The following is a 72,089-nucleotide window of genomic DNA, read 5'->3' as shown; positions in this document are numbered from 1 at the left end:
CTCCAAAAATTCCATCTCATGAGTACTGACCTATGGATGACTTGAAACTAGCCAAGCAATTCAATACAATCAACACGAGCTAAAGGAATCAATTCCATAAGAAAATACCAAGTTCTTAATCAAAAGGTCAAAAATCAACTCAAAAGCCGCCCCTCGGGACCACGTCTCGGAATCCAATAAAAGTTACAAAATTCGGAAGACAATTCAAACACAAATCCAACCATACCAAATTTATCAAAATCCAACACCAAATCGTCACTCAAATCTCCAAATTAAACTCTCCAAGTTCTTAGCCTCAAACTCCCAAAATTACACCTAAAGAATACTCAAACTAGGTGGGAATTCAATGGGGAAACATAATTAGTGAACAAAAATAACTACACTGACTTACCTCAAGAATCCCTTCGAAATCCTTCTCAAAAACCGCCTAAGCCCGAGCTTGAAATGTCCAGAATGAAGAAAATCATGAAACCCTGGAAGTTAATACTCTGGCCAGCACTTTCGCACCTGCGACTCATTTAGTCGCACCAGCGGTCTCGCAGGTGCGAGAAACTCTCTGCTCTTGTGGTTTGCCCAAGGCTCCATTGCATCTGCTTCTACGACCACACACGCGCAGGTGCGAGTACGCACCTGAGGAAATCCTTCCGCATTCGCGCTCCATAGTAACCCAGTTAAATCATGCTTCTGCGATCGCTGCCTTCGCTCCTGCGCACACGTAGGTGCGCCCCTTCCTCTACATATGCGATGATCCCCAGCCAAGCCTATTTTTGCTTCTGCGACAATGACACCTGCGTAAAACCAACCGCAGGTGTGGTCACACCAGATCCTGCCACCAACAGCCTTAGCCAAAAATTTATCCAAACAAATCCGAACCTCGTCTGAAACTCTTCCGAGCCACTCGGGACCCCATCTGAATATACCAACTAGTCCAATAATTTAACGTGAACCTACTCGAGGCCTCAAATCACGCGTAAAAATATCGAAACGACGAATCGCACCTCAATTCAAATATTAATGAAATTTGAACTTTCAACTTTCCAAACTCGCGCCGAAACATATCAAATCAACCCGGAATGAACTCAAATTTTGCATACAAGTCCTAAACGACGTAACGAAGCTATTCCAATTTCGGGCACCACAATTCGAATCCGACATCCTCAAAGTCAATTTTCGGTCAAACTTTTGAACTTTTCAAACCTTCAAATTTTCAGCTTTCGCCAATTAGTGCCGAATCCTTCTAGGAACATCCAAATGCAAATTTGCGCATATGCCTGAGTCCAAAGTCACCATTCGGACCTAACGAAACTATCAAAACTCCGTTCTGGGGTCAAATACCCAAAAGTCCAACTTAATCAACTCTTCCAACTTGAAGTTTAAATCATGAAATTCATTCTTCTAAATCGATTCCGATTAACCTGAAAATCCAAAACGACAGTTTACACAAGTCATAATACATCATACGGAGCTACTCATGCCTTTAAACTATCGAGCGAAGTGAAAAGATCAATATGACTGATCAGGTCGTTATAGAAAAGAACTACTCATGTAACATATATATGTAATGTTAGATTATTCACTCCAATAAATTAAAATAGACCCAACTCAGATGGAGAGTATAAAGTTAATTTAAGTCAAGTAAACATCATAATTAACAACTCTGATACCAATTGATGGAAAAAGGTATAAACAACGAAAGTAAATAGCCAAGATCACTTGCATGTAATATAAATCACATATAATCATAGATTTTGATTAAACACAAAATAAATACTTATCTCTTGAAGTGTGACCGCAACCACGAGATTAGCCTTCACGTTCAACGAATCACCATCAGTTCTGTAGCGTATCAGCAGAACCACCACTGAATTACGATCACCACCAGTTATGTTGTCTTTTGGTGTGTGACCCAAATTGTATAGGAATTGACGAAATTCGTGTGGGCGAATTTCTTCATTGAAATGGTGTAGTAAAAACCACCACCTCCTTATGGAATAAGACCCCCTTTATATAGCCACAAGTTTTAGGGTTTAAAACCTTTTTCCTAAACTTGTTGGGTCTTCCTTTTCTACCAAGAAATAGGATTCTATTTAATTCCTAATTATTCAGGCACAACAGGGACCGCAATATTTAATTAACGAGGCTTCCTATTATGGACTTAATTCGAAATATTTAATACTACTATAATAAATTATGAATTATTCCACTAAAAATTTGTAACTGCACTCCTCGGTTCAATTTTGAAATTCTTCCATTAAACCTTATTTAACTCCCCATGTTAAGATTCAGATACTAATAAAATAAATTAAATTACTGATAATTTAATTCATTGATTATTTCCTTTAGACTTTCGCTTAACTTATTTCATGTGACGGATATAAAATTCACCTGCAGGGTTTACACATGAAAACTTATAAGCTTTCGTAAAGGTGTATCATCAATCTCTAGACCGAGACATGGATTGCATCAACTAACTATTATTTCGCCAATGTATATCATCATTGTTCCAATTAACTAGGCATATTGACCCACAAAATAACCTCGCTTTTTAATAAATCAAAATAATAAATAATATACACAACTAATAACAATTATATCAAGATTAAGAGTAAGTACGTTTATTGGTAAGAGAAGTTATTTTATTAAATCAGTAGAAAATACTTATCTATACTTGATCCGTTCAATACATAGAAAATGTACTAGCACAAGAAGTCGGAATTGAACCATTCCCATAATCAAGATAAATTATATTTAATCTTGTGCTACAATCATTCCTAATGGTTTGTCTAATTCTATCATTATATTGTGAACATGATCTTTATACTTATAAGAATCGATGATTTAATCTTCCGTGTATAAACTAAACTCTATATACTAAATCATCTACTATATAATTAAAGGACACAGATGAATATATGATCTATTTAAAACTTTATTAAAAATAAATAATTAATTGTTCCAAAATAAATATTATATCCGAACCAAATCCATGATTAATTGTGATGACCCAAAATGTCATCTTTAAATTTAATAAGTAATTTTGTGTTTTAAGACCTCGAAAAAGCACCATTTATCATTCCTCGACTTGCGTGCTCAGTCCGTAAAATTTTCTGAATAGTTTTTATGTGAAAAATGGATTAAAATGTGAAATAGAGCTTTGAAACTCAACTGAGTTGATTTTAGTCAACTTTTTGAATAAACGAACCCGGATCAGTGTTTTAACAATTCTAGTAGGTCCGTATCGTTATTTAGAACTTGGGCGTATGCCCGGAATCGAATTCCGAGGTCCCTAGCTCGAGATATGGATTTTTGATGAAAAATTAAAAGCTTGAAAGCTTAATGATTTTTAAGAAATTATTGATGTTGGATTTATTGACCTCGGGTCCATATTTTGGTTCCGGAGCCCGGTGTAGGTCCACTATAATATTTATGACTTGTCTGCCAAATTTGGTGAGAATCGGACGTGATTTGAAAACTTCCTTTGATTTGGTGTCTGATTCGTAGTTCTAGGTGTTATTTTGGCGATTTGATCGCGAGAGCAAGTTCGTATGAGATTTTTGGACTTATGTGCATATTTGGTTTGGAGCCCCGAGGGCTCGGGTGAGTTTCGGGTAGGCTACGGGATGATTTTGAACTTAGAAAATCTGGTTTATCTGCAACTTCAGGCTTCTGGTATTTCCTTCATCGCGTTCGCGAATGTACTCTTTCGTACGCGAAAAGCAAACTGGGCTGACTGAATTTTTCTTCTTCACGAACGCGAAGCTATGGGGACTTTACCCTTCGCGAACACGACAAGCGCAATGCGAACGCGAAGCTTTAGAGGCCTGGGAGAGGGGTCAGTTGTCCTTCTATGCGAACGCGAGCACTGGCAAGCGAAGGCGAAGACCGGGGGGGAAAAGCCTTCGCGAACGCAAAAGCCATGGGCTGCTATTCATCGCGAACGTGACAGGCCCTTCGCGAACGCGAAGAAGGCCTGACGCCTGTGACTTAAAAACAGAACCAGAATGGGATTTTTCCTATTTTTCACAAACCCTCAATTAGAACTCGGTTTAGGGGCGATATCAAATGAGTTTTTCATGATTTTGAACTGGGTAAGTGTTCTTTATCATATATTGATTGTATTTCATAAATCTAAGTCTATATTCATCGTTTACTTCGGACTTAGACAGAAGAAATTAGAATTTTTGTAAAACTTTTCAAAAACGAAAAATTTAGATTTGAAGGTCCATTTGACATCGGAATTGGATAATTTTTGTATGGTTGGACTCGTCTCGGAATGGGTGTTCAGATTTTATAAGTTTTTCCTGGATTTGAGACGTGAGTCCCACTGTCGAATATTTTAATAAATTTCAGATTTTTATCCGGAAAATTATTAAATTCGTATGGAATTAATTCCTATAATTCGTATTGAGTATATCGAATTGTTTGTGAATAGATTTGAAGCTTTTGGAGACAAATTTAAAAGAAAAAGTTGTGGTCGAGTAGTTGATTGAAATTTGCAAAGAGAGGTAAGTGTCGTGGTTAACCTTGACTTGAAGGAGTAGAACTCTTAAATTATTTGTTATGTGAATTACATTTGAATGACGTATAGGCGAGGTGACGAGTGTCTATACGTCGTCAAATTAATTGTTTGCCTGCTTACTTGAAAAATCATAAATTATTTTAAATCATGAATTAATTATTATAATAATTGTTTCTCTCCTATTCTTTGTCAAATATTAATTCTTGAATTCCTGCATTAATTGTTACATGCTATTTGAATTATGTGCCGTAATTGTTATTTGACATTTAGCATATTAAATATTAAACTGCATATTTTCTCTCTGATTTTCATAATAATTTGCTATTTACCTTTGTTTGTTTCATAATTATTGTATGCTTATTATCTTATAATTTTATATTAATTGTTGTATTTATTGGAAAATTTTCTTCTATAATAATTGATAAATGAATATGTTGGAGGAGCAGGTTGCACGCCGCAACATAATTGATTATAATGAATATATTGGAGGATCGGGTTGCATGCCGCAACAGACTTATTAAAAGTCTATATTGGAGGATCGGGTTGCACGCCGCAACAGACTTATTAAAAGTTCATATTGGGGGATCGGGTTGCATGCCGCAACAGACTTGATTAAAATGAATATATCGGAGGAGCGGATTGCACCCCGCAACAGAATTGAATGTGAATATATTGTGAGAGTGGGTTGCATGCTGCAACAGAATTTGAATGTGAATATATTATAAGAGCGGGTTGCATGCTGCAACAGAATTGAATGTGAATATATTGTGAGAGCGGGTTGCACGCTGCAACAGAATTAAAGGAAATGACAATTGGTTATGACTGCAGAGTTGGCTTCAATTATTATAAATGAATTACCTGATTTATTTCTATTATTGTTGTTGTTACTAATATTGCATACAGGTAATGTAAGTGACTCGCCTTAGTCTCGTCACTACTTTGTCGAGGTTAGGCTCAGCACTTACCAGTACATGGGGTCGGTTGTACTGATACTACACTCTGCACTTCTTGTGCAGATTTTGGAGTTTGTCCCAGCGGCGCACCATAGACTTGCTCGGATTTCAGTTACTCAGAGGAAACTTGAGGTATAACTGCACGGCATTCGCAGTTCTGAAGTCCCCGTCTACTTTACTTTAGCTGTGTGTTTATTTCCAGACAGCTTTATTTTATTTCAGACCTTTATTTGTATTATTCTAGAAGTTCGTGCACTTGTGACACCAATTCTGGAATGATATTTAGACACCGTTATTTTTATGGATTATTCACTATATTTCAGACGTTACTTCCGCAATTGTTCTCTGTTATTAATAAATATAAAAATTATTTCAAAAATGGATAATATTATTCTAACATTAGCTTGCCTAGAAAGTGAAATGTTAGGCGCCATCACGGTCCGAAGGTGAAAATTTCTGGTCGTACAGTTGGTATCAGAGCACTAGGTTACATAGGTCTCACGAGTCACGAGCAAGATTAGCAGAGTCTGAAGGATCGGTACGGATACGTCTGTACTTATCTCTCAGAGGCTATGAAGTTTAGGAACAATATCACTTCTTTCTTATTCTGTCGTGCGAATTTATTTATCATCGATGATTGAACCATTCTACTCTTATTCTCTCGCAGATGGTGAGAACACGTAATACCTCTACCGATGGGCAGGGACCAGAACCCTTGGTTGTAACTATGGCCAGGGGTAGAGGTTGAGGCCGAGGTCGTGCTAGAGGCCAAGGAAGAGGCCGAGGTAGAGCTTAGTCCAGAGCTCGAGCAGCTGCACCTGTTGAAGAACCTCAGGTGGACCATCAGGAGGAGGTTCCAGTTCAGAATGTACCAGTTGGACCTGTTCAGGCCCCAGAAGGATTCATAGCCACTCCAGTACTTCAGGACGCTCTAGTCCGTTTGGTAAGTCTTATGGAGGGAGTGTCCCAGAATGGTATATTTCTAGTGGCACCAGCCGTCTCACAGGCTGGGGGAGGAGCACAAACTCCCACTACTCTCACTCCGGAGCAGATAGCAAGTGAAATGTTAGGCGCTATCACGATCCGAAGATGGAAATTTCGGGTCGTGACAATAATAGTATATATCCCAACAATATGGAGGCAGAACTTTCCTTCTCAAGAGAGCTTCGTCAATGAATATGCAGTTAATGTTTGTAATCGGATCCGCTTTTCATTCTTAGGAAACAAATATTATTAATTAGACACACTCCTCCACTTCATTTTATTGACCCGCTTGATATATGAGGAAGTGGATCCATAATATTAAATCAAATTATATGCTTCTTTTTGCGTGTTTGCAACATCATTATTATTATTTAAAGCAGGCCTTAATTAATTTACCCTAAACTTATAAGACAATATGTATTACTATAATAAATAATGAAACAATAAATTTTCTGAAACAAAAGAAGAAACAGAAAATTAGCAACAACGGAATGTCAAAATAATGAAGTTGAATCTGAAATATAATTTCGGAATAAAATCGAACCCACCGAATGCACGGTGTGTCCTTAAGGAAATTATTCTCCTCGAGTACCCAAGGTGCTAGAATATTATCTTCCCAGGATAGAACGATTTAATTCACCAGAGTGTTGGTACCAAAAATGTCGGTGAAACAGCGAACCATTCGAAGGCTGTAAACCACACTGAAATTTTAATTGTGCAGAAGAAGGAGAAGAATCTCAAAAAATTTCGTAAGGAAAGATTCTGGGATCAAGGCATATTTATAGCCATTTTCTGGCACTATTTCTGAAAAGGTTTGCAACCTTTCAGTAACAGCCATGGTTGTTGGAAAATGTGGGAATGTTTCCCATTTGAAATATTTCGGAAAAAAGGATTTAAATTAATCTGGGAAAGAAACGGACCGGGTCGCGGGTCTTGGATTATTTCGGGTTAAATTTTCATTAATCAATTAAATAATTTTAAAAAATTTTGTCCAAAAAGATTAATCAATCAATCGATCTTTGACCAAATCTGAATCCGAAGCCATTCTTAACAAGTAAAGAAGTTGAAACTAAATTTTTCCTAATAGTAGGAACATGAAGAACCTTGTTGAGCGTTAACACCTTGCCAGAAGTCATCTTCAGGAATATCTTTCCATAACCCTCAATCTTGGCAGTTGCAGTATTTTCCATAGAAAGCTCTTCTTCGAGACCAATAGTAGAGTAAGTCGCAAATGCTTCTTTGACAGCACAAACATGTCGAGTGGCTCCAGAGTCAGTCCACCACTCATTCGGATTTCCAACTAGGTTGCATTCCGAAAGCATTGCACACAGATCATCAATGTCATTATTCTTCTCCACTATGTTGGCCTGTCTCTTTTTCTTATCATTTTTCGGAAGACGATAATTAGGGGCTTTGTGACCAGCTTTTACGCATTTGTAGCAGTTTCCCTTGAACTTTTTCTTGTTCTGATCCTTAGTCTGTCCAGAAGACCTCTTCCTCTTCTTACTTTTTGGAGCAGTCTCCTCAATGATGTTAGCTCCCATAATCATTGAATTTTCACGAGACTTCTTCTCGGCTATTTTGTTGTCTTCCTAAATCTTGAGACGAATCACAAGATCTTCCAACTTCATTTCCTTGTGCTTGTGCTTTAGATAGTTTTTGAAATCTCTCCACGAAGGAGACAATTTTTCAATCATTGCAGCCACTTGAAATGCTTCATTCACTACCATACCTTTAGCAATAAGGTCATGAAAAATAAGTTGAAACTCTTGAACTTGGGTTCCAACGTTTTGTTGTCTATCATTTTATAGTCTAGAAACCTCGCAACCACAAACCTTTTCAAGCATGCAATCTTCAGTCTTGTACTTCTTCTCAAGTGCGTCCCATAATTCTTTCGAAGTTTTCATAGCACTGTAGACATTGTACAAGTCATCCTCCAAAGCACTTAGGATGTAACCTTTGCAAAGAAAGTCTGCATGTTTTCACGCCTCAACAATCATAAACTTCTCATTGCCCAGCATATCGGCGGCAGGCAATGAAGGGTTTTCACTGGTGAACTTCTGCATACCAAGCGTGGTAAGCCAGAAGAATACCCTTTGCTGCCATCCTTTGAAGTTGCCTCTAGAAAATTTTTCCGGTTTCTCGGCCGGTGGCACAACAGTTCGGCTTGACGAGGCTATCGTCATTGCCGCAACAGTTGCAAAAGGATTTCCATTATCAATTGTCAATTCTCACTGTCAATAACAGAATAGTTCAATTAATGGCAAAAAATAGATAAATAAACAGTATTGTAATTAATGATAAATATTATGTTTAATATATATTGTTTCACAGAAAACGATAAAAATTTTATGTTATTCGAATCGTTTCTGTATTTTAATACTCCGATGAAGTTTTTATATCTTCAAATCAGAAATAGAAAAATTCAGAAGGAGCAGAAAATCACACAGGTTTTAATCTCCAAAAACAGAATACAAATTATAATATAAAAATTAATTTCCTTAAGATTGTTAGACAATTTGTATTACTATAATAAATAATGAATCAATAAATTTTCTGAAATAGAAGATGAAACGGAAAATTAGCAGCAACAGAATGTCGAAATAATGAAGCTGAATCTGAAATATAATTTCGGAATAAAATCGAGTCCACCGAATGCACAGTGTGTTCTTAAGAAAATTATTCCCCTCAAGTACCTGAGGTGCTAGAATATTATCTTCCTAGGATAGAACGATTTAACTCACCACAGTGTTGGCACCAAAAACGCTAGTGAAACAGTGAACCACTCGAAGGTTGTAAACTACACTGGAATTTTAATTGTTCAGAAGAAGGAGAAGAAGCTCAAAAAATTTCGTAAGGAAAGCTTCTGGGATCAAGTCATATTTATAGTCATTTTCTGCATTGTTTCTGAAAAGGTTTGCAACCTTTCAGAAACAGCCATGACTGTTGGAACATGTGAGAATGTTTTCCGTTTGAAATATTGCGAAAAAAAGGATTTAAAATAATCAGGGGAATGAAACGGACCGGGTTGCGGGTCCTGAGTTATTCCGGGTTGAATTTTCTAAATTTTGCCCAAAAAGATTAATCAATCAATCGTTGACCGAAGTCGAAGTCAAAGCCGAGCGAGCAACGACGACGACGACGACGCGAGGCTTACTTTTTTTCTAGCTCATTTAACACCAAAGGAAGTGCTTTCTCAATATAAACACTTTCCATTTTCTTTTCACCATCAATGAGGGACGCTTGCTTTTTTCAAAGCAAAAGGGAACTCGCTTTCCCTCTACTATCTTCTCTTCATTTCCCATTCACCAATCTTTTAAACCCAACAAAACTTCGAGCATTACAAAAGATTATCTTTGCACTATGAGCCCTAAATAGTGAACTTAATTATTCCCAGAATGTCATTTGTCAAGCTGCAGGTCATTGCCTTGCATGAGACTCACTATTAGAAATTCGATAAAAACCGACCAAAAAAATCGACCAACGTTGGTCGATAATGGCCAAAAACCGACCAAAACGTGACCATTTACCTGTGAACGGTATTTTTATTGTCGTAAAGGAATACCGACCAAAGTTGGTCGGAAATTACCGACCAACTTTGGTCGGTCAATTAAATTCAAAAAAAAAATATTGCAAAAAAAACCGATCAAAGTTGGTCGGTATTTTAATTATGTAATAAAAAGATTCACCATCTGGAAATCGAATCGGGGTCTATACTGTGGTAGGATACTATTCTACCACTAGACCATTGGTACATTTTGTTTTAAGACTGTCTTTTATTTGATTTATACTCTTTAATTGTATTTTCGCACGAAAATAACCTACCAAAGTTGGTCGATTTTATTAAAAAGTAAAATTACCGACCAAAGTTGGTCGGTTTTTTTAAATGACCCGCCGAATTAACCGACCAATTTTGGTCGATTTTTTTAATATTAATTTTTGTTTATTTTAATTAAAAAACCGACCAAAGTTGGTCGGTTTCTTGAAACACAAATTTCGCGGGACTCAAAAATAGTTTCCCGCATTTTTGCGCTAAAGAAAACCGACCAAAGTTGGTCGGTTTCGTAAAAAAAAAAAAAAAAAAAAATTTAAAAAACCGACCAAACCAAAGTTGATCGGTTTTTGCCGAATTTCTAGTAGTGACTTGAGATTAGCGAAATGGATCACAGATTGTACAGGTTTTCAATGAGGAGAAATACAATAACAATAACAAGAAAAAAATTAAAGAAAATAAGAAACACTTAGATCAGAATATATAACAAAAAAAGAAGAAAAAGAAAAAAAAAACACTAATAGACACATAAATCATGAGGAATTCTTACCTAATCTATAAATTCGAAAATAAACTTTAGTCCATTAGAAGATAGTTTTCGCCCTGGGCCTTCTAACAATAAAAGATAACAATATCATTTGAATAACGCATAACATTAATTCTGCATATAAAACTATCTTCGCAATGCTACTATTCATCATTTCATCTGTTCGTACGTCTAACGTCTTAATTTTTATTTTTTTGTAGTAACCTAAATGGCATAACTTACCACAACGTCACAAACCAAAAAAAAAAAAAGAAGCTTAAAAAATTAAGGTTGCGCAGTTACTCTGTCGATGGTACGACTGTCTTGAGCTGTCTACTTGTTAGCTTTCAATGCAATCCCTGTGCAATAAAAAAAGAAGAAACCAACCATCATTGTTGGCCGAAGCATTATTAATGCGCCAAACTTGGTACATTTTGATCGAGGAAAGTATTACTAATAACTTGAGCCAAATAGGGTACAAATAGTTGCACCATCTTTGTCCAAGACCATACAACACAAAACCGCAATGCTGCTCTAATTAAGGAAGCAACAGCACTGTAGACAACTCATTCTCAAATTCATAACTTCACCCATAAAGCTTTTATTAGTTTAGACTTCAGGTAATATATATCCATTCTTTATGTAGATATAGAAAATCCTACAGATTTCGAATATATGTACTAAATTCTTGGATGGAGACCATATCTCATGCACTCCCTCAGTTTCAATTTAGATAAATTAGTTTAATTTGGCACGGAGTTTAAGAAAAAAAAGACATATGAAACTTGTGGTCTTAAAAGCTAATTAAGGGGTAAAAATTTTGTGGGGCCATGACATTTGTATGGTTATAAAATCTTCTCATTAAAGGTAAACTGGATAAAATGAAGAGTTTAAAGTTGAATTATTTTCACTTGTAGAAATATGTTACTCTTTTTGGAATAAACTAATAAGGAGAGTGAGTCATCTAAATTGAAACAGAGGGAGCAGGGGCGGCTCAATAGAACTTATAGCCTAAGGCGAAACCATATTAAGAGACCCTTAAATTTATTTTATAAAATATTTACGCTAACAACAAAATTTATTTTCTAAACAGTAAATTAATCATTTAAGACAAAAAAAAAATAACGAATTTTTAAAAAAAGGAAGAAGAGCACAAAGAATAAAGTAGTGAATTATCGGATATTGAAGTCGAGAACTTAAAGCGAAAATTTTGATTTGGCTCTCATCACAATCAAGAAATAATCGTACATAACGTAATAGCTTAAGTTTTGAGCATTGACAGTATCAAAAATATTTACTCCTTCTGATAATTTAAATGATAATTATAGTTCATTCTATTAATTAGTAGCACTTATTGACGAATATCTAAAATTAATTGTAAATAACTTAATATAATATGTTGAATTATACTAAAAGATTACCGGTACATGGATACTTTTATATTCATGCCGTTTCAACGAAGATTGTAAAAGAAATTTATTATGTTGTTGATACATATCTTAATTCCTATATAAAAGGGATAAAACTAAAATTGAAGCAAATATACTAATTAATGAGCGAGAAAAGTATCATTATTGATGAACTTATTGGTATATATAAAATAACCTCAATCAAATAGCAAAAAAATATACTATAACACTTTTGTTTATAATAATTATTTATATAAATTTTATACTTATATAGTAATTACAATAATAAGAGATTAAGTAAATTTAATTGAAACCTTCAAATTTTGGGGCATAAGGCAATAGCTTCACTATCCTCGCTAGCCTTTAGAGCCGCCCCGGAGAGGGAGTAGTCATTTTCTTCTAAAGATTTGAGTATTATATACTGATAGTGTTAAAACTCTTACACTATCATTGCAATTTAGCATTATAATAAGTTATTACTTTATATTTGTTAAATTACTATATACTCCATCGACATGTTATATATGAACAGATACAAGTCAACTTATTCTGATTTATTATTAAGCTGCTACGATCAAACAAACTTTGATGCGAGCATGGTTATTTAAACAAAGGGGACAAACGACAGAAAAATGGGAAGTTGGGGGACACTTTTGGTCATGATGAGGTAAGCAAGGAGAAGAGGGATTAATTGTAAGCAAATTTAATGTATGCGTGATGTTTTCATAGTTGTGTGTCTATCCTTCTGATGATGTGTCCCTCCATCTATGTATATTGGCTTGTAAAATAGAATGCATTGAATTTTCTCCTGACTTGTGGTACAAATACTTAAATTATGTGTGTCCCGTAAGAAAAGGACATTACGGGTTTGTTTGTTTTTAATAAAAATATTTTCTAATTTTTTCATGTTTGGTTGATTTAAATATTTTGAAAAAAGCCAAATACATAGAAAGTTCCTTAAATTTAGCTCAAAATTCCATTTTGACATCTCAACATAAATTGTTTCCTATTAAACACTTAATCCCAACATAAACTGTGCCTATTAGGTAAACAAAAGTAACAGCGTGAAGTCAAGCGCGATGACATGACAAAAAAAAACAAATCAAATAACAACACCCGTATTTAACCCAAATAATATATTAATAATATACCCACAAAACATATAAAAAAATTTCCTTCTCCACCTTGCCTCTCCCATCGTCTTCTTCTCTAAATGAATCCCTCCCAATCATCACTCTTCCCCTTTCTCTGTCAAATCTCTCTCACCAGTAAACTCTCTCTTTTAATTATTTTTTTCTATTATTTGTCTAAGAGAACGACAGTAGGTGAAGTTCCACATCGGTGCCGTTGACCCCTCTGGTTCCTCCGACAAAAGTCTATCACTGTCATTTGTTTTAAATCTATGATCATACTCTATTAATGGAGTCTTACTGGCAACTTTTCCGGTGGAACTTCCCAAGAACTTTTTTTGTCCTAAAATAAGACGCCAACCCTGGAAGAAATTTATCCTTTATTTAAATTCTTTATCCTCTGTTATTTTTATTTTTTCTTTTCAATTTCATCTGGGTATTATTATTTTGGTGTTTGAATTTCTTCTTTAATGAGAAATTTATAAATTACCAGCTTGAAATTGCGAATTTGGGTGTATCTGGTCTGGAATTGTTAGAAGAAGCTGTATGGAGGTGGCGTGGTGGGGTGATATCTGTAGAGAAGCCAGATAAAGGAGATGGAATAAAAATTATAGCCTAATCTTCAATTGGCACTCAATATTTTGTATCCACGCTCTCAAAAAGAAGTGTGATATACTACTTTGCCACCTCAGCATTTGTGTCTAATAGGCACAGTTTATATTAAGGTTAAATGTTTAATAGGAAACAGACTAAGTTAAGGTGTTAAAATGGAATTTGGAACCAACTTTAAGGGGCCATCTATATATTTGGCCTTTGGAAAATATTTTTCTCGATATTTTCCTTTGAACGAGAAAAATATTTTCCTTATCAAGAGAAGGGAAAATATTTTCCAAAACTCCTTCTCAATCTTCCTCACCCTCACCCACCCGCTCCACACCCTCACATCCACCCACTTAACCCCACCCCTCTCTCCAAAAAAAAGCTTTTTTTTTCAAATTTTAATTTTTCTCTCTTCACCCCCCCCCCCCCCCCCCCCGCAAAAAACAAATTTACCTTCTTTTTTTTTTTTGTAATTTCAAATTTCTGTTTTTCGTTTTTCTCATCATCCACCCCACTGCCCCCACCCCGTACAAAAAAAAATTATTTTTTTTGTAATTTTCAAATTTTTATTTTTTTTTCTGCACCACCCACCCCCTCTCCCCTCCCCCTCCCCCTACCCCGCACAAAAAAAATTTAAACTTTATTTTTTGTAATTTCAGATTTCTGTTTTTTGTTTTTCTGCACCTCCTCCCCCTCCCCCTCCCGGTAAAAAAATATTTTTTTTTTATATATTTTCAGTTTTAATTTTTTCATCTTTCAGTTTACAGATTCGAAATTTTACAAGTTCCAAAGTTATGAGTTCAGAGGTTTATGTGTTTGGAAGTTTACGGGTTTCGAAATTATAAAGTTTACAGGTTCAAAATTTTGCGGTTTCGAAAGTTTAGCGATTCGGAAGTTTATGAAATTTGTGGGTTCGAAAGTTTATGACTTCATGTTTATTGTATCTAAATTATTTATGAATACTCTTGAGAAGTTATTTTCCTTAATTTGCGTACCAAACACCGAAAAATGAATAAGATTACGTTATACCAAACACACCCTACATATATCACGTACATATCCGCGTAGAGCTTCTCAACTAACTTTAATGCAGTTTAGTCCATATTCGTCTAACTGTAAAATATCTTTTTGCATCGTTTTACTTACCTGTAGAATTTGTAATTCATAATATTAACGTATGTTGTGAGTATTTATGTCTGATAATAGTAGGGGTATTTTGATTATTTGGCTTAAGGTTGTTTCCTTAAGCTTAGGCTGATAATCTTTCAAATGCGTGTGGTACATTCTTTCTCGCTAGGTTAACTCGGATTAATTACGTTTGACATTTAATGCAGTTTAGTCCATATTCGTCTAACTGTAAAATATCTTTTTGCATCGTTTTACTTACCTGTAGAATTTGTAATTCATAATATTAACGTATGTTGTGAGTATTTATGTCTGATAATAGTAGGGGTATTTTGATTATTTGGCTTACGTTTGACATGTATATTCCCCATTTTGACTAATTTATACTTCTCTTCCGATCCACCCAAGAACTTTGACATCAACTTGTTTGAACCATAGTAAATAATTGCGAATACTATTCAACACATTGCTGAATGTGTGGAGTTCATGCTCCGATGACGCTCACTTCACGTACGATGACCTCACTTCTTCTTTTTTGCATTCATTGTTCATTTACTCTAATGCATCAGCCACTTGTCTGATTAGTTTCTTTTTTATTTCTATTTTCATTTTAACTTCAAGAAATAAAATAGTACTTAATGAATATTGATGTGGTAAGGTGGTGGTATTTGATGGTGGTGGCTAGTGGCGGTGGTTGTGTGTAACGATCCGGTCGGTCGTTTTGAGAGTTGTAGCCTCGTTTCACCAGTTACTGCTCATTTTGTGCTTACTAGTTACTATGTGACTTGCCGGGATAGTTGGTTCGGTTCCGGGGATGTTTCGGAATGCGTTGAGACACTTATCCTCAAGATTGGAAACTTAAGTTGAAAAGGTTGACCGGATATTGACTTATGTCTAAATGACTCTGGAATGAAGTTTTGATGGTTCCGTTGGGAGATTTTGGCTTTAGTAGTGTGTTTGGATAGTGATTTGGAGGTCCGTAGTTGAATTAGGCTTGAAATGGCAAAAGTTAAAAAATTAGAAGCTTTAAAATTTTAGAAGTTTGACCGAGAATTGACTTTGTGGTTACTGGGTTCGGATTAGGGTTCTGGAAATTGGAGTAGGTCCGTTGTGTCATTTGTGACTTGTGTGCAAAATTTGATGTTCATCGGGCTTGATTTGATAGGTTTCGGCGTCGAATGTAGAAGTTGGAAGTTCAAAAGTTCATTAGGCTTGAATCGTTGCACGATTTGTGATTTTAACATTGTTTGATGTGATTTTGTAACGACTCGACCGGTCGTTTTGAGTATTCACGCTCCTTTCAACTATTTGAAGTCTTGAATAACTTCCTACGAGGTATAATGACTTGTGTGAATTGTCGATTTTAGTTTTAAGGTATTTCGAAGATAGTTTGGAAGAATGAATTTCATATTGGAAGTTTAAGTTGAAATAGTTGACCGGATATTAACTTATGTGTAAACAACCCCGAAATAGAGTTTTGATGATTCCAATAGCTTCGTATGGTGATTTTGGACTTAGTAGCGTGTCCGAAAAATTATTTGGAGGTCCGTAGTGGAATTTGGCTTGAAATGGCGAAAGTCAAATTTTTGAGAAGTTTGACCGGGGGTTGACTTTTTGATATCGGGGTCGAAATCCGATTCTGAAAATTTTAATAGGTTCATTATGTCATTTATAATTTGTGTGCAAAATTTGAGGTCAATCGGACTTGATTTGGTAGGTTCCAGAGTCGTTTGTGGAAACTTAAAATTTCAAAGTTCATTAGGCTTGAATTGGGGTATGATTCGTAGTTTTAGCATTGTTTGAGGTGATTTGAGGGTTCAACTAAGTTGGTATGATATTTTAGAACTTGTTGGTATATTTGGCTGGGGTCCCGAGGGGCTCCGGCGTGTTTCGGATGATATTCAGATTATTTTCCTTCATTTTGGCACTGCTGGTAGTTGTTGTTTGCTGGTGTTTCAGACCTTCTTCGCGATTGCGAAGATTGGGACGCGATCGCATAGGCTTAGTTGGGCAGTAGAGATTTTTTTCCATGCGATCGCGTAGGATTAATTAGGGGCTGCTGAGTTTTGTTTTATGCGATCGCGTGAAGAGGGATGGGATCGCGTAGCTCTGGGATTTTGTGACTCGCGAACACGTGGCTAAGGCCGCGTTTGCGTAGAGTAAGCGGAGCAGAAGTGGAGGTCACACGTTTGCTCTATGCGATCGCGTGAAGAGGGTTGCAATCGCATAGAGATGGGAACTCTGTGCTTTGCGATTGCGTGAGGGAATCCGCGATCGCGTAGAGTTAATTTGGGCAGTGGAAAAATTAAGCTTCGCGATTGCGTGTGTTTGTCCGCGATCGCGTAGAAAAAATGACTGGGCAGAGAGTTTAAGTTCTATTTTTGACGGATTGGAGCTTGGAAAGAGGCGATTTTTGGGAGATTTTCAGAGGAAACAACGGGGTAAGTGTTCTTAACTCAATATTGGTTAAATTACCAGAATCCATGGTTGTTTTTATCATTTATTGGGTGAATCAAGTTGGAAAATTTTGAGGGTCGAGTTGAGATCGGATTTTGGTAAAATTGGTATGGTTAGACTCGTGGTTGAATGGGCTTTCGGATTTTGTAACGTTTGTCGCGATCCGAGACGTGGGTCCCACGAGCAATTTTTGAACTAAATTTTGGATTTATATGGAAAATTAGTATTTTCTTATGGAATTAATTCCAATAAATTTTATTGACTGAATCGAATTATTTGTGGCTAGATTCGAGGCGTTTGGAGGCTAATTCACGAGGCAAAGGCTTAGCGAAATAAGAATTTCACGGTTTGAGGTAAGTAACAGTTTTAAATATGGTCCTGAGGGTATGAAACCCCGGATTTTATGTCATGTGATTATTTTGGATGTGACGCACATGCTAGGTGACGGGCGTGCAGGTATGCACTGAGGGGATTGTGACTTGGTCCGTCCCGTGAAACTGTAAAGTTGAATAACTTGTTGTTAGCTATATGATCTCTATCTGTTAAAGAAATTTGACTGTAAATCATGCTTAGGCTATGTGATAGTACTGTTGGGACCCGTAGAGGTCGCGTACTTGTTGAATTATTTGTTAATTGCTGTCTTGTACTCAGTCATGATTTTACTTGCATATCATATCTCAGTCTTTCTTGATTTTTGTTGATACACTATGTTATCTTTGTTTGGGCTAATCATTGTGAATTCCGAGAGCCCGAGAGACTAGAGAGGTTGATGACTGAGTAAGACCGAGGGCTTGTTGGTGAGGTATGGATATTATAGCACGTGAGTTGTCCGTGCAGCACATGAGTTGTCCGTGCGGGATATTATAGCACGTGAGATGTCCGTGCAGTACGTGAGTTATCTGTGCGGATTATAGCGCTTGGGCTGTAGGAACCCCTCCGGAGTCTGTACACCCCCAGTGAGCGCGGGTACCCATTGAGTGTGAGTGCTGAGGGCTGAGAGCCGAGTGGTTGAGTTGTTGTGACGAGTTGAGTGACTGTTTCCCTGAGAGGTTGTACTTGCTTTTCATTTGTTGTTGCACTTAGTTGCTATCTGTCATTGTTGTGAAATTCTCTGAAAGATTTTTATATCCAGATTACATGAACTTGAACTGTATAAAATTTATTTGACTTAAACTGCTGGATTTGAAAATATGTCTATTCTTGCTGGAATTACTGAAAGTGAACTATAACTGTGTACCCCGTCACTATCTTCAGTTCCTTATTTATTATTGTTACTTACTAAGTTGGTTGTACTCATACTACACCCTGCACTTCGTGTGCAGATTCAGGTGTTCCCGACCATAGCGGGTGTTGATTTCTTTCGCACAGTTGATTTTTCGGAGATTCGTAGGTAGCTTCCGTGTTTCGCAGACCTTGCCTCTCCTTCCCTATCTCCTTATTTACTGTATTTGGTCTCAGACTGTTATGGACCGTATTTTCCAAATTTGTATCTATATTAGATGCTCATGTACTCAATGACACCACGTTTTGGGAGTATTTGTATCGGTAGTTGCGAGATTTGTGGATTGTGTTTAAATATTATATTTTTAAACTTAAAAGATATGGTGGTTTTATTGAGATTCTCGGCTTGCCTAGTATTAAGATAGGCGCCATCACGACGGGTGAGATTTTGGATCGTGACAAGTTGGTATCAGAGCCTAGGTTGCGTAGGTATCACGAGTCATGAGCAGATTGAGTAGAGTCTTGCGGATCGATACGGAGATGTCTGTACTTATCTTCGAGAGACTGTCGAACCCTTAGGAAAATTTCACTTTCTTGTATTCTATCGTGCTGAATTAATTCAGCTTGAAACATAACTCTTTGTATTCCTTCCACGCATTCGTGTGCGCACATGAGCGCTCGGTATCAGTTGTACATCATCGGCTTGTGATTCCATGAACGATGTTTGAGATGTGTAATTCGTGTTCTGGTGATGGGCCAGTCTGGAGGACTTGAGGCTAGGTTTAGACCGCATCTTAGGCTCGGTAGCTTCAGTTGTAACCAGTACATTTGGACTTATATGTCCGGTAATGTCCCTACGAGTGGAATTTATGGCTCGATGAGCGGTGGAATGGCTTTGTGATGAGTATGATGTAACTGCGGGATGTGTTAAGACGATTTGAATGTTCTTTTATTCCAGCTCAGTATCTGTATATTTTTTTTATGATTTCGAGACTGTGCATGGGTTGCTATGATGGCTATGCGTTGTTATCGCACAATATTGGTGTAATGGTAAGGTTCTCGTTATGTGTTGAGGCGGTCAATGGCTCGAAGAGAGGATTTCTTAGTGCAGGATTAAGGGATTCAGCAATTTATTCTAGCAGAAGAAAGGCAATCGGACTATAGATGTTCAAGTTTGGTTGCTAATGTAACAAGACTTGGTATTTGCGAGCATGGTCGAATTTTCATTATGATACTGTGTCGCCGTCCTTGTTTGAACGCATTATGGTCCGTCTGTGTTACGGTCTTCTTGAATTTCGCCTTCGGGGCAGGGTGTTATGAAATGGTGTTGAGGGGCGATTTCCAAAGATAGCTATGTGCAGCGGTTCAGAATCGAATGGGTATTTCTAATGTTGATGGCTCGAGAAAGATGATCTTCGAAGAGGCTTAGAGTCGGTAATAATTTATTGGTTCAGGTGCTACAGAGATGCATTTGATTTGATGCAACAGTTGGACAGCAAATTATGAGGAAAGACATGACGGGAAGTGTTTCGCGGTGGTTGAAGTACTAGCAGGTCAAGTAGGAGAAATAAAGGTTAAGAAGTTGCTTAAAGGAGATGGTTTAACCGAAGAAACAGTGGCAGATTAGCATATGGATTCTGTGGTAGGGTAGTCACGTGCCTTGAGAAAGTGTAGAACAGTTTGGAATCTTGATAGAATGTGATTTGGCCTACGGACTTTATTTGGAGTGATGGTTACTGTACGAAGAAAGATTGAATAAGGCGGAAAGGAGTTTGTTTGAAATGAACAGGGATGTGAAGATCTGATTATCATTTCAGGCGCAATATGACTTGAGTTCGGAAGGTATTGTTGAACTTTCAGTTAATGTCAATAGGGAAAGTGCAAACTTATACAAGTGGTGGGCGAGCATGAGCTCAGGAGAATTTACTGATTACGTGGTCGTTGCATCCAGTGCAACGTCGTTTGAAGATGTCGGTAAGGAATTCCACAGGTGAGTTATCTCTTGTGAGCAGTTAGCGGTGGCATGATGTTGATGAAGCTTCTGCGAGGAATATTACTTGCTATCCAGTAAAAAGTCGAGTGTGTGACTGTGGCTGGAGATTCAGAATGTTCATGAAAATCTTAACAAAAGACTTCGAGAAATTTGGCCGGTTAACGGTGCGAGATCTTGGTAATTGAGAAGGAGAAATCCTTGCGGGTTCTAATTTTATATAATTGCAGCTTAAGGCTAAGTGGGGGAGCCTGCTATTGATAATTTGATTTCATGGTTATGTGTTAAATTTTAGTTTTGGTCTGAGGCATACTTGTGGTTTAGTTATGACTTACAGAGGAAGAAATCGAGGATGCCTCGGGTAAGTAAATTCCTGGATACGGGCTACATTGCACTTTATGAAAACATGAAAATTATGGAATGATTAAGTTGTTATTTTGAAGGATGTAGTGCACACGAAGTATGAATTTAATTGGTCTTGATAAGGCAGTGTTACTTATTTGAGTGTTGATTGTGCCAAAAGGAGCACATGTCTTTCGGCCCGTTTGTGGCGGAGTAAATTAGATTTGAGTAGAGTGGGTGACTTTCGAGAGGGTTCTAATGGATTCAAAATGTATATGTGGAAATTGAAAAATTTTCGAATTTGTATATCACTAGAATCAGTTACTTACATTGGATGGTATCGAGACGTGCGATAATTCTGTTTGACTATGGATTCTACATTTCAGTATAAGAAAGGAAAGAGGAATAATTTTAAATTCGCATAAGGTATTTTCATAGTGAGTGTTATGGTTGGGGTATTTATGGAGGTGCTTAAGAAGAATACAATGGCTTATGGGCCTTAAGGCGATGTGGTTTTATGTTAGGATGTCTTGTAGTGAGCTTTGGGTAAGGATAGAAGTGTTCTGACAAGGAGAAATGTCAACTTAAGGGTAATTGAGAAAACAACTCAGAGAAAATAGGACAAATGGGTAATATGATGGATTAGTATGGTAATGGTATGCTCGGTTCTTTTGGTTCTTACGATGAGGTGGGGCTTTACGGGTGTTTTGTGGCAATACTCTCGGATTTGGCAACATGTGTTGCTTGGTGGAGTTAGAAGAATTCACTTCTAATAGCTTGGTTATGTGCAAATGAATTTCAAAGTGTTCATGATGGTTTCTACCATGGTTTGAACCCGATATTTTCTACCGGTGTATGGAGCATGTTGTGTATTGTGATTTCCTCCTGGAAAGAAGCTAGATAGAGGTTTCCAACTAATAAGGTATATAATTTGCTGGTGACTTAGAGTTTATAATGAGATTTTTGTGCCTTTCACATGATAGATGTAGTGTGTTGCGCGAGATTTAGATTTACATGCACAAGGTGGCAGTTCATTATTGAAAGGAAGATCACGAATTTTGGACAGAATGGTCAATGTCAGATATTTAGATGAATGTTATAACTGCTCGAGGATCCCTGAGAAGGGTGCGCATTTCAAAAGTCTCATTGTGTTTTGACTTACGGATGTTCATTGGTATTGTAGTACTCACCTGGTTGATAAACGATGGATATTTAAATTATTGCTATGTAACATGGAAGAATTATGAAAGTATTCCGTATGGGAAGATCGTGAATGAAAGATGTGTTAGTCATTCTAATACTAGAGTTGGGATCAGTTACAGTGATTCATGTGTTTGATGAATTTGGAGACTGGGAGTTCTCAGAAGTATTATGTTTCGGGGTTGCGACCTATTTGAGGTGACTATTTTATTTAAAACACGGTGGAGGCACTAGTTGCGTTAATTATTTGTGATAGCTATGCGCTATGAGTGCGCATATATGTGAGATTTTAGGCATTGTTCGGGCATTAGAGCAAGTATTCATACTTGAAAGAATGCTTAGGCTATAATATGCCTAGAGTTGACTGTTAAGTGTAAAGTTATAACGTTTTCTGTATTCGTACCTTTGTTGAGAACTATCTGGGCTATACTTGAAGTTACAAAGAAGATAATTTCCTAAATAAATGGGGTAGTTCCTAATTCTGTGTAAAATTGCCGATTTGAAGTGTGATAGCAGACTTTGCATATGCTTACACTATGGCGTGCTATTTATACCAGTCCAGGAGCATGAGAATCTTATTTCATTATCATATATAAGTGTACTTGTTTAATTGCTCTTGTATAATATATTGGGACTGGAGACCTGTGACCAAGAGCTTAAGCTGCGGTCTAAACCTAGCCTGAAGTCCTCCAGACCGGCCCATCACCAAAACATAGAATACTCATCTCGAATTTTGTTTATGGAATCACAATCCGGCGATGCACAACTGATACCGAGCGTTCATGTGCGCATACGAATACATGGAAGGAATTTAAAGAGTTTATGTCTCAATCTGAATCAATCTCGCACGATAAGGAAAGAAAAATGGGAAGTATATATCCTAAATGCCATGTAGCCTCTCGAAGATAAGTATGGACGTCATCATACCGATCCGCAAGACTCTACTAGACACTTGCTCATGACTTGTAGAACCTATGAACCTAGGGCTCTGAAACCACCTTGTCACGACCCAAAATCCCACTAGTCGTGATGGCACCTAACCCAACCCGTTAGGTAAGCCAATTTCCAACAATCCAATTCCAATGAAATTAATTAAAATAAAATATCTAAAACCAATACATCTCCCCAAGAATCGGTAGTACAAATCATGAGCTTCTAAGAATAGAGTGTACAAAGCGGAAATGAAATAAATACATAGGCTGTTTGAATAATACATAAACAGAGCTTTTATCAATCGAAGGCTACCCTGAACAAGAGGCAGCTACAACAGGAACGTAGGTACATCTTCAGATCCCGTAACCATCGAGCACAGCAACAACAACAGCCAACATCTGCACAAAATGTGCAGAAATATAGTATTAGTACAACTGACCCCATGTACTGAGTAAGAAACAAACCTAGCCGTAGGTTGAAAGTAGTGACGAGTTTCTACCAAGGTCAGAGTCCAACTTCCATAACCAACAATAGTTCATAACAATATTAAACAAGTAATACCAGAAGTAACTCAAGAATAAATGCTCAGCTAAATCATGACTACTGAAAATAGTTTTGCCTTTCAAGTACATCAATGAAAACACGAATCGTTTACCGAAGTTACCAAAAATATGAATAAGTTTGAAAACAGTAATTTTTCCAAAATCCTTTCAATAATAAATAAAATATCTCATTTTCTTTCCCAGATAACCAGTGTAAAACAAATGTATCACTATGCCCATCTGTCAACATGTGAGAGAAATCATGAATAATGTGATACCGTACAGCATGAGAAAAATACATCTTTATGCATATATATCATGTGTGCATGTCAATGCAATGTATCTCAGAGATTGTACTCATGTACTCACACTCTCAGAGTACTCAATCTCATTGTGTCGCATTCTCTCTCACTATGCTCAGCACACTCAATCACTCAGCGCTATACAATACCTGCTGCGGTGTGCAGCCCGATCCATGTTTATAGTCGACTGCGCTCACTAGGGGTGTACAGACTCATGAGGGGCTCCTACATCCCAAGCCCTATAAGCACGGACAACTCACGTGCTATAATATCATATCTGGATCCGCACGGATAACTCATGTGTTATACGGACAACTCACGTGCTATAATAATATCTCGATCCGCACAGCCAACTCACATGCTGCACGGCCAACTCACGTGCAATAGTATAATATATAGATCCGCACGGCCAACTCACGTGCAATAGTATAATATATATAAGGCCAACATAGCCTGCTGCGGCGTGCAGCTCGATCCCAAAAATATCCTCACAATCAGGCCCTCGGCCTCCCTCAGTCATCAATCTCTCCAGTCTCTCTCTCATGGGCTCACAATGTCATAAGAACAACCCAAAATAATGATATGATGTATCAATAAATAATAACAGAGACTGAGATATGATATACAATGAAATGAATATGACTGAGTATGAATTTTCATTTTAAAATAAATATTTCACAATAATATGACCTCTGTGGGTCCCAATAATACTGGCACATAGCCTCAACATGATTTTTAATATGCCTTTCAGCTCAATTTCTTTAACTCATAAAAATCGCATGGAAAATGCCAAAATCATTTAACTACAAAATTCTACATAAACAATTATGTCACAATTTCTATAGTGCACGCCCACACGCCCGTCACCTAGCATGTGCGTCACCTCCCAACAATTTACGAAATACATATATTCAAGGTTCATACCTTCAACTCCAAGATTAGAAGAGTTACTTACCTCGAACAAGCCAAATCCAATGTCGAGCAAGCTAAACAATGCTCCAGAAATTCCATTCTGCGCGTATCAACTTTCGAATGGTTCAAATCTATCACAATTAATTTGATTCAGTCCACACAATTTATAGGAATTAATTTCATATCAAAATACTAATATTTTCCAAAAATCCGAAATTGCGCCCCAAAAATCACCCGTGGGGTCCACGTCTCGAAATCCGACGAAACTCACAAAATACGACAACTCATCCAATTACAAGTTCAACCATACTAATTTCACTCAAATCCGACTCCAAAATCGGTATTCAAACTTGAAAAATTCGTTTTGTGACATTATAAAAACTTTCTTCTATTTCTCTTGAAGATTCAGTAATCTTATACCAAAAATGAAGATTAATTCATGAAATATAATCACAAGGGAGTTAAGAACACTTATCCCAAGTTGTGTGGAAAATTTCCTCTCCAAAATCGCTCAAACCGAGCTCTAAAATGTCCAAAATGAGAAAAAAATCTCGGAACCCTCGTTTTAAACACTGCCCAGGCATTTCCGCACCTGCGGTGCCTGGGCTCGCACTTGCGCATCCGCATTTGCGGACAAAAATGCACGCCTGCAGAAAACAAACGGCCCTCTAAAATCTCGCATTTGCGGCACTATTCTCGCATCTGCGGGCTTCGCAGATGCGCATTCCCCTTCGCACCTGCGGTCGTCTCACGCCAGTCCCAGTCCGCATCTGCACCAACGCCTTCGCACCTGCGGCCTCGCAGATGCGACAAATTCCTCGCACCTGCGAGCACTGCTTAGTCCCACTCTTGGCCGCTTCTGTAGCTTATTTCACGCACATACGGCTTCGCACCTGCGATCAAAATCTTCGCAGGTGCGATCACACCAGTAGGCAGCAGTTCCAGCATTTCCTTATGTCCAAATTTGATACGTTAACCATTCGAAACTCACCCGAGGCCCCTGGAACTTCAACCAATTATATCAACAAGTCCCATAACATAACACGAGCCTACTCGAGGCCTCAAATCACACCTAACAACATCGAAACGATGAATTACTCCTCAATTCAAAATCAATAAACTTTGAACTTTCAAATTCTACCTCTTGTGCCGAAACACATCAAATCAATCCGGAATGACTTCAAATTTTGCGCACAAGTCACATTTCACATTACAGACCTATTCCAATTTCCAGAATCAGATTCTAACCTCGATATCAAAAAGTCAACCCCGGGTCAAACTTCCCAAAAATTCAACTTTCGGCAATTCAAATCAAATTCCACTACGGACCTCCAAATAATTTTTCGGACACACTCCTAAGTCCAAAACCATCATACGGAGCTATTTGGAATCATCAAAATTTGAATTCGAGGTCGTTTACACATAAGTCTGTATCCGGTCACTATTTTAACTTAAGCTTTAAACCTTGGAACTAAGTATTCCAATTCCTTCCAAAACCTCACCGGACCCGAACCAATTATCCCGACAAGTCACACAACGACTGTAGAGCCCAATTTGAGCAGTAAATGGGAAAATGAGGTTGTAATACTCAAAACGACCGTTCGGGTCATTACATTGCACCTATTGCTAGACTTGATACTGCTCGTATGATAATTTCTCTTGCTGCCAATAATTGCTGGAAAATTTCTCAAATGGATGTGAAATATACTTTCTTAAATGGTGTACTTGAAGAAGAAGTGTATGTTGAGCAGCCTGCTAGTTATGTCAAAAGGGGTTAAGAGAATAAAGTTTATAGTTTGAAGAAGGCATTATATGGATTGAACCAAGCCCCTAGAGCTTGGTACACTCGTATTGATTCTTATTTTATTGGAAATGGATTTCAGAGATATCCATATGAGCATACATTATATATCAAATTCAAGTCTGGCAGAGATATTCTCATTGTGTGCTTATATGTGGATGATTTAATTTTTACTAGCAATAATCCTAAATTAATTTCTTGGCTTAGGGAGGCAACGAGTAGCCAATTTGAGATGACTGATTTGGGTTTAATGCCTTATTTTCTTGGCAATGAGGTATCTCAATTAGATAATGAAATATTTATCTCTCAGAAAATAATATGCTGGTGATATTCTAAAGAGATTTAATATGGATAAAGCCAAACCAATTTGACCCATGTTGAAGCAAAATTGAAGTTGGTTAGAGATGAGACTGGTGACTTTGTTGATGCTACATATTTTAAAAAATTGGTAGGGAGTCTAAGGTACTTGACTTCTACACGGTCTGATATTACTTATGGAGTTGGATTAATTAGCAAATTTATGGAGACTCCATGACAATCCCACTTGCAAGTAGCAAAGAGAATTTTGAAATATATATTCAAGGTACACAGACTAATGGTATATTTTATTCAAAGACTAATAATAGTAGTCTTATGGAATTTACATATAGTGATTGGGCTGGTGATACGATACAAAGAAAAAGCACTTCTGGCTATGCATTTTATTTGGGTTCTGGTATATTTTCTTGGTCTTCCAAAAAGCAAAAAGTTGTTGTTTTATCAACAGCTGAAGCAGAGTACATGGCTGCAACAAGTAGTGTTACACAAGCATTGTGGTTAAGAAGAATGCTTGAATTTCTTCAACACAAGAAAGACAGTCCTATAATAATTTTTTGTGATAGGAGGTCTGCAATTGAGTTAACAAATAATCCAGTTTTTCATGGGCGTAGCAAACACATTGATATAAAATTTTACTTTATTCGTGACTTGGTTCAAGACAAGGAGATAATTATTGAGTATTGCAAGACTCGAGAGTAAGTTGCTGATGTTTTCACAAAGCCACTAAAATTGGAGTTATTTATCAAGTTGAAGAAGATGTTGAGCATGATCAAATTTGAAGATCTTGGTTTAAGGGAGGTTGTTGGAAACTAAACCAAGATTAATTAGTATTCCTAAGTTGTCTAGGATTTGGTATTTACTAGTTTATTTAATTTATGTCTAATTAGGATTCACAACCAAAATCATGTAGGAATAGGTTTTCTAGATTCTAATCAAATATGGTTTTGTAGAATTATAAATAGGGGCACTACTATATATTTTCTATTGTGGAGAGGTAGCTATGAGAAAGCTATGTAGATAGATTTAAGAGTTTGAGTGAAGAAAAACCCTCATACCCCGTTCTCTCTCTAGTTTGATAAATTTCTTCTATATAGCCTTTGTTGATTTTTTACTTGTGTGTAAATTATTCTTTGGGGTATTTTAATTTTTCATTGTACCTTGGATTTTTTTTATTTTTTATTTTAACCTATTTCGGGTGAAACAGTAATAAAAGAATGTAAGTGTGTAACAGAGTATTTAATAGGTTTCATTCGATGCATGTTGTAACTGAATCGAATTGGGTGCATAACGTAATGACAGCCAGGTAATTTGTCCTTAAGAGAGCAGTTTTTTCCTCTCTTTTTCTTTTGATTTACAGTTAGCAAATACTACAGAAATAATGAGCCGCCTCAATAATTGGCTGCCGAAGGGGGCTGGATGTAAAATTTGTTATGCAAAAGTTGAGCAAAGCAATAATAATACTAGGGAGATATTGGTGTGATTGAATAAGTACTGAAGTTCAGTTGTTCAGAAGTGAAGGAATCGGCTCAACAATAATTGTCTATAAAGATTTACAGTAAACACTAAGCATGAATTACTAATACAGTAATGCGCATATTCTTATTCCATATTTTATCCCGTTTTAAATAATATATAATTTCAGTATAACTTGTACATGTATTATTTTTGTGAACATGAAATAAAACATACCAGACAGTGTATAACTTATAGTAATTCTATTCGGGTATGAACTACGGAATAGACGATTGTATAATGCATGTTTGAGTTTTATACATGTATTATAAGGTAAAAATTTTATTTGTGTCCAGATGTGAAGTCAGAATTTGAAATTTATGTGTTCAAAATTCTAATCCGTTTAAGTTACGGTGATCTAAATAAATAATTTGTACATATTCAATAGATTTATTAAGATAAAATATAAGATTTGAATTAAAACTATTGGGTTCGGCCGAACCCGTAATCTATGTTCTAGCTCCATCCATGTTTGTGCCTAGTGCTTACGCAAAACGAATGAATGCAAAACACATACTACATCTTTTATATATATAGATATATTTATCACTTAAATTTTAACTGTTATAATTATAAATTGTTTGATTTGAAGTAAATATTAAATGGAGGTACATTTACCTTTATTGATAACTTGTAATGGGTCACGGGCAAATGAAAAGAAATGTTTCGGACCCTACACTCTAAACTCCGGTGATTCGTTCTGTCAAATGAGTTAATAATAAGGACGATAATGCAGAAATCAGCAACCAACCTTCTTAAATGACTTCTCCAATATATTATCTGAATTCACTAATAATGATGGATTCTCATTGAATGGCTCTCCTTATGATGACAGCAGCATGACTATTATTTCAGTGCCACTTTGACGTCTTCATCTTCATTTTTGTCAATCTATTTATAGTATACAGATCACTATACCCTAAATGAAACATCTCCAAAAACAAAAAAAAAGCAAAGCTGTTTACTCTTTGAAAACCCTAAAAGGGTGATACGTATTAGTAAAGAATCTTTAATATTACTCACAAAATGCCTCGAACTAGATGGAAACCAACTCCACAACAGCTGATGATCTTACAAGACTTGTACAGAAAAGGGTTGACAAATCCTAATTCTTCAGAAGTACAAATGATAACGGCCCATCTTTCTATGTATGGAAAGATTCAATGGAAGAATGTGTTTTACTGGTTTCAAAACCACAAAGCTAGAGACAGGCAAAAGATGAAAAAACAGCTTTTGCATAAATACCCTAAAGATGATATTCGACAACTCACCATCAACAACAATCACGTTGACAAAAACCCTCGTTCTCCTTCTTCTTCTTCTACTACTGTCAATCAAGTTTATTCTCACTCTCCACCTATATTTCTTCATCAGGTACACTTTTGTTTGTTGCGGTTTATGAGTGAGGGAGATCGCTTTCATACGTATGCTTTCGTCTTCATATAGTAGGAATGATTGTCTGATAGATCTGAGTTAGTCTTTACACTTACAATAATAATTGAGTTTATAGATAAATATTTATAAAATATTTAATATATTTTTTAGTACATATACAGGATTTGAGCAAAAATTATTAGGTTTACATGAACCAATCGATGATACTCTACATTCGCCCCTGGTCGTACATGCAAATTAAATACTCCATCCGTCCAATCTATGTGGCACTCTTTCTTTTTTCGTCTTTTTGGTCTGTCCCGGAAAACAATATCACCTTTCCTTATTTAAAAATTTTATGTTTAGAACTCATACCTTACCCTAATGAATTGATCTACAAGAACACAAATATCTACAGTTTATTTTAAATCATAAATTTCAAACGTCTTCCTTTCTTTCTTAAATTTTGTATGGAGTCAAACACCGTCATATAAATTGAAACGGAGGAGTAGCATAACTTTTAGGTGCTCTTCTTATCGGAACACAATATATCCACACTTGACGATTATAACAAATCAATGAATGCATGGCACGCATATGCCTTTGGCATGCACTTTTATCACTTAACCAATGTTACTTGATATGTCTTTTCACCTTAGTTTATCAATTAACAGTAGTAAATTCATGTGGTTTAGTATAAATACCTAATAGAGGAAAAAGAAAGTGTGTCGTTCTCATTGTAGCAACAGGGTATATACCGCATGTATAGCTTTTAGGATAAATGTTACTACTAGAACAAATATAACCTTTCACAGTTAAAACTAGTCAAATTAATTCTGACATCTATCGTCTTTATCTCTAGGTTGAAGCAACAACAGAAGCATCACCTCATATGATGAACTACCTTTGGGAAAATCGGATGATGAGGATGAACGGTAGAGATTGGATGTTGATGAGAGACAAGGGTTCTTCTAATATTGTCCATTGCAGCAACAAAGTACCTCTCAGAACATTAGAGCTCTTCCCCGTTGAAACGACTGGCTTCAAGGATTAGAACACAAGAACGCAACCCTGCACCACTTATAAATCTTCTTTTTTAATTTGCTTTTATTTCACTAATTAGTATGTAGTAGAATAGTATATTGTTTGAAGAGTGTAGTACTTTAATTTGACTCGTGTATTGCGTGGTAGTTTGAGTTATGAGTTAGAAATATGCATCTTAATTACCGTTCTAACTTTTTGATATATTTGTTCGTAGGGGTGTGCATGCTTAATTGGTTAATTCGATTCGATTTTCGCCTAAAATCTATTTTCAAAGTCGTCTGATTGTTGGTTTCGAGGAAGACTCCCATGAGTGAGGTTGCTCTAATGTGTAGAGGAGAAGTAAGAAGGCTTATGATCTTTCTAGGGTAAGAGTAAAAGAAATAGTAGTAATACTTCCATTTCATAATTGTTCACCTAAAATATATACAATCTCTTTCGAGCTAAACAAACGTTTTATCGTAGAAAATTCATAAATTTATTATATCCTTCTGCTTTTGCACATCTGCGCACAGCTAGGGCATTAGAGGCAGTGCCTAGCGCTTTTTAAAAGAAAAACTTTGTAGCTTATGATCTGAAACATGCATGCTATGAAATTTGTGCGCCTCTGACACTGAGCAGCTCCTTCTTGTGGGTGAAGAGAATCCACGCCAAACAAGTTTGCTTTTGACACTGACACAAGTCGTTCTAGCAAGAAATTAATGACCTTTTTTGAAGAAAAAAATAATAATAATCTGACTTTACAAGATAAAAATTAGGGGAAAACCGGTAAAGGTAGGTTGCAAGACAAACTAGGACCTTTTGCTTTCAAAATACCAGGAAATAATTGAAAGAATTTGAGCAAACCTGGTAAATAAATTAACTTAATTCAAGGATTTGTTAAATATGACATTATGATAGAAATAATTAATTAAATGAATCCAATATTATAAAATGACAGATTTATCAAACTGTATTTACATTAATGAAAAATAGGTAAAAATAATTGTTATAAAAAATTTAAATTAAGGGACGTAAGCATAATACTATAAATCACAAAGGAAATTAATGTGAAATTATCCTTTTAAAAAAAATAAAAACATATCATCTTTTTAAATGGATTAATAAGAAAATAATATAATCGTGAAAGGAACAGGCAAGACTGAAAATTATGAAGTCATTTAGTAAATTTGTCTTCCACTAAACCAATTGTTTCAGCCGAGATTTGACTTTAGGACCATGTTTATCTCCAAATTTCACATTTATTTCCAAATATATTTGAATCTTTCCTAGGGTAGTAGAGTCACAATTTGTCTTAACGCAAAGCCGTCAATTTTTAATCTGATTTTCTTAAAACTTATCTTTCACTTCGAATATGCATCTCAAATTGGAGTATTTATGTTTTGGAAATTATGTGAAATAATCTAAACATCGCAAATATTTATCTTTTATTTCTCGTATACTCTTATTTTTTCTATGCCTCCCTTAGTCTTAGCTGCTTTTCCTTTAATTTCTTTTGCCTTTTTGTTATGTTAATCTTTTCTTCTCATATTTGTTGGATTACATTGCAATCTTTGTACAAGTGTAAAAAATGATAGGCCACTAATATAATGTTGTTATTTAAGTATGAATAATTAGTACATTTCATCTTCAAATTAAAGCCAATCGTCAGAGATTGGCCGCTGGTCCACTAATGGCAACTGACAAGAACTTACTTGTACAGTTGTACTCATGATTACATCAACTCAATAAACATATTTCATATTTATACGTAAACTTTAATCACTTAATTATAATTAATAAATATACGTTCTTGCTTCAATTTTATCACAAACTATCATAAACTAATATAGTTTGATGTAAACACCGTGGGTAGGTTTTTCCAATTCATTACTAAGACAGTTATCTATACAAAAATGTATTTTCAGTAGTACGCCCCTAGGAGTCTTGCTCTGGTTAAATTAAATGACCTAACATAAGACGAAAACGCAATATCTTGGATACAATAAATATAAGATGATTGGCCTTATTGTGAACTATACGATGAAGAAACAATTTTAATGCATGCGTTACAATGGTTTTAGTGAAGATTTAATTTAGTTTATTGAAAGAATGTTATAGAAATTACCACATATGTCCATATGTTATTTTTTTATTTGAATAAGAATTTTCATTGTTCCAATTAATATTGATGATTTAAATGTTGCTGAAACTCCAGACAGCTTTCAAAAACTATAAATAATTGGAATTATTGCTATGTCTGAAACAGATAAAAAGCAAGATAAGTAAGCTCGTAAAGAACTGAAGGTCCGACTTTCCCAAATATACACCCGAATACATCAAGCAACATCTTACAATTCTATTAATTCACATAATTTCGGTGAAGTCTCAAATGTGAAACCACTATTTCTAGAAATTTTCTTTGTGGAAATTGAAGCGAGTGGATGAATTTAAACTAAATTCTTGACACAGCCTTCTAAGTGGTTTTGTTAGTGTGGGACTTCCGCAATAAAACACACCTGCAATATATCATAGATTAAAAGATAATTAACCTATCGCGTGGGTAACTAAGAATAAGTAGTTAATGTGTTGGGCATATCTGTTAAAATAATTAAAATAAGTTGTTTATAAGCAAAACAATAAATTAAAAAATATCATTATGTGAAAAAGGACGAAAACGGAGTGGAGGAGTAAGAAGCTTTTATTCTGGAAGTGTTTTCATGGATCACAAAACATCAGGTATGAAATAGTAAAATATTTGATCAAACCCCAAAGTATTTATAAGCTGATAAAATCATATGTTTGGGATGACCTAATTTTGGTACTCGCCATATAACTTATAAGTTGGAAAGTTCTTATAAGTTATAAATTTTAGCTTATAAACTCACCCGAATGCTCTCATAATTTGATTTCTTTCTAGAGACGAACAATATGTATTTAAGAAATAATACTCCCTTTATTTCAAAAAGAATAAACCTATTATTATATATTAATTAAGGGAGTCAAACAAGCTTTTCTTTGACCATATTTTTTACAAACAATTTTTAAATATTTTGAATTGTTAATGTAGTTTCTGAATATGTAAATTTTATTTCAAAAAACTTAAAGAATATATGTCCGACTTCACATAAAAAATTAGTCAATTTGACCATCTATCAAACAAACTGAAATGGAGGGAGTAATAATTAACGGGCCTTACCAATTCTAGAGGATGGATGGGCTGCTGCCAAGCGAGAGAATACCTTTTTCCAATTTGGTCTTGCAAAATGTGTTCTTATCTGTTATAGAAAAGTGTGAAAAACAATTAACTGAAAAACTACAATAATGTTTGAATGAAAATCATGGATATATATATACCCGACTGTCGGAAACAACATCAACTCCATTTTTAGCATGTTGTAGTGATTGCACCATTGCAATAAGTGCAGATCGAGCATCTCCTTCTTCATATACACTTGTCAAGTAGTTGTGCATTTCTATCAATTCCTGGAAAAATTTACAAATATTCAAAGTATATTACAAGTATATCAGTTCAATTACTAGGAAATTCATGTTATAGAAAACTCACATTATGGTCATATTCAGCAATGTCATCCATTACACCCTTGAACCAGTCAAATGATCCTTGTTCTCTTGTCACCCAGTAGAAATATGCTCTGTGTGGACCTCTCTTATTACTGGACGATTCACCAACTTGCTGATTCTGCACTAGTTAAATTTAGTTAGTAGTAGCAAAATCATTCCATTTTTTAGTAGTAATATGTTCAACCCCTCCAAGTTAAAATAGGTTGGATTATAATTTGTTTGTTGACTTGGCCCAAAATAACCCATCAAACTATTGGATCAAAATCGTTCAAATAGTATAACCTATCGGCTCAATCATGCAAAATCAACGTAACTTTGGATGTTGGAAATTACGCAAATTCATTAGCTTTCACTTTATTTTGTCAAAAAATAAAATAAAAAGGGAGAGGTTGATTTGACATATTTTGACCCAATCCATTTTCAAATCTGTTTATTGATTTGACCTGTTTTGACCCGACAAAACCTGCCCATTTAATTTGCCACATTGAGATTTAGCTATATATGTTCTCATTGCACATCTCTGCTCATTCTTAGCAAAATATGGTTTTGGGAGTAGGAACTAACAGATTCAGATTCATTGTTTAGAAGGTCCTTTAAAATGCTGATAAATGGTGTTGCTCCAATTCCCAAGCCAATAAGTAGAAGGATATCGTATTTCTTGTAGTTCTGAGCTGGTGCACCATAAGGTCCTTTGATACTTATTTTAGGAAATCTGCTACAAAAGATAATTAGAAATATAAGTTCCAAAATGAGAAGCCGTAACAATAGAACACGGTAGCATGCAATCATACTCGGATTGAGACTGTTCAACATTTGAATATGCTTTAGTTTCCATTCTAACAAGACTTCCTTTCCTTGATCGTGCAGATTGAGGCTCACACGCCTGTAAAGGAGAGCTTTTTAGATCAACAAAAGCTAAGAATAAGAAAACAAAATACGAGTAAAAACTATGCAAAATTTGTACCTTTTCAAATCTGGTTTTGAGCTCTGTAGTCCAGTCTCCCAATGTACGTATATGGACGCTTAAATAGTTGTCGTCTGGTGCAGAAGTGATTGAGAATGGATGCCTGTAAAAAATTAACAAATGTTCCTTAGCAGAAAGTGATGGCCAGATTTGTATGTGATCGTTGCAGTGAGAGAGTTTGTGTTTCTTCAATTACCATTCAAAGGTTGATATATCTGGACATTTAACAAAAAGGTACATTCCACTCTTATACTTGAATCCAGGAGGTTTACTCATATATAATGCTAGTACATTCCCTGTATATGTGACAGCCTGCATATTTTTAGCACCAAATAAAAGCTGAATTCAGCAACTTCTGTAATTGGTTAAAGTTGATAAATTGACATAATTTTTTTGTTTCAAACTAAAAACCTTTATGATATTGACATGGTAGCTGTGCTCATAGACAATGAGAGTTCTTTCCGTAGCATACGCAAGTACTGGAACTGCAAGATACATCCATGTCTGCACAACAGAATTTTTGTTTTATTGCTCAGTCATCACTAGTTAAAAAGCCATAATATGATTGATGTGCATTTTTCATGTTACCACATACTTTACTGCATAGCTAGGAGATGTCAACGTACCGTCTTTTTGTACCATTCTTTGGTAAGGTATATGAAGTAGCCATGGAGGATCAAGAGGATGTAGACAAGGAAAAGCAAATGATGTGCATACCAAAACGCGTTAAATCCTGCTAAATGATGGAACGGCCAAGGCAATTTGATGACATTCCTTCTGAATGAATGTGTTGCCAATGTAAATGAGAAAAGCATGAAAACTGTCATCAGAATCCCTGTTATTCCAGGGATAGATGCCACGAGATTCAAGTAAGTTGGTTGGTGGTAGTCAAAGTTGCTTCCAAGAAGTGTCATAAATTTACTTTGCGGACATGATGTTAGTTTCACAAAATTGCAGCTCGTGTGAAAGAGCGTGTGAATAAACGTCGCTATAGCAATTCCCCAGGCAATTATCTTGTGGAAATTGATGTTATCATCAAAGGGAATTATTGAACCAAGGAAAGTTTCTCTGAGCTTAGTAAGAGTTCTTCTGCAAACAGGAAGGAGAATGAGAGCCATATTGAACTTAAGTGTCTCCCCTGCACCTTTAGCAATGCAAACACAATAACCCATGATCTGAAAAGCAGTTTTCCTTTTAAATTGTTGGAACTTCCATATGAAGAGTATCAAGTTTATGCACAACCATAATGTTAGGAGCCATATTCTTTTCCAGTTTTCTTGTATTTTCTCTGATGTTTTGCATAAGAATTTGCTGACTGGAGTTCTGTATTCTTTTGGTATCATGGTTTTTGCTAGTGTTTGTGATCTCTTCAGAGTTTTTTCCCCTTCTTCTGATCCCACCATCCCTCTTAGTAGAGCTTCAAGTTGCCACATCTGTTTTCAAGTACAAGATGATAATAAAGGAGTTTAAGTTCTGCACATCGATAGTGTATGGATCTTTATAGAATCCTATTCCGTTAAACTATCTACTTGCTGTCAATGCTTCTTTCATCTTTTCTTTAGTTGAGGGTCTATCAGAAATAACATAACATTTCTGCCCTCCTAGGGTAGGGTAAGACTGCGTACATCCTACCCTCACCAGACCCCACTTGCGGGAATCCACTAGGTTGTTGTTGTTGTATACTACATTAAACTATAACAATAGATAACTCTTCATAAAGATAGGGCAATAAACTGCTATAACCGGTTAAATTTACGCAGATTGTGTAAAAATTGCTTATACTGTCAGTTTATATAACTTAAATCCATTATAAAAATAGAAGAAAGACGGCATTTTTCAGTGGCATCTTTACCTCAATATATCCCATATGATCAGGGTCAAGCTCTTCCATAATTAGGGCTGCATATGTAGGTGCATGTTGCTTGAATTTTGACAATTTGTTTGCTGAGGCACTCATCACTAGAACCTTTTTCACAAATATATTAAGTAGATAAACTTGCAAAATAAGGAGAAAAAAGAAAATTTTACAAGGTACATTTTGCTCACCTCCTTTACCTCTTCCTCTGATAGTTTCCCATCACCATTCTTGTCACACCTGAAAATTTGACCATCATTAGTTCTTTAGAAACATGGCTTTTAGTTTTATTTTTCTCACATTGAATAATTTCTTACATGTCAAAGAAAATAGAAAGCCTTGCATCAAGAGATTGAGTTGATATGTCTTCCCAAAATCCTCTCACTTCATCTATATTTATACCATTTTCTGTGTTGACCTTCCTACGCCTTGCCAATGTGTCAAATAATTCTCCAGCAAATTCCTTGCTTTCTCCCATTCCTATTTATGCAAAATATAGAAATCTTACTTTCTGCTCTAACTGAAAGTAAGTATATATGAAAAAAACTGTTTCTACAGAAAGTTGACAAAAATACCAATACAGGTCCCAAATTTCTCTCTGAATAGCCTCCCATTAACTGCATTTTGATTGAAGCGTTTCTCTACACTTCTCCAAGCATCTCCTTCCTTCCCTGTTGTAGAAAATATAATTAAGTAAATAAAAATTTTCCTTTAGTAATAGATTACTAACTGATGAGATTATCACATAATTCAATATGTTATCAGATCGATAGAAGACTCATGAGTTCAAACCTAACCGCTACCATCATCTATATCTTTTTTAATTATTTGCGTCCAGAATCTATTGGTCCGATTAATCTAGAGTACCAAAGTAGAAGACCCACTATGATAATTTAAACATTATCAAAACGAATTTACACATAATTAGTCCAATAATTAAGTAAATAACTACGTAACTTGTAAACCAGTTGAACGTTTTAGACGAGAATAACTACGCAATTCAATACCTGTGGTTGTTCTGTCAAGAAACCGCAAGCTGTTGAGGCCTCTAGCAGCCCCTGATTGCATCCTCCCCATTCTTGGGACAACTCCATTTCTTCTTCTTGAAATGCTAAAATTTTTCTTGAAAGATTTTTGTTTTACAGGTTCTTGATTAGCCGGAACATCACTATCTATTTCAGCATTTTCAAGAATCCATTTCACTGAATTGTCTCTAGATAAGTCCCCATTATCAATGGGCACCATACTATGTGATTCTCTCCTTCTTCTTTGATGTTTGAGCTACAAATACTCTGTTTACAGAATTTGGATTTGGTGGATGAAAAAGAGATTTTAGAGCATAAAGGGCAAAAGAGAGGAGAGTTCGTTAAGTCAGTTGTTTGAAAATACAACGTTTTTCAAAAACCATAGTGTCCCCCACTAAACAGCAGCTAAAATGATGTCTGACTATTATCCACCCCCCGCGCCTTTAATTTACATTCATGTTCTTTTCTTTGAGTTAATTGAATCATTTTTAAACAGCCAAGGAGTAGTTGAATGATAGTTTAGTCACTAAATGACTGGATTTATATACATAGAATACTGCAATTTGTCATTAACCCGTAATGTCAATACAATATCTTAATTTTAGCAAGCTAGGGACAGATCATATGATTAAATATTCTACAATGTTCCAATGACAAATTCTTGGGAATCAAATTTGGTGGAATATGCATCTTTAAGCCGTGTTCGAATTCTTCAATGCAAGAAGTAGTCGTTTGTGATCCCCAATCAGCTCGTACTTGCAAGCACGTCGTCCTCCACTGCTTTTATTTATTTATTTCCTTTCTTTCCTTTTGATTATCTTTTTCTCTTTAAGCTTTTGGGTTTTTAGGTTTTTTTTTATTTTATTTTAAAAAGATCTCATCTTTAAAGGCTTTGACAATGCTATAGGCGTTCTCTGTCAATTTTTCTATTTTGCTAGTTGTCTAGTTCAGAGGGAACAAATCAAGGTGAAGAAGAGGCCACTACCCTTCCTAGTATGAATCGTAACTTGGATTAGGCAGTTTTTAAGAGAGGGAAAAAAGAAGTTAAAAAGAGGTTTGTAAGGTAAAAAGGGAGAAGAATTAAATTTGACCAAAAGAAGAGTTGACAAATACTCCATCGTTTCATTTTCTATACATAATAATTCAGAGATTGCTTTGGCTTCCATATTAAAGTTGGTGGCATTAAGAGGAAATATATTGAAGTAGTAGTTGGAAAAACTTATTTGATTTTTAAAAATGTGAATCTTGGGATGTATAAAATTAATGTATAATCTTTGAGTACTACAATGGAATTGTGCTTCAGGATGATGTGATGTCTCACATAAATTGAAATGAATGGTGTCCAATAAGTAAAGAAGGAGAAAGGAAAATTTTATACTAGCACAAAGAGAGCATTTTAAGCTTAAATTACATACTAGGGTAGAGATGCCAGATATACAGTCTACAAACCTATGCTGAACTTTTAAAAGCCTTCTCAATCCTAAAATGTTCTGGAAATTAAAAAAATCCTAAAATGTTGGATCTATCTGCTGAATTAATAAAAAGATTTGCACAACGGAGATAACTAATTAACACAACGAGAATTATCATTGATGGATAATAGTTGCACCTAAGTCAGTCAGTTTGACTTGGATTTGGATCTAATTTGGCAATTTCTTCTTCGATTGATTTATTGCTTTCCAAAGTCTGGTCATGGGCATCTTTCTTCCAAACTTCAATGAACATCCAAAATGATACTCCATTGTTTTATTTTATGTAACACTCTTTTTCTTTTTAATAAGTTCAAAAAAGAATAGACATCAAAATAATTCAATTTTAAACTTTTTATTTTAATTTAAAAGAATGACCTCAAGATGTCACATCGAACCAAATCATCTTCCAATCCAATTCCCAAATTGGAGTTAAAAGCCATTTCAGGTTATAAAAAACTTATCAAAGCCACTCATTGTTGCATAAAAGGACACCTCAAAGCCAGTCATTCATCCTATTCTCGTCATTGTCTCAGAAAACTCCCAACTCTGCTTCGTAGAAGAGAGAGCTCAAACAAGTGAAACTCTTCTCAATAATAATTTAAAGAATAGGATACACTAACATAAATTACATGTAGGAGACTTTTTTCTCTTTCTTTTTGGGATATGGTAACCCACATCCAAAATCCTCACTGAAGGAGCCCAATAGAGGCTTCTTCCACTTGCTCCCTTGATGATTCGAACCTCCAACGCTATGATTGGAGGTAGAGGGCCCTTACGACTAAGCTATCCCTCACTCGTCCATGTAGGTGAAAATTCTTCTTATGTACAGCTTTTCTTCCATATCTAATTTCTATAGTCCTAATTAATAGTAGTGAGAGGAAGTCTTGAATCTCTCAAAGAATGAGCGTCCTCTGCAATATGCTTTACATCTCCATTTGCTTGCTTCAGTGATTTTCCATCCCAAAATGATTTCAACAACTCCTCGAAAGGAGGAGTTTTGAGCTCTTCAATGGAAACAACGCTTGGTATACTGAAAGCTCTCTTTTTCGGTGTAGAGCATGATGGTTCGTCAACCTAGTACAAGTGACAAGATTTGGAGAAAAAAATTACATGAATAATGACGTTCCCTACAGAATAGACACGAGAGTTTCTGTCATATAACTCTATGTCCTTACCATGTACTCTTGTGAAAGACATTGACCTGCATGATCTGTAATTTCAACAACCTTGTGGTAGTGCCCACTCTTCAATTCTCTCAGCTCTCCACAACAAGGAACAATCATGGAATCAAGGTTTCCACAAGCATCACGGTCAAGTTGTAATGAATCTGCAGATCTTAATTTAGTTAGCCGGAAGATACCAAGCAGCCAAGCAAAAGTCATTAATATATTTGTCAAACTTGATAGCTTACGGTCAATGGAAGAGAGTAGGTTTTTGTTGGCAACATCAGTGTCTTCAAGAGTAGATGACACGCCAGAAGAAAACTGCGCACGCAATGCGTCATTGGCATTCAATCCTTCGCTACAAGAATATACAAGCTCACAGTAAATAAAAAGTGATATATTGGAACTATGAGACAAAACCCTTGAATAGCAAGTGAATCAACCAACCTTACTATTTTATCCATAAACGCAACATTTCTTTCCTCTAAACTAATCAAAGCGCGTTGAGCATTCGTCCACTGTTCAGCACCCAATTTTGCCTTTTGCAAACTGCATAATATGTATTCAAGTAAGCAGAGAGTGACAAGAAAAACTTCAGACAGCCAAAGAAAACATAAGTTCTCATCAGAGGTGATATGGTATATGCTAGGAGAACATACCAAGTCTGTAGCACTTCCTCCATCTCTTTCTTCCCATTTTCCACAGAAGCAGTATCCTCAAGATAATGGCATTCAGCCTTTTCCATATAATTGGTCCATTCGGCTTTGACTGAAGTGGTTGAATCTTGCATGGTTGACATCTCTTGTTTTAGTCTGCTGGTTCGGTTGTAACCACTTTCTCGGAGGTCATTAATTGCGGTTTGAACCTAGAGCAGACCAAGTAAAATATCCATTAGCTTTCGCAGCCTAGAGTAGATAAAGTATTAAGTCAATAATTGTCATCTCGGATCCATGATGTATTCTTCTTGTCACTTTTAAATGAAGAATTAACATTATTCCATCATTGAGTACAAGCACTAGAAACAAAATTCAAACATAAAAACTAGGCATGATTATGCATCTTTTTGCCATATTTATTGGTCAATGAAGTCGCTTTGCCTAGGTTTAGGGATAATATAAATTTTTTTGCCAAAACTGTACTGATGCCTTTCTTCAGCTGGTGAAGCAAATCATGATGCACGCATTTAAATGACCAATAAATCACCATACCAATTTTTTCTTCCTAGCATTTGATCCTTCAAGGAGTTCTGCCACTTTCTGCAAGATTTGCTTCTCCTCATTGGCAGCACATTCCTGTAAAAGCAAGATATCCATATGAAACTGGGTTAAGATGCATATTGACCTTCATTAAGTGAAATAGAGATGCACATGGATGACTCCAATTACCTCAAACTTCTTTTCAAGTTCAGAAAACTTCTGATCACTGACTGTCTGTGCATCTTCCACTATATCACCCAATTGGGAGACATGCATATCTAAAGTCTTAAAGAAGTTGCCAGTAACTTCAGAAAATGACCTTGACGTTGTGATTGTCCTGCAGTGAGCCTATAAAGCATCCAAACTATATCACCCAAACTTGAGAAGGAAAAGGAGAGAGCTACAGAGAGGGGAACCAAGGGGTGAAGGGGGAAGATTTCACAAAATAGAAACTGCTGATACCTCACGTTGTTGTGCTGCAAATGCAATTAGTTTCTCCTCCTGGCTGTGAAGACTATTTTGAAGATCATTAACCAAGGTATTAGCTTCAAAGCCAATCTCCTCAAAAAGCTACATTTCGATACAAAGAGATAAGCTGAATGTCAATACTACCTGGAATTTCTCAAAGAATTAAAAAAGAGGCATACCTCTCGGAGAGCAGATGAATGTTTAGAAAATTCAGAGTTTAAACGATCAAAAGTTGACTGAGCATTGCCATCGAGCTCCCCAGCCAAACCATCTAAAGCTTCAATACCAGACCCAAACATGATTTTCAAATTGTCTAGGCGCCCTCGAAGCTCCTCCATAGCCTAAAAAGTACATCAAAACCCATACTGAAAACCTCTGAAGCATGTATACCAAAACCCATACTGATTAGCACGAGTAAAAACCTCTGAAGCATGTATGGCTAGCTAGAATACTGTTTTATACCCAACACTGGTTGAATATGCATGTGAAATGGTTGTGACACAAAAGAGCAGGTTCAGATTTTTAGATAAGCTCAGACAATTGGATTTAAGTCTTTTCATCTAGATTCCACTGCATCAGAATGGATATTTTCAAACTTTCGTTTCATATGGGAAGAAAATTTTAAATGATAAAAAGATTTAAATGCACGTACGAAATTTTTTGAGAGGAATATGAGATGAGAGAGAGAAAAAAAAAAGAGCTAAAAGAAAAGGAAGATCAACCATCCATCACTATAATTAGAGGACACATGACGACTGCTGATATATGACATGTAAATTTGGATCACACATAGTTTTGATTGTGTTTTACAAAAGCGCTTTTGCAATTTCTCGAAAATGGTATGTAGGAGATGATAATCACAACCTTGGGTCAAGGCAATATTGCAAGGCCAACCCTAAATTTAGTTAAGTCAAGGATGCTTAAATCTTTGTAGACATGACATCATGAAAACAATGAATTCTGTAAGTGCAAATAGAAAAGTGCATACTTTACGTCTTGTAGCTTTTTCCAGAAACATTGTAGAGTATCTTCTTTAAAAGGTAAATGGTAAATTTTAAGTCAACTATACCTCAATCTTGCTAGACACAAAGGATTGCATGTCTTCCTCCATGTGTTTGAGTTGTTGCTCTTGTTGGGTGGCTGAGGAAGAGACACTCTTATGCAGAACTTCAAGCTGTTGAGTTAATTGGGATTGGAACTTTTGAATGAGAACTTTGTTTTCATATTCTATTTTGTCCTTGCGCTCTGAAATCGACCATTATCAGTATAGTAGGTGCAATGCAGCCTTTATTTTGAGAAAGAAAGTTCATTACATCTACAAGTCTTTAAAAGATGTTGACATACCAATCTTTGCAAACAAGCTTGAGACATCTGATGAAGCATGTTCCAGCTCAGCTCGAAGTTCAAAGGCCTGCTCAACCAGTGATTTTTCTGGTAGAAGACGTACGCTTAAATATCTCATACAACTAATCCGAAAGGCAAAATGACTCTAAAAAACCCATAGACTCCATAATGTGTCTCCTTTGGTGAATTTGGTATTTCCCTTAAAGAGAAATATGACCCCATCCCAAATTGTTTATAACAAACACCAAAAATTGCATCCTCCCCCTCCCCCCCCCCAAAAAAAAAAAACCCAAAACAAAATATATTCATCCCAAAGTTCCAGAGGAAAAGCATGCAATAGCAAATGACTAATCGAAAGAGTCTGCCTTGACCATGCGCAGAGGATGCAGCTTACCAGACTTTAGAAGGTTCGTTATCAGAAATTCCTTTTCTTTTATTGTTGTAATTGCCAGCCTGTGTTTCCCTTCAAGATCAGCCAAAGTATGTTGAGTTTCCTGAAGCTTTCTCTGAAAGACACAAAATTATAGCTAATCGCCATGAGAAAGAGGTGGACAACAAAAGAAAGCTTCTGATATTAGGTGGGGTCAGAACTCCATATACCTCTGTCTTGTCAAGTTTGTCACTCAATTCAGTGGTCAACAACTGCTGAGAATTGTACAGTTCCTGAAGCTCCATGAGTTGCTGTTTTAAGCAGGCAAAAATGTAATGAGTTATGAGTTCTCAATAGTCAAATAAGATCTAGCTGAGTTATTAATCAGTAGCATACCTTGTCTTTAGATTCTAAGTCAAGTTCCATCTTTTCTATCTTTTCAGACATTGCCTGAGAGAGGAGAAAAACATGTTTACCATAAATAAGAAAAGATTACAGGATAATTCGATCAATCATGGGATCTATGACCAGGGCCTAACCTTTTTCTCTGCTTCCTCTTGGAGATATCGATCTCTTGGTATGTAGATGCCATTCTTCTCTCTTGCAGCATACACCTCTGTTGGTATTAAAATATAAAAACATAAATAATCTAACTAGCGTCCGAGATAGAGATTCATGTACAAAGAGAAGAAGAAAGCAGTATCACCTTGCTTCAGTCTTTCAATCTCAGAATATAAGTCCTTCATTAATGCAGATTTCATCATCTTCTGGTTAATCTAAATAACAGCAAAAGAAAAGTTAAGGACAGTTGAACACAAAATCAAACAGATGGCTTTTGAGAATGCTTGATTGTCCACAGAAAACTGACCTCTGGCTTATTCTTTATGTTTTTGGCACGATGGGCATAATCTAAAGTGCTCAGAGTCTCTTCCATAGAGTGAATGGAGGGTGATATTGTCGCAATTATGCATGTCTTTGTTTTCCCTCCCAATGAATCCCTCAACAATCTTGTTATTTTGCTCTCCCTGACATACCAAAAAATGCTTCTCAAGGTATGTAAAAAGCTTCATACATATTATATTGTGTAATATAGGTATGGATTTTTAAGCACCTATATGGGACATGACCAGAGTGCTCAACTAAAGAATTTATAACACGACCAAGTGTAAGCAAACTCTTGTTGATTTCCCCAGCTTCCCTCGCTCTGCCCTGCAAAAGAAATTCTATCATCTAGTACAGTTCACTATAATGTTTACAGAAAAAACACAATCAAAGTGGGAAAAAGAACCAAAAAGAACTTGAGAAGTATCTTCCAGGATAATTTGCCCTGAAGAAGGTAAATTTATGACATTTCTAAAACAACTTTTGCACACTCGTTCTCTTTTTTTCCTATTCTTACTAACGAACTTGCTAAATGCAATGGTTAACGAATTACAGAATTTTAATGTCTCACCTCTCTTGCACCAGAACGTGAAATGTTTTCAGAACCCGCAAGGTCTACAAGATTCAGTTTGCCACATTTGATCATCTCTTCCCCTTCGGGAGTATATTCCTTGATGTGAATTGTGATAGAGAATATTGAATGAGAACGACTGCTCTGTTTGTTAAGAAGAGTTTCAGCTGTACGCCTTTTAGCAGAACCTTTCTCCAAGACATTATAGATTTCATTTGCAGAGCATACTATCTCCTCTTCCAGGCCTCTAACAAAAACTCCACCCTTACCATCTTCCATCAGAGCTAATGGTTTCTTGGATTTGTCATCTGTAAACTTAGTACATTCCTCTGGAGCTAAAAGATCGGTTATCTCCTCGTTATACAACTCCAAGAATGTTACTTTCACGCTATATTCAGCACTTTGAGCTTCCAATATGTCAAAGATTTGCTTTATAGCTCGTGGGATGACACCTGCATCACTTGGAAATTCCCCATTCTAAACGGGGTGAACTGTAATGAATTAATATGAAGAAGAAATTAGCATAACAAATGCATTTCTAACAGCTACCAACCTTCTTTCTTCCCCCTCCCTCCATTGTATAAGTTTTCCCTGTTCCTGTCTGCCCATAAGCGAAAACTGTGCAGTTATAGCCCTCTAGAACTTCAAAGACAATAGGACAGATTGCAGAATCATACAAGTCCTTCTGTTTGGACATAGGACCAAAGACCTGGATAGCATTACCCAACACAATGTTAGTGTCATCTCAAGAATCACCCAGATGTCTGATTCACAACTTTTTTTATTCTTCTTTGCAACAACAACAACAACTATGCCTCATGTTAGGGATATATTATATATGCCCTAGATCCAATCTCATATTTGATGATTTGAACATATTTTTGTGAATGTTATTTGATATAAAAATATATGGCATTTGATATTCGTTTATCATATTTATTATTAATTGCTTGATTAATTTAATAAGGTCCTTGATTAAATTTTGAGACTTGTCATCATGATGGAGATCATGATAATGAGAGTAAAGTCTCTTACAATTTAATCTAAATTTTGTTCTTGATCGTAGGATTATTAACTTGGACATTAGTAATCTGGTTAGATCAATATTTATGTGATCGTCTTTATGGGATAAAGATTAGTTGATCTCATTAATTAATAACATAAATAGATGATACATATAGAGATATGATCACTGAACCGATTCATTGGATAATTCCTAATGGTTAGAATTACCATAAACTGTCAATAGGATATTCTCTTGAAAAATGTGATGTAAGAGTTTCCTTTGACCTGATATCATCATAGTAATTGACAAGTTATTTATTGTGCTTTGATACTAGACACCTATGGCCCTAGGGCGATAGTTGAAAGGATATTGGGTACGATTAAATACTTGTAGAATTAATGATTGATCAAGATGGAATCTGTCAACTCTTGGTAATGAGTTTAAGCCCCATGTTGTCATAAATTATAACCGATCAAATTAAGACCTTGGCCAGGGCGATTGAATGAAAGAAGAAAAGAGTTTCTTAGGTCATTCAATGGTCGATTATTTTTGACATGAACACATAGTCGGCCGCCTATTAGGATTTGACAATTGAACCATATCCTAGGGTGACCCAGAGCTATAAGAACAGAAGGAATTAATACATTATTCTTCTACAGGTTCTTGAGAGTAAATTGTATACTTCATGCTATCCGGTCGTTAAGGAGTGTTGCTAGACGCCACCCTTGATTAGTATATTGATGTGATCAATTTACTACCGGTTTAGTATTGAACCTATGGGGTCGCACACTAACGAGTGTTCTGATCTTTGCTAAAGGATTAATTACTTTATTATTTGATAATTAAATTAATGAATTTAATTAGTCAAATAAATTTAGTTATTAGTCCAAATGAAATATTATTATATTCTTTGCTAGCACAGAGGATATAATTAATATTGTGGACAAGTTGAAGTTTTCTATTTTAAATAAGAAAATTAAATTACATCTATTGGTTGATATATATATATATATATATTAATATTTGTAGAATTCAATTTAGAATTGAATTCAATAAATGAGTTACATGTTTTTATTTTAAAATATTAACTAATTTGTAGAATTCAATTTAGAATTGAATTTCATAAATGAGTTACATGTTTTCCTTTTTTTTTATGTTGACTAAGTTGTAATTGAATTCTATAAATGAGTTACATGTTTTTATTTGAGAATAAATTGCTTTGAGAAAGTAATAGTGCAATACAAAGCCAAGATAGAAAATACTAGTACAAGAAAATTATTTTTTGTTCTTCTACCTTTGAGTTGAGATTTTTGAGAAAAATTTCAACACAATATTTTCATTCAATTTGTTCACGGGATTTCATTGATCAAAGAGTTGATAGCAAATATCAGTCTCGGTGTGGATACGCATAGAGTCTTCGCACTATCGAAGAAATTTAAAACGACACTCTCTTCACCGGGTACGTCTTAGATCCGATCTTTGACATATAAATAAATTTTAAACACGAAAAGTTCTGCGTAGGATTGTTATTGTCTTCCGCTGCGTGTTATGAACACCTCTATGCAATCCTACACCTCAATCCCAAAAAAGTTGGTGTCAACTATATGAATCCTTACTAACCACGTCACTCCATTTAAAGTCATCTCATGCCAATATTATGCAAATACAAATAAAAAGTATTAGAAGTCCTATATATTTTCAAAAGGTATAAATCTTTATTTTTTCAGCAGTACCAGAAAAATTAATTTTGTACCGGAACTCAAGAAGCATGGGCATTCAGTCTAAATCAAGCAAGCAAGCAAATACACCTCTAGTATCAAACTAGTAGGAGCCGGTTATATGAATTCCTTGTATCATTCTGCTCTAAACAGGTAATGTGTCCGAATTATTACTTGAAATTACCGTTTTAACTATACACTCTACACTTTTTCTTTTCTTTTCTTTTTTTTTCTTTTTCTTTTTTTCTTTTGGCCAATGTTCCTTTGTCCTGTATCTATATTTCAGTACCAATGATATCAAGATAAGGATAAATCAAATAAAAGAAATTCAAAACCTTATCAAAGACAAATGTTTTGTCAATCTGCTTATTAGCAATGTTCTGCATAGCAGAAATTTCTCTTCTTCCCTCATTGCAGGAAATCACCGCTGGTATATTCAATCTCATCTCATCCTCACTCAACGGCCTGCATATTTCATAACACTTCCATCAAATACAATCAATTCAATTCAGAGGTTACACTAAAGCTCCAAAATGCACTGATTTTACTAACCTGCAACGCACAATAACCTGCACATTGACGCCTTTATCTTTGTCATGATGCTTTCCACTCATATTTCCTTCCACCGATCGCAGATCTCTAGCCGCCTTATCGCTCGACCGCGGTGTCTGCGACGGTGACCGCGTGACATAGCCACCCCCTCCTCTTCTCTGTTGCTGCTGAGATTGCGATGACTCCATTTCTAGAATGATCTTCTAATTATATCCTCCAATCTCACAACCGTTTCTACCGATTCTCTGATTCAACTCAGCTCGTTTTGAAATCTAAGAACAAAAACCTGGTGTAGCAATATAGAAGCTTCCAGAAAACACAATGTCACTCAATTGCGCTGAAACAGTATAAAGAAGAAGTAAAAATGTAGATTTTCACGTCAAATGTGAGAGGTAAATGCAGACGAAAATTCACCGTCAAATCGAAAACGATTGATTAAATGCTAGAGAATTGAGATTTCGTCATTCAAATAACAAAAGCATGAAAAAAATCAGGAATTAAAAAAAAAGAAATACATTGATTGATGTATATGCATTTATATTCGTACGATACAGACAAATGATTAAGAAAATGTGTAGACTTACCGACGATTAAATCGCCGGACGGCCGTTGAGAGATTCAATACAATGTGAGAACAACGGCGATGTTTTAGAGAGAAGATTTTGGAGAGAGAATGTAGTGATTTTGATTTGAAAAGAAATAGACTGTGATAAATTGGTGATTTTTTTTCTTTTATGGTTATAAAAAAATAGTACTAGAAGTAATTGAGAAGAGCAGCTGTGTGCATATGCGCGTGACGTGAGATAAAGTTGAAGAGAGAGCTCAGATTTTGTGGCTGTTACGGGGCATTTGAAATAGATTTTTGACCGTTGTAACATAAAAACAAAAAGAAAAAGTTTTAAAACATAATTGAAGGATCTGGTTATGAGAGAGGGCACACTTTTGCTAATTATTACGAGAAATGCCACAGAGTTTGATTGCGAATCATATACATCAACCCGCCTCAATTGATTTTGTGGCTCATTACATACTTGTATTTAGTTTTATAATCACATCTCTCTTTTTATACATAAGAGATTTATTTTTATACTATAAGAGATCTTTTTTTTTTACACGTAAGAGATTTAAAAAAGACATTTTCTTAAATTCAACATTGTAAAATATCACGAAGGCCTAAAACCTCCTCAATTATGATAGGTAAGGTGGGCTATTCGAATTTATATTTATTCAGTTCCATTTCACATACTTACTGTAGTGACTGTAAAAATTCTGTTGAAAAATTAAAGAGTTCGTTCATAAATAAATAAATAATACTTACTCAAAAATTAATGCAAGAAAGTAGATACTGACATTTGGAAAATTCGTATCCGAGAGGCGAGAAAATATCTCGATTTTCAACCAAAAAATGAAAATGATAAATAACGACAAAGAAGGTGAGAATGCTAAAATGGTGTATAATTATTTGTGAATGCTAAAATGGTATATTTATTTATGTGTTAACAATGTGAAAATCAGTTACCCCTACTAGTTTACTTTGATTAATTACTTATTTGAGGACGACGTGAAGCCTCTCCGTAAAAAATTACATTCATCCAGGATCAAACTATTAATTTATCATTGATTAAATAATATATTAAGGTGAAAATATATAGTATTAATTTATTACTACGATTTTGTGATAAAGTGTACGTAAAAATACGTGTCATGTATTAATTGATCGATTTGGTATTAGAATCTTAATTTCGTATTAGTATATTGAGGGTTACTTTAAAATCTATGAATTAGTGAAAAAAATGGATATGATAATGTTGGGATGATTTGAATTAATTCTTTATCTTGAAAAAGAAAAGATTTGAATTAATTCTTTTCTTCTCGGGTTAAGAATCTTCTTAATTATATTTTCAAGGTTTATTTCCTAAAAAAATAATCTCTGAGTGCTTTAGGAGCTTATACGGATGGGACATTCAGCTAGTTTAGTATACCCAATAATTCAGTAACATACGTTAAATGCCATCTCTCTTTGAAAACTAAAATTACCACTTTCAATTAGTTTCAATCTGCTAAGGTATGACCAGTTCAACTTTCTTCTTTTATATAAAAGTATCTTGTTTGACTTTACTAAAACACCATAATATTTCGAAATCATAGTGATTGATCTATTCAATGATGTTGATTTTTCTTTTTCTAATCTACTCAAGGATCTTTAATTTTCTTCGATACTAAATAAAGAGTGTTGCTAGCAATAGATGAAATCAATATGATGATTATGAGATATCAATCTTCAAATTCTAGTATTGATGATTGTCAGATGATTTTCTCATATCTGTCTAAATTTTATAGTGGATAGTTATTCTGTATTTTCGGTAATAGAAGAATATAAATATTCGATAAAATAATTTAAACTTGTGCAAGTTAATTGATCCAAACACCACCGTTATTAGAAATATTTCTATGGATATTTGTGACGTTTTAGAAATTTAAGAAAGTTAAATATATCACTCAAATTTCTCTGGAAAAAAAAAAAGGCGTTTCTTTATGACATGTATAATCCAATTTGATTTTATTTTAAGGCTAATTTGTGACTACAATTTAGCGATTCTATATATTATAAAAAAATTCAACGTAAGAAAAAAGACGTTTAAAGAAGGTTGCCGTCTTATGTTTATTGACTAGCGCCGAGTTTACCTGACGTTTAAAGAAGGTTGCCGTCTTTAAGCCCTTAAAAGCGTATAGAATAGTGTGCTTCTATTACTTTCAAACAAGAGATATAGAATGAATTAGTCAAATGAATCATAGAACTAAAACTTGATGTAAGGAGCTCCAAAAGTTGGGCCAGTTTAATAACTCCATTATTGAGCCAATATATATAGGTACTTATCAAAAGTGAAGTAGCCGTTACTATTTCCTATATGAATTAAAATGGTCAATTGATTTTTTGGCTTTTACAAACTTATTTTTAATTTTATGATTCTATTTCTTTTTTTTTATACATGGGAGATTTACTTTTACACATAAAAGATCTTTCTTTTACACATAAGAGATCTAAAAAAGATATTTTCTTAAATTCAACATTGTAAAAGGCCAAGAAGGCCTAAAACCTCGAATAAAAAAGTCTATTGTAAATTAACGGTGAAATGGTACATAAGAATCAATCAATAACATAGTAGCTTTTCAAATATTTTATGTATTCTTGCTAGCTAGCTAGTAGATTATAGTGATAATATTATTCAAAGAAAGTTCAGAAATTTTCCACAACTTAAATACTAACAGTAGCGCTCGCATTAATTACTATGTATAAGTGATAACAATGTATCATCTTCCATTAGCTTAATTTAATCAATTATCAACCCCCCCCCCCCCCCCCCCCGCTTGAAAAAGAGAAAAAATGAAAAGAAAATGTTTATATGCCTTTTCTTTGTTCAAGTATTTCTAATTACATTTTTGTATGCTCTTTTCCCACTATAATAACGTATACATGTCCTAAAACAACCGTACATTTATCAGGTTAGAAACAAATTTCGTCTAATAAAGATCTTAATTAAATTAAACCTCTGTGTTCCCCCAACAAAGATATTTCTCTGTGAGTGAAAATTGGTTTGTTAGTCTTAAAATGCATATGTAAAGGTTAAAATGTATTTTTGACACTAATGACCATATATCTATATTATTATAAAAGTGGGAAGCCCTAAATTAAAAAGTCAAATTACTTTAATACACTTTTTAAAAATCTGACTAACCTACTTATATATATATATATATATATATATATATATATATATATATATATATATATATATATATATATATTATTATTATTATAAAAGCACGAATGTTAAAACGTTAAATATTGAATGACTAAAATATCCTTAAATTATCGATCGACTTTTCTACCCTTTGAAAAGTGAATTAAGTTACATTCTATGTTGGATAAAACTGTAATCTCTATTAAGTTTAATACCAGATTAACTAATATTTAAGATTTTTAAGTTAGCTAAGAATTCGTCACTTTCAGTCTCCTACTAAAACTTTGTCTTTGAGTTTCAATAATAAATACTTAACCTACTCTAGAAAAACTATTAGCATTAAATTTTCCGTTCTTCAACCAAATGTTCTCTCCTTTTTTGTTGTTGTTTATGTGCTTTATATATGTACTTCACGATTTCAAAAAGATTATATGGTCAAGAAGTAGTTTCGCATGCCCCATCAAGATTTATATATTAAATGTTTCAGTTCTACCTTTTGTTCGTGCAATTTTATTATCTATATATCATACTAACATGCAAGTCTATCATTCAATTTGGGAAAATATTTCTTATTAGACGGTAAAAGTCACTTTCTTGATTTGTTGTTGATATCTGTTATTTTTTTTCTTTTTCTGGTCGCATTTGGTTTCTACTTTTGATTGATAGGACCGAAATATTTGGATGTAGAAGTACGTATAGTCATAGTTGTAAAAGGTTACACAAGTTTCAGTAGAAAAAAAAAAAGGAGCTCATAGAACTATTCCCACGAGTAATAGAAAGATGTGATAGTATGATAATTCACTTGTGTGTAATGTATAGATCCGATCACAGGAATTAACCGTTAGAAAAAGTTTAAAATTAACCCTTAAATATCGTTGTAAAGTCATATTACCACGGAATTGATTATTATATTTTGTATATATATCTGATGCTAATAATTATTTTTTAAAAAAAGAACATATGCAGTTGAAAGTTTATTATTTTAGGTATGCGTTTCATAGTAAATGTCGCAAGACAGTCGTGCAAAGCACAATCATAGAGATTAGTTATTATAAAAGTGGGAAGCCCTAAACTAAAAAGTCAAATTACTTTAATACCCTTTTTAAAAATCTGACTAACCTACTTACAATTAAATAGAGAAAACGTTACGCTTAGCAAACCCCAATCTAACGGTTTCATAAGAAGGGCTGCCTAAAATCCAAATAGTAGGATCTCAGGTAAGGTAGTTTTCTATTTTTTCTTTTTCATTGCTTGCTTTTTCTTCCTTCTCTTTGAAGGAAAGTTGAAGTATACGTCTCTAAGACATGTATCTCAATTTTGCTCCCTTTGTTACTAATTTTTGATATATTGTTGCCTTTCGCCCATATATTTTTTAAATAATCAATTTTTCAAAGATTTATGTAAATTATGATTTTTTTTTTCTTGGGTTTCCCAAGTATCTTCGCAGACATCTTCACAAAAATAATGCAATAGTGACTGGACTTTATACATGCGACTAAATCTACATAAAAATAGATCAAATTTTTATGCAGAAAATAACCACGAAAAAAAGATTTTATATCATAACATGAAACCTCCACAAGATGAAATAATTTTAATATCAAGAAAAATCTATAACATGTTGTTTGTCCTCATCCTTTTTGTTCATAGTTAGGGTACAGAAAAGGGGATAACAGTGTCAAATGAATCGGCATTTGCATTTCCTTTTTATTGCAACTATATCCAACTATTTTTGATTTGGTGTAATGACCGATTTTACCTGTTCCTCATTTAATATTATTTTTATGGCAGATAAAGAAGATGGAAAAACGAAGACAAAAAATCACAAGTCAGTGAAAAAAAAGACAAAAAGGTATGCCATCTTTTTGCTTTGCATATTGTCGTCCTTCTTTTCTTATGAAAATTAAATTATGTAGGCATTTTCTGTCATTAAGTGTGTCATTCTATAGGTTATTGTCATTACCCGAAATTTCCATCTTCGAACCGTGATGATGCCTAACATTTCACTTGTTAGGCAAGACAACGTTAGAATAATATTACCCATTTTAAAATAATTTTTAAATTTATTAATAACGAAGAAACAAATGCAGAAGTAAAGTCTGAAATGTAATGAATAATCCATAAAAATAACGGTGTCTAAATATTGCAGGAATTCAAGAATTAATATTTGACAAAGAATAGGAGAGAAACAATTATCATAACAATTAATTCGTGTATTAAAACAAATTTAGGATTTTCAAATAATTATGCAAACAATTAATTTGATGACGTATAAACACTCGTCACCTCGCCTATACATCGTTCACATGCATTTCACATAACAAATAATTTAAGGGTTCTATTCCCTCAAGTCAAGGTTAACCACGACACTTACCTCGCTTTGCAATTTCAATCAATTATTCGACCATAGCTTTTCCTTTTGAATTTGTCTCCAAAAACGTCAAATCTATTCACAAACAATTCGATATACTCAATACGAATCATAGGAATTAATTCCATATGAATTTACTAATTTTTCAGATAAAATCCGAAATTCACTTTAAAAATTGACAGTGGGGCCCACGTCTCAAATCTCGGAAAAACTTATGAAATCCGAACACCCATTCCGAGACGAGTCTAACCATACAAAATTATCAAATTCCGATGTCAAATGGACCTTCAAATCTTAAATTTTCGTTTTTGAAAGATTTTATAAAAATCTGGTTTTTCTCCCAAAATTTCACGGATTCATGATATAAATGAGTATGAAATCATGAAATATAATCAATATAGGATAAGGAACACTTACCCCAATATTTTTCCGTGAAAATCTTCCAAGAATTGCCTTACCCGAGCTCAAAAATGAAAAATGGTTGAAAATGGAACGAATCCCATTTTCCAGAACTTAAGTTCTGTTTGCCCAGATTTTACCTTATGCGATCGCGTACAATGCTTCGCGATCGCGAAGCACATTTTTAGGCTGCGCAGCTTTTGCTCTACGCGAACGCGGCAGTGCTCTCGCGAATGCGAAGCACAGCTTCTCAGCCTTCTGCGATCGCGGACTACCTTGTGCGATCGCATAGCATAAATTTTGTGCTTCAGCTTCCTTCGCGAACGCGGCTTTGCCCACGCGTTCGTGATGCCTTAGCTTCTCCAACTGTGCGATCGCATACAATACTATGTGATCGCATAGTACAAATTTCTATCAGTGCTCAACAAGCCTTCGCGATCACGGACACAGTCACGCGATCGCATAGAAGGAAACCAGAACTGGAAATACCAGATTTTTTCAAAGTTTCAAAACACCCGTAGCCTATCCGAAACTCACCCAAGCCCTCGGGGCTCCAAACCAAACATGCAAACAAGTCCTAAAATATCATACGAACTTGCTCGCACTATCCAATCACCAAAATAACACCTAAAACTATGAATCGGACACCAAATCAAATGAAATTTTCAAGAAAACTTTAAAACTTATATTTTCACAACTGGACGTTCGAATCACGTCAATTCAACTCTGTTTCTCATCAAATTCGATAGACAAGTCATAAATATTATAGTGGACCTATACCGGGCTCCAGAACCAAATTACGGACCCTGTGTCAATAAATCCAACATCAGTAAATTCTTAAAATCCTTAAGCTTTCAAACTTTTAATTTTTTTATCAAAATTCCATATCTCGGGCTAGGGACCTCGGAATTCGATTCTAGGCATACGCTCAAGTCCCAAATCATAATACGGACCTACCGGAATTGTCAAAATACAGATCCGAGTCCGTTTGCTCAAAATGTTGACAAAAGTCAACTCAGTTGAGTTTTAAATCTCTATTTCACATTTTAATCTATTTTTCACACAAAAACTTTTCGAAAAATTATACGGACTGCGCATGCAAGTCGAGGAATCATAAATAGTGCTTTTCGAGGTCTTAGAACAAAGAATTACTTATTAAATTTAAAGATGACACTTTGAGTCATCACATTCTCCAGCTCTAAAATAAATGTTCGTCCTCGAACGGAGTTAGAAAAAATACCTGAGCTGGAGAAAAGGTGTGGATATTTACTCTGCATGTCCGAGTCAGACTCCCACGTAGATGCCTCTACCGTCTGACCTCTCCATTGCACCCGAACTGAAGGATAACTCTTAGACCTCAACTGCCGGACCTGCCGGGCTAGAATAGCCACCGGCTCCTCCTCGTACAAATCTTTGTCCAATTGGACCGAGCTGAAATTTAACACATGGGACGGATCACCATGATATTTTCGGATCATAGACACATGGAACACCGGATGAACCGCTGATAAACTAGGTGGTAATACAAGCCTATAGGCTACTTCACCCACCCTTTCAAAAATTTTAAAGGGTCCAATATACCTAGGGCTCAACTTGCCCTTCTTTCTGAACCTCATTACACCTTTCATAGGTGAAACCCGGAGTAATATTCTTTCTCCAACCATGAATGCAATATCACGAACTTTACGGTCGGCATAACTCTTTTGCCTCGACTGAGCTGTGCGAAGTCGATCTTGAATAACCTTGTCCTTATCCAAGGCATCCTGTACCAAATCGGTACCCAACAACCGAGCCTCTCCCGGTTCGAACAGCCAACTAGCGAACGACATCGCCTTCCGTATAATGCCTCATATGGAGCCATCTGAATGCTCGACTGGTAGCTATTATTATAAGAAAACTCCGCATGTGGAAAGAACTGATCCGAAGAACCTCCAAAGTCTATAACACAAGCGCGAAGCATATCTTCCGATATCTGAATGGTGCGCTCTGACTGTACGTTTGTCTGTGGATGAAATGATGTACTCAACTCAACCCGCGTGCCCAACTCACGTTGTACAACCCTCCAGAAGTGTGAGGTAAACTGCGTACCTCGATCTGAAATAATAGACACGGGCACACCGTGAAGGCGAACAATCTCACGAATGTAAATTTCAACTAACCTTTCTGAAGAATAGGTAACTGCCACTGGAATGAAATGTGCTGACTTGGTCAACCTGCCCACAATGACCTAAACTGCATCAAATTTTCTCTGAGTCCGTGGGAGTCCAATAACAAAATCCATAGTGATACGCTCCCATTTCCACTCAGAAATTTCTAACTTCTAAAGCAAACCACCAAGTCTCTGATGCTCGTACTTAACTTGCTGACAATTCAGACACCGAGCTACATATGAAACTATATCCTTTTTCATTCTCCTCCACCAATAATGTTGCCGAAAATCTTGATACATTTTGGTGGTACCTGGATAAATAGAATACCTAGAACTGTGTGCCTCTTCAAGAATTAATTCACGAAGCCCGTCAACATTAGGCACACAAATACGACCCTGCATTCGCAGAACTCCATCTTTCCCTATAGCAACATGTTTGGCATCACCGTGCCGCACCATGTCCTTAAGGACAAGTAAATGAGGATCATCATACTGCCTCTCTCTGATGCGCTCATATAAAGAAGATCGAGCGACTGTGCAAGCTAGAACCCGACTGGGTTCCGAAACATCTAACTTCACAAACTGATTAGCCAACGTCTGAATATCTGCAGCTAACGGCCTCTCACCAACCAAAATATATGCAAGACTGCCCATACTCATAGCCTTTCTACTCAAAGCATCGGCCACCACATTGGCCTTTCCGGGGTGATACAAAATGGTGATATCATAGTCTTTCAACAATTCCAACCATCTTCTCTACCTCAAATTAAGATCTTTTTGTTTGAATAGATACTGAAGACTACGATGATCAGTAAATACCTCACACGAGACACCGTAGAGGTAATGCCTCCAAATCTTCAGCGCATGAACAATGGCTGCCAATTTTAAGTCACGAACATGATAATTCTTCGCGTGAACTTTCAACTGCCACGACGCATATGCAATCACCCTGCCATCTTGCATTAATACTGCACCAAGCCCAATGTGAGATGCGTCATAATATACTGTATACGATCCTGAACCTGTGGGTAATACCAACAGTGGCGCTGTAGTCAAAGCGGTCTTGAGCTTCTGAAAGCTCAACTCACACTCGTCTGACCATCTGAATGGAACATTTTTCTGGGTCAGTATGGTCAATGGGCTTGCTATAGATGAAAACCCTTCCACGAACCGATGATAGTAACCTGCTAAACCCAGGAAACTCCGGATCTCTGTAACTGTGGTAGGTCTAGGCCAATTCTGAACAGCCTCTATCTTCTTAGGATCCACCTTTATGCCTTTTGCCGATACCACATTCCCCAAAAAGGCAACTGAGTCTAACCAAAACACACATTTTGAAAATTTGGCATATGACTGATTATTCTTCAAAGTATGAAGCACACTTCAAAGATGCTGCTCATGCTCCTCTCGACTGCTGGAGTAAATCAAGATATCATCAATAAATACAACCATACAAGAATCAAAATAGGGCTTGAACACCCAATTCATCAAATCCATAAATGTTATTGGGGCATTTGTCAACCCAAATGACATCACTAGGAATTCGTAATGCCTATACCAAGTCCGAAAAGCTGTTTTAGGGACATCAGATGCCCTAATCTTCAACTGATGGTAACCAGACCTCAAATCGATCTTCGAAAATACCTTGGCACCCTGAAACTGATCAAATAAGTCATTAATTCTTGGCAGCGGATATTTGTTTTTGATAGTGTCCATATTCAACTGCCGATAATCTATACGCATCCGCATAGAACCATCTTTCTTCTTTACAAATAATACTGGTGCACCCCAGGGCAAGATACTGGGTCTAATGAATCCCTGATCAAGCAAGTCTTGTAACTGCTCCTTCAATTCTTTCAACTCCGTAGAGGCCATATGATATGGTGGGATAGAAATGGGCTGAGTGCCCAGAGCCAAATCAATACAGAAGTTAATATCTCTGTGGGGTGGAATTTCCGGCAAATCTGTAGGAAATATTTCTGGAAATTCACAAACAACTGGTACTGAGTCCATAGAAGGAACATCCGCGTTGGGATCGCGAATATAAGCCAAATAGGCTAGACACCATTTCTCGACCATACGCCGAGATTTCATATAATAATAACCTTGCTGGCAGAATGGCTAGAAGTTCCTTTCCACTCTAACCGAGGTAACCCCGGCATGGCTAGGGTCACTATCTTGGCATGACAGTCCAATATAGCATGATAAGGTAACAACCAATCCATACCCCAGATGACATCAAAATCTACCATATCAAGAAGTAAAAGGTCCACACTAGTCTCATGACTATCAATAGTAACCACACACGAATGATAGACATGATCTACTACAACAGAGTCTCCCACGGGTGTAGATACACACACAGAAGCACTCAGAGAATCATAAGCCATAACCAAATATGAAGCAAAATAGGAGGACAGATAGGAATAAGTAGATCCTGGATCAAATAGAAGTGAAGCATCTCTATGGCAAACTGGAATAATACCTGTGATCACAACATCAGATGACTTGGCCTTAGGCCTAGCTGGAAAAGCATAAAATTGGGGCTGAGCCCCACCACTCTGAACTGCGTCCCTGGGAAGGCCTCTAGCTGGCTGACCTCCACCTCTAACGGTCTGACCTCCACCTCTAATGACATGACCTCCACCTCTAGCTGCCTGACCCCTACCTCTTGCTGGCTGAGCAAGCGGCGAAGCAACCGGTGCCGGTATGATGGAACGAGAATCCTGCTGAGATCTGTAGCTCGCCAACCTAGGGCAATAACTCCTGATGTGACCAATGTTCCCACACTCATAACACCCATCCTGATGTCGTGGCTGCTGAAGCTGAAGCTGACCCGAATGGGCCGGATAACCGCTGTTGTGACTCTGGAGTGGTGGTGCACTGATAGGATCTGAATGTGTACTAAGTGTTGGCTTCCCAGAGTAAGGCATAATAGGACCGTGACTCCCTGAAGCACCGGGAGATGCATGAAGTGCTGAATGAAATGGTCTGGGAGGATGACCCCTACAAAAATTACCCCTACCTCCAACCGAGGCACCACTAAAACCACCGAACTGATGATGCCTCTTATCAGACCTCTACTCTCTCTCCTGTGCAAGAACCATCTCGATCCTCCTCGGGACATTAGCAGCTGCCTGAAAAGAAATCTCGCTTCTGGTCTCCTTAGCCATCTGAAGCCTGATAGGGCGAGTGAGTCCCTCAATAAACCTCCTCACTCTCTCTCCCTCGGTAGGTAGTAAAAGGAGAGCATGATGGGCCAAATCCACAAAACGGGACTCATACTGAGTAACAGTCATACTGCCCTGCTGTAAACACTCAAATTGCTTGCGGTAATCCTCTATCAGTGTGATAGGAAGGAACTTCTCCAGAAATAGCTGAGAGAACGGCTCCCAGGTAAGTGCAGGTGATCTGACTGGTCTGGTCAATATATAATCTCTCCACCACCTCATGGCGGAACCCGTCATCTGAAATACAGCAAAATCAACACCATTGGTCTCAACTATACCCATGTTCTGCAGCACCTCATGGCAGCGGTCAAGATAATCCTGTGGGTCCTCAGAAGGGGTACCACTGAAGTGAACTAGAAATAGCTTAGTGAACTTATCCAGTCTCAATAAGGCCTCAAAAGACATGGAGGGCCTATCATCGGTCTGTACCGCAACAACTGGCTGAACTACCCCAACTGGCGGGGCTGCTGGAGCCTAATTCTGGGGAGCCATCTACTCCGGAGCGGGAGTAGTAGGAGTTTGTGCTCCTCCCCCAGCATGTGAGACGGCTGGTGCCACTGGAAATATGCCATTCTGGCCACACCCTCCATAAGACTCACCAAACGGACTAGAGCGTCCTGAAGCACTGGAGTAGCTATGAATCCTTCCGGGACCTAAACTGGTCCAACTGGTACATTCTGAACTGAAACCTCCTCCTCAAGATCCACCTGAGGTTCTACAATAGGTGCAGCTGCTCGAGCTCTAGACTGAGCTCTACCTCTGCCTCTGCCTCTAGCACGACCTCGGCCTCGACCTCTACCCCTGGCCATAGTTGCCACGGGGGCTCTGGTCCCTATCCATCGGTATATGTATTACGTGTTCTCACCATCTGCGAGAGAATAATAGTAGAATGGTTCAATCATCGATGATAGAATAAAATCGCATGACAGAATAAGAAAGAAGTGATATTGTTCCTTAACTTCATAGCCTCTGAGAGATAAGTACAGACGTCTCTGTACCGATCCTTCAGACTCTACTAAGCTTGCTCATGACTCGTGAGACCTATGTAACCTAGTGCTCTGATACCAACTGTCACGACCCAAAATTCCCACCTTCGGACCGTGATGACGCCTAACATTTCAGTTGCTAGGCAAACTAACGTTAGAATAATATTATCTATTTTTAAAAAAATTTAAATTTATTAATAACGAAGAAACAAACGCAGAAGTAAAGTCTGAAATGTAGTGAATAATCCAAAAAAATAACGGTGTCTAAATACCATCCCAGATTGGTGTCACACGTGCACGAGCTTCTAGAATAATACAAATAAAGGTTTGAATAAAATAAAGTTGTTTGAAAATAAACACACAACTAAAGTAAAGTAGATGGGGACTTTAGAACTACAGACGCCGTGCGGTTATACCTCAAGTCTCCTCTGGTAACTGAAATCCGAGAAAATTTATGGTACGCCGCTGGGACCAACTCCGAAATCTGCACAAGAAGTGCAAAGTGTAGTATCAGTACAACCGACCCCATGTACTGGTAAGCGCCTATCCTAACCTCGACGAAGTAGTGACGAGGCTAAGACAGGTCACTTACTGTCACGCCCCAAAACCGAGGAGCGCGACCGATACTTAACCGAGTGAACCCGACCGAGCAAGCCTGTTAGATTTCATTCTACCCAAACTCATCCACGAATAGAGATAATGCATATTTTCATTAATTAGACGAAAATGTGTTAATGTCTACAATACCAATTCATTTCCAATAGTTTCATCATTTTTAAAGTCTCAAGTGGACAAGTAATACAACCACAACATAACATAGTTTGTCTTTCCCCAACACCAATATACAACCCACACTATGTCTATGGAGCCTCTATAGATAAAGAAGAGTACAATGATAATGCCGGCAACAAGGCCCCGGCTATACCTTAAACAAAATACACAAAGTACAAAAGATTCATGACCCCGGAATGAAGTGGGGCTACCAAGTCAGCTGGGAAGAAGGTGCATTGCTATCACTGACCAATATCTCCTGCTGTGGAACCACCTGCATTCATTGAAAGATGCAGCGCCCCCGGCAAAAGGGACGTTAGTACTGTCGAATAACACTAGTATGTATAACTAAACACCTTCTCAATAGAATGACAAATAATATAAACAAGATTATCATAATATCAATAAAAGCCTTAATCAACATCAACCCTCAATTTAGGATCAAGACAGTATTCAAATTAATTTCCATATCTCACATTGGGAGATTTTTAGTATCGATATACCATTGTCCACAATACCATTATTCACAAAACCAGCACCACCGTACTCTTAGCACGGAGTCCGATCACGACCCGATCGGCTAGGCCATCTCATTAGAGACATCAACCACAATTTCTCTCAATATAAATACCACCGTCTTTAATACAGAGTCCGATCATGACCCGATCGGCTAAGCTATCCATTAGGGACATCGACTACAATCACAATTTCAATTACAATTTCCAGCACAATCACCACCATGTGTGCGGTATGGTGTCCGATCACGACCCGATCGGCTAGGCCGTCTTATTTGAGACATCAACCTTTTTATATGAATCAATGCATTTTATATTACTTTCATATCTTTTCATTTCATTGGCACTAATGGCCATAATTATAAGATCATTCTTGGCACGTTGGCCATTTTCAGTATTTCATGCTCACCTTATCAATTTAAAATATCATTATCATCATAAACAACAAATATAATTCAAATCAAGGTATGTAAAACACATATGAGAAATTTAGAGTCTAAGGCACATAGAGATATTTCACAAAATTTGGCATAATAGCCTTCATTTGAACTTGACTTAAAGTGGAAACATTATTAATGCACATCCCGTATTTTAACACATCCTCAATTGGTAACAATATATGAATAAAGCATTTTGGATTCTTGTTGAATATATATCTTTCAACCCAATCTTACTCGGAGTGGCCAGTCTCATAATGAATCACTCGGGACTTACATAATTTATATGAATATCGTTGGATTCAATTCTAAGAAAAGCGTTTAGCCAACATACCGCACTTGAGCTTCCTTAAACTCTAAAACATTCCGGAATTCTTAGCAACTTCAATCTATTGTAGAAATATAACAAATTGAATTAAAATTTGGAAGATGATCATGGTTCTAGCTTACTTGAGCATTTTATCAAATACTAGGTGTGCATAAGGTTTCAATGTCCCTTTTATGAAGGATTCCATCATCCCACAATCAAATCTTTACCATTTTTAGTTCAACAATCTTCCTACACCCTTTGATAACACATGCATGTAAAATAAACAACTCTCATGCCCAAAAATTATCTTGCTAGTTACCCATTTTCAGAAGATTTCGAAATTAGGGTTTAGGGTGTAGAATCTTACCTCTAGGATGAAGACCTAGTGAGCTTCCCTTCTTAATCTTCCAAAACTTGAGCAAGAATTGAATAAAACTTATTGAAGAACACCTTCTCACTCTAGGGCACTCTCTCTCACTCTAAAATATCATATAATAGCTCAAAAATAACCCAAAGAGTGTATTTAACGAACTAGGGTCGGGTTTTAAAAACCTAAAAATGGAGCTCTGGAACAGGTTATGCGGTCGCATATGCGACCGCATAGTGGTTATGCGGACCGCATATCGGTCGCATAATTGGTTACAAAATAGCCAAATGAACTGCCTGTGTATGCGGTCATTAAGCGGTCCGCATAACTGTTATGCGGTCGCATAATGCACCGCATAATAGTTATGCGGTTGCATAGTCGACCGCATAGCTGCTTCCAAAATAGCCCTCTCCTGCTCACTTCTGCGGCCATTATGCGGCCCGCAGAGTGATTATGCGGCCGAATAATGGGCCGCATAAACGCACCTTTCCGGCAAAAATTTTCCTTTACTTTCCTGTGCATTGCTCAACTCAAAAAGTCCGAGACAATCCTTAAACACGTAAGCCTAGTCCGGCACCATGAAACATTATTTTCTTTGTAAATTTTATCAGGCCTTGCACTTAAGTAGTTCGAAATTTTCTGGGGTGTTATATTCTCCCCCGCTTAGGATCATTCGTCCTCGAATGAGGGTAAAAATCCGTCATTAGCATCTTATGTAACTCAGTTTGTTTCATACCACTTTCGAGCAGTCCCAAATTTGACTAACTCCCAAAAATTTTAAAAATTTCGCTAGAATTTCCCTTGTAACTAGGCCTATCCACCTAATATGGAGTTTCGGCGAGCAACCCGATCTCCCAATATGGAGTTTTAACAAGTCTGTTGCGGCGTGCAACCCGATCCCCCAATATAAACTTTTAATAAGTCTGTTGTGGCGTGCAACCCGATCCCCCAATATGGACTTTTAATAAGTCTATTGCAGCGTGCAACCCGATCCCCCAATATGTTCATTTACCAATTCTTATAGAAGAAATTTGCCACATTAAATGCAACAATTAATAAAAAAAATTTAAGACAACAAGCACACAATAATTATGATTTAATTATGAAACAAACAATGACAAATAGTAATTTATTATGGAAATCAGGGAGAAAATAGGCAGTTTATTATTTAATATGCTAAATATCAAGTAGCAATTAATGCACATAAATCAAATCAGCATGTAGCAATTATTGCAGGAATTCAAGAATTAATATTTGGCAAAGAATAGGAGAGAAACAATTACCATAACAATTAATTCGTGTATTAAAATAAATTTAGGATTTTTAAATAATTATGCAAACAATTAATTTGACGAAGTATAGACACTCGTCACCTCGCCTATACGTCGTTCACATGCATTTCACATAACAAATAATTTAAGGGTTCTATTCCCTCAAGTCAAGGTTAACCACGACACTTACCTCGCTTTGCAATTTCAATCAATTATTCGACCACATCTTTTCCTTTCTAATTTATCTCCAAAAGCGTCAAATCTATTCACAAACAATTCGATATACTCAATATGAATCATAGGAATTAATTCCATATGAATTTACTAATTTTTCAGATAAAATTCGAAATTCACTTTAAAAATTGACAGTGGGGCCCACATCTCAAATCTCGAAAAAACTTACGAAATCCGAACACTCATTCCGAGACGAGTCCAACCATACAAAAATTATCAAATTCCGATGTAAAATAGGCCTTCAAATCTTAAGTTTTCGTTTTTGGAAGATTTTATAAAAATATGATTTTTCTCCCAAACTTTTACGGATTCATGATATAAATAAGTATGAAATCATGAAATATAATCAATATAGGATAAGGAACACTTACCCCAATATTTTTTCGTGAAAATTGCCCAAGAATCGCCTTACCCGAGCTCAAAAACGGAAAATAGTTGAAAATGGGATGAATCCCATTTTCTAGAACTTAAGTTCTGTTTGCCTAGATTTTACCTTAGGGATCGCGTACAATGCTTTGCGATTGCGAAGCACATTTTTAGGCTGCCCAGCTTTTGCTCTACGCGAATGCGGTAGTGCTCTCGCGAACGCGAAGCACAGCTTCTCAGCCTTCTACGATCGCGGACTGCCTTGTGCAATCGCGGACTACCTTGTGCAATCGCATAGCACAAATTTTGTGCTTCAGCTTCCTTCGTAAACGCTGCTTTGCCCACGCATTCGCGATGCCTTAGCTTCTCCAACTGTGCAATCGCGTACAATACTATGCGATCGCATAGTACAAATTTCCATCAGTGCTCAACAAGCCTTCGCGATCGCGGACACAGTCACGCGATCGCATAAAACAAAACCGGAACTGGAAATACGAGATTTTTCCAAAGTTTCAAAACACCCGTAGCCTATTCGAAACTCACCTGAAACATGCACACAAGTCCTAAAATATCATACGAACTTGCTCGCGCGATCCAATCACCAAAATAATACCTAGAACTACGAATCTGACACCAAATCAAATGAAATTTTCAAGAAAACTTTAAAACTTATATTTTTACAACCGGACGTTCGAATCACGTCAAATCAACTTCGTTTCTCACCAAATTTGGCAGACAAGTTATAAATATTATAGTGGACCTATACCAGACTCCGAAACTAAAATACGGATCCGGTATCAATAAATCCAATATCAGTAAATTCTTAAAATCCTTAAGCTTTCAAACTTTTAATATTTCATCAAAATTTTATAGCTCGGGTTAGGGACCTCGGAATTCGATTTCGGGCATACACCCAAGTCCCAAATCACGATACAGACCTACTGAAATTATTAAAATACTGATCCGAGTTCGTTTGCTAAAGTTGACCAAAGTCAACTCAGTTGAGTTTTAAAGCTCTATTTCACATTTTAATCCATTTTTCACACAAAAACTTTTCGAAAAATTATACAGACTGAGTATGCAAGTCGAGGAATGATAAATAGTGCTTTTCGAGGTATTAGAACATATAATTACTAATTAAATTTAAAGATAACACTTTGGGTCATCACAGTTATTGGTTTTATTTTTGTCATTTAATGTTGCAAGTGTTAAGCACTGATTGTTTTGAGTTCACAACAGCTGAATAAATTAAGAAAATATTAAAATTTTACATTTAGTTAGAATACTATTTATTGCTTTGCATCCAATACAAAACCATTTGTACACTTCTTATAGGCTATTTGCATCATTTTTTTGCACAACTGGTAATACTTCTATTTTTAAGTTATTTAAATATACTAACTATATAATAATGGTTACTGCCAAATGCAAGTTGTAACTTGTTTAAATTTGTTTAAGATTATTAATATCCATTTCAAACGTGAATGTTAATCATAATAGAAAATACATAACCTATGTTATATTATTAAACTTATATTACGTTTGCTTTATCGACTTAATCATCTCATATATATTCAGTTGAAATGACAACAGAAGTAGAACTAGCAAAATAATGTGTAATTTATTAATAACGCACAAGAAAGAGAGTTTTAGAGTAACAGTAAAGTTGTTTTGATATGATCTATAGGTCACAGAATCGAATCGTAAAAGCAGCCACTAATGTTTGCACTTTGCACTAAATAGTTTGTATACATCACACCCCTTAATGTACAATTCTTTCTCGGGCCCTGCATGAACGCAAGATGGTGTGTGTAGCGGGCTGCCCTTTTTTACAATTAACTACGTATAAATATGCATCTAAAGATTAAAATATAAATAATTCAAAAGAGGTTTAGAGATCATGCAAAAATCCAAATCACAGAGGTGTTTTCATTTTCAGGATTATAATGATTTGGTATTGACCTTTTGAGTTGATTGTTACCTTGCGATTAAAGATTTTACTTTGTAAAAGTTGATTATGGAAGAAACATAATAATAAATGCAAAGTTATTGATAAATGATTTCTGAGACTTGAACAATAGAACATATAAAAAGTTTTTACTGAACTAAAATTATTTTTTTCACAATTAACTTATTTTTAGTTTGTTAATTATTTATGCAATTTTCTAGCATTTGATTACATATAAAAATGTCTGTGCCATATGGAATATGGTAATGGTAGAAGCTACAACTGGTGGGGAATACAACTACGAAAAATTATTTTGGTGATGAGAGGGAATATTAAAGTTCAACAACAATATACATGTACTGACTGAATCAATTGGTACGAGGCAAGAGTTACAGATGCTTAAAAGACAATAACTTACATTTATATGTAATAAATTCATGACTTGGAAGTTTTTAAAAAAAACTTACATTTATATGTAATAAATTCATGACTTGGAAGTTTTTAAAAAAAACTTACATTTATATATATGTGACAAGTCATTTTTTTCTGAACCAACATTTGTTTTAATTATTTATTAGTAGGATTGAATTGAATCGTCTGTTTTGATGGGTTGTTTACGAATGTGAGTTTTGTATCTTCTAAAAAGGAAGATCTATACATGAGTGTATATGTATAAACTTTTATTGTCATCTTCATAGATTCAGATTACTTTCAATCATCTTAACATCGACAAATAAGTTATAACATGATGATCCACACTGATCATTTATAGAAATTTGAGTTTTATGTTTTTATGTATAATTATTAATTCAAAACTTTATTTTAATAATATTAACAATAGTTTGCAAAATATGTACTATATGACTAAGAATACACGTGCAACGCACCTATGGAGAAACTAGAATGTACAAAATGTAGTGAACTAATAAAATTTGTTCAGATTCTACCACTTGAGCTGTTACATTGAAATACTTGTAAAAGGGTCTACAGGAATATGACACTTGCAGACTGAAACTCATAATTATATTGCTCCAATATATAGATGGTTGAAGTGAAGCTGAAGCTCCATTTTTATCTCCACAGAAAGATGATATATACTGTTACTTAGGACATACCCAATCTACGTTCACTGCTACGCTTTACTTCTCCTATTTTCTTTTCCATTAAAAGCTCTGCACTCACTGACACAGTGACACCAGATCAATTTGATAAACATCTATCTGTATATATGTGCCAAAATTCTATACTTTCGGCCGACCACAACCTTCTTTTCTTTAGTTCCTTTAGTCAAGAAAGATTTTGATTACGTCCGTTCGAAGAGGGTATTGATTATTTCAGAGTTTTATTTTCATTATGTTATAGTTACGCTTTTAAAAAAAATAGTACACGTATATATCCTTTAAGTTGAAGTCCTCACCGATTGATGTAATACTGTATCTACCCCATGCCTTTATATTTGAGCTGCAGCTAACTTTATATACTTTTGCCCTTTGCACCACCAGAAACCACATGCTGGTTAGTTATCAAGTCACAGCCATATCCAAACTCCAAATCTGCAATTTTTGGAATTCTACCTTAAATTCTTGCATGTGGAATTATAGGTGAAGAAATAATGTATGGTTATGACACTTTACTACTCTCTCACCCAAGCATGTGTTGATGTTTAGGATTTTTCATAATTTTGTTTTTGAAACTCACAAGGAATATATTATATTCCTATTAGGCATCTTAACTCTGAAAAGAAGCTCCGTCATTTAGAGTGCTTGATTTGTCTTGTTTTGGGAATGAGTTTAACTTCTGTATACGAGCATTATTTACATTCTTTTACACCATTAGGTTACGATGGCCTTTAGCATGTAAGTGCTTATAGTAGTCCGAATTAGGTAACTTTACCAGTAAATTAAACAACCTACTTTAATCGATTAAAATATATTGAAACTGTTAAATTATTTACATAAAATCAATGTAATATAAATTTAATTCTTTCTGATATGTATGTGAAGTTAAACCATAAAACTTTAGTCGTAGTAATTACTTTTTTTTTTCGATATTCATGTTTTCAATTTTAATTTTTTCTTAATTAGAGGTCTAACGTATATAAGTTTTATCCTTTTGTGATATGTGAAGGTATAGTAGACTCTAAAACTTAAGCTATAGTAACTTCTTTTTCGATATTCATGTTTCTATTTTAAAAAATTCTTAATTCGACTTTGTTGTCCAACATTTCTTACATCAACTTCTAAATTAATTTTCATAATTTGAATATTTGGGAGAATAAATCCAAAAGATTCTAACTAATTCGCATTGTTCTGTCTTACCTTTATTCAATCCTAGGTTATAGTCATGGAATTAAGAGTCATGGTCATATATATGATCAAATGCAGGTCCAAGCACCACAGAAGTGTTACTCGCCCTACTTATTTATTATCATGTGCTAAAATCGAATCAAATAATGCGTGGTTTAATTGATTTAATTTACATCGCATGAGTATAAGCGTACTAATTTTTTTTTCCCCCACAGCTAGTATGACATTCAAGCAAATTAATATAGTATCTGCAAATTTCTTGTTTGTTCGATTAGTATACCTATTGTTTATTCCTTTTTGGTTATAAGGAAGCATAAGATAAAACCTAGCTAGATTTGGGAATTCAGTACATAACACGTACGCATGGAGATTGGACAGAACAATTTGTTATGAAAGGTTGGAAAAATTTCTCACATAACCAATCCATATCCCACACCTAATCTAGTGTTGTTTGATGTTTGCCTATTCTTATACACTTGTGGAATAAAGAATTAGCTGAAAGGCCAGGGAGAAAAACATACACGCAGAAATGCAGGCATCATTAACGGGACAGTATCGGGATTAATTCCATGTAGTACTTTTATTTTTATACACGTAAAAGAATCACCAATAAATTAGTTACATGTTTTTTTTTTTCTTGCATTCGTTTTCGAGCCTCAAATATTACTCTCTTCTATTCTAAACAAATATTTGTGAAGGAATACTACTCTTTTTGGTGCATAATCGTAGTCGTTTTAACAAATTAAATTTGTTTTCAAATAATATTTGATGTTTCTAGTCTAGAATAACAAGAAGTCATTTATAACTTTCTTTTTCAAATTTATCCTAGAATGCTTTTTCTAAAAAAGTTTCTTAATTTATGACATTAGGAGAAGGGATTGGAGGCCGGGGAAGGGGATGCTACTATTCATAGGTTTGAACCCTCTACCTCAATGGAGTTTGCAAATGAGCTAATCCGATCCTACACACCATCTAACAATTAATACTTCAATTATCGGAGTGGTTATAATACATCTAGTTGAAAGACCAAAGACGGCTATGAGCGAGTAATGCTATAATATGGAAATGATGGAGTATTAATATAATCATTTATTATTACTTGGTCAAGAATGATTTAGATTATGAGTGATATATAGCTGATGTTGCTCTTCAGAGAATCTGAGTTGTATAGCTGACCAGCTTTGGATGCTGACCTTTTAGCTAACATTAATAACAGAAGAAGAAGGTGTGTTCCTAGCCTACCTCTCTCACTTTCTGCCTATATTAACTTTCACGGCCCAAGGCGCACGGAATACTTACTCCTAATTTTGGAACAAAAGAGCACTTTCTTAAAAGTTGTATTATGGTAAGCGATTGTAATATAAAGTGGAAATACTATTCCATGCGAAGTTAAAGTTTGTCTATATAAATTTGTTATGTGTTCAGTTATTCTCTGTAAAAAAGAACGTAAGAGGGGTGTGTCTGTGAACTCAGTGTGGTGGCATGTGATTCTTTTTAATATTCCTAATGGCAATTAATAAGTTGGAATATTTATGCATTTTCTTATGCCCCTAAAATAGTATTGACAAATTGA

General features: G+C 35.7%; 3 protein-coding genes across 5 annotated transcripts; 1 reads left to right on the top strand and 2 right to left on the bottom strand.

The window, feature by feature from the left end:
• Positions 1-29,498: 29,498 nt before the first annotated feature.
• LOC104104947 (WUSCHEL-related homeobox 3-like) lies at positions 29,499-31,083 on the top strand. The gene is made up of 2 exons (XM_009613165.2): positions 29,499-29,922; positions 30,785-31,083. Exons 1-2 carry the CDS (start codon positions 29,575-29,577, stop codon positions 30,974-30,976), a joined length of 540 nt encoding a protein of 179 aa, XP_009611460.1. The 5' UTR covers positions 29,499-29,574; the 3' UTR covers positions 30,977-31,083.
• Positions 31,084-33,206: 2,123 nt separating this feature from the next.
• Positions 33,207-39,005, bottom strand: LOC104104942 (putative respiratory burst oxidase homolog protein H). Of its 3 annotated transcripts, none has more exons than XM_009613160.4 (15): positions 38,354-38,990; positions 37,922-38,017; positions 37,664-37,826; positions 37,538-37,586; positions 37,344-37,457; positions 36,118-36,924; positions 35,903-35,995; positions 35,688-35,803; positions 35,492-35,594; positions 35,319-35,410; positions 35,092-35,242; positions 34,511-34,645; positions 34,300-34,428; positions 34,142-34,220; positions 33,207-33,461 (listed from the first exon to the last, which is right to left on the bottom strand). In XM_009613160.4, exons 1-15 carry the CDS (start codon positions 38,589-38,591, stop codon positions 33,352-33,354), a joined length of 2,475 nt encoding a protein of 824 aa, XP_009611455.1. In that variant the 5' UTR covers positions 38,592-38,990; the 3' UTR covers positions 33,207-33,351. The 3 variants fall into 3 exon arrangements, with proteins under 3 accessions (XP_009611455.1, XP_009611456.1, XP_009611454.1); XM_009613161.4 differs by having other exon boundaries at positions 35,092-35,239; positions 38,354-38,983; XM_009613159.4 differs by having other exon boundaries at positions 35,319-35,594; positions 38,354-39,005.
• Positions 39,006-40,234: 1,229 nt separating this feature from the next.
• LOC104104941 (kinesin-like protein KIN-5D) lies at positions 40,235-49,878 on the bottom strand. Its single transcript, XM_009613158.4, has 23 exons — positions 49,698-49,878; positions 49,114-49,450; positions 48,897-49,026; positions 46,391-46,546; positions 45,838-46,314; positions 45,496-45,593; positions 45,253-45,409; positions 45,091-45,160; positions 44,924-45,000; positions 44,781-44,834; positions 44,615-44,695; positions 44,409-44,520; positions 44,015-44,101; positions 43,740-43,915; positions 42,850-43,011; positions 42,665-42,772; positions 42,392-42,550; positions 42,215-42,298; positions 41,666-41,871; positions 41,454-41,555; positions 41,255-41,364; positions 41,019-41,170; positions 40,235-40,917 (listed from the first exon to the last, which is right to left on the bottom strand). The coding sequence occupies exons 2-23, from the start codon at positions 49,299-49,301 to the stop codon at positions 40,702-40,704; spliced, it is 3,162 nt and encodes a 1,053-aa protein (XP_009611453.1). The 5' UTR covers positions 49,302-49,450; positions 49,698-49,878; the 3' UTR covers positions 40,235-40,701.
• Positions 49,879-72,089: the final 22,211 nt, after the last annotated feature.

Source organism: Nicotiana tomentosiformis, chromosome 6, assembly GCF_000390325.3.
Source record: "Nicotiana tomentosiformis chromosome 6, ASM39032v3, whole genome shotgun sequence".
Lineage (NCBI taxonomy): Eukaryota > Viridiplantae > Streptophyta > Magnoliopsida > Solanales > Solanaceae > Nicotiana > Nicotiana tomentosiformis.
This window is presented reverse-complemented; position numbering and strand designations above follow the sequence as displayed.

What these genes read in the sequence shown, in the direction of transcription:
- LOC104104947 (XM_009613165.2), top strand. Translation starts at nt 29,575, where the DNA reads ATGCCTCGAACTAGATGGAAACCAACTCCACAACAGCTGATGATCTTA. An exon ending in CACCTATATTTCTTCATCAG is followed by an intron (nt 29,923 to 30,784) that starts GTACACTTTTGT and finishes CTTTATCTCTAG; the next exon opens with GTTGAAGCAACAACAGAAGC.
- LOC104104942 (XM_009613159.4), bottom strand. Translation starts at nt 38,591, where the DNA reads ATGGTGCCCATTGATAATGGGGACTTATCTAGAGACAATTCAGTGAAA. An exon ending in CTTTCTATTTTCTTTGACAT is followed by an intron (nt 37,587 to 37,663) that starts GTAAGAAATTAT and finishes TCAAATTTTCAG; the next exon opens with GTGTGACAAGAATGGTGATG. An exon ending in GTTGAACAGTCTCAATCCGA is followed by an intron (nt 35,243 to 35,318) that starts GTATGATTGCAT and finishes TATCTTTTGTAG; the next exon opens with CAGATTTCCTAAAATAAGTA.
- LOC104104941 (XM_009613158.4), bottom strand. Translation starts at nt 49,301, where the DNA reads ATGGAGTCATCGCAATCTCAGCAGCAACAGAGAAGAGGAGGGGGTGGC. An exon ending in GAGGAAGTGCTACAGACTTG is followed by an intron (nt 41,556 to 41,665) that starts GTATGTTCTCCT and finishes CATATTATGCAG; the next exon opens with TTTGCAAAAGGCAAAATTGG. An exon ending in CCTACTCTCTTCCATTGACC is followed by an intron (nt 41,171 to 41,254) that starts GTAAGCTATCAA and finishes TAAGATCTGCAG; the next exon opens with ATTCATTACAACTTGACCGT.